Consider the following 71331-nt stretch of genomic DNA (forward strand, 5'->3'; position numbering starts at 1 on the left):
AAGCCCATGGCCTGACAGGAGAACCATTTAACCACAGGCCAGCTCTTTATATCTAGCACCTATAGACTATACATAAAGGTAGAGTGAAAAAACACCCAGCAATGATATTGATAGAGAATGCAATCTTTGGGGGAGAGAATGATATTCCTTGTTGTTGGAGAACCATTCAACCAGAGGCCAGCTCTTAGTGGTCTTCAAAAACATCATGCCACCTTGAAATTTGAGAGACCTTGCTCAATTGTACCAAGGTATTAACATTGTTCATTCCATGTACCTGATGCGTGGGCAAATCCTTAGCAACCATCAAGTCGTATTCATCGGAATTATACAGACATGACATAATGCTGGTATAAGAAGAGAACACAGTACTTCTGTTTTCAGACCATGAATACCTGCACAACCTCAGAGACATTTCAGGGGAAAGTGGTTCTTCAAACGTGTCATGATGGTCACATGTTTGGTGTATGATAGAAACTATTTTGATAACAGCACAAATAAATGAGGACAAGCTGCAAAGTTAACTCCTTGCAAAGGGGAGCCAGGGATGCTTTGTCAGGGCCATTCTTAGTGAGCCTGGCCTTTCATCCCTACACTCAATGCCATTAATGTCTTACCAGATTAAACCAAAATCACACATTCCCTGGAATTATGCTCTGAATAATTGCAGATAGATGCCCCTCTGCAATCTAGAGGGATTCCCTGCTGTTTCTATGCACATAGACCTAGTGTGTGTCTGTGTACAGTGCAATCACACCTGTACTGCCATCAGATGCTTATCCTTGCAGGGTGGAGCCGGGAGGATAAGTCAACCACACAGCGAGAGACACATATGGGATGGGACAGACAGGGACCTCACTGTACCTTACACTCACCTGAAAGTCACCACAACAAACCAGACTACCACTAGTCCAAACAGCCTCCTGTCCTGACGATGACAATCTAGTGATGTTTTTTTAATCAAAATAATAAATTATAACCCATTATGATGCATCGGCATTATACGTTATGTAAGATGTGGCCTGTTATTCAACAATGAAAGAGCACCAGTCCTTGAATTAAGTGGTTACTGATTATTCAGAGCATGTACAACACCCATGTGGGAGTGACAGACAAACTTTTCTCCAGATGAGAAGTGCATTGTAAAGGCCTCTGGGTCCACAGGCCACGTCTGAAATAGTTCAGCCCTCTCCACCTCCAGGCTCATTGCAAAGTGACCAGATTCCTCTGTGTGTCTGTGTTCTCATTTCAATGCTTGCCTCCAGAAAACAAGAACAAACTCCCCATTGTCTGTCTGTTGCACTCAACAGAGCAGATAAAGTTCTAAGAATGTTAGACATGAAACACACAACTATTTCCCAGTACAAACACACCAGAAGACAGACAGGCGACCCTATTATGATTGATCTTTACTGTGCAGTGTGTACACTGCCAAACGTTTTCACAGACACTGATGTTTGGTTCCCATGCCAGCCTGGATGTGGTCCAATTTAAGAGGGGGACAAAAACAGCTGCTAAACAGGACAAATGCAACTTGGCTGTTGCTGTAATTACACACTTGGAAGAAAGAGTGCCCAGTAGCAATTACAGAATGTTAGCTATTACAGTTCTGATTGGAGGTTAACTTTATATCTAGCACCTACAGAATATACATCAAGGTAGAGTGAAAAAACACCCAGCAATGATATTGATAGAGAATGCAATCTTTGGGGGAGAGAATGATATTCCTTGTTGTTGGGCTACAGGCCTAGGCATACACAACTAGCAATTTTGGGGTATATTGGCATGACAAAGTAAAGGCGTTACCGAAGTAAGATTGAGTTGTGTAATAACAAGTGTATATGGATATTTGCTGATTATCCTGAAACATTAGTGGTATCCTAGCTAGTAACTTACTACTTATCCTTGCCAGTCAAATTGCCAATACATTGTCAGGAACAATTTACGGGACGTAAATCAACGGATGGACAGAGGCAAAACAAAAGAAACAGGGGGTTCTAGTTCGCTATAACTAACGTTACATAATGAACTAACAGCGAACTTGCTACTGTACCAGCATTATCATTGTGCTGTGTCTTCTATATTGCATCGTAGCTAACGGTTAGCCTGGTTGGTTAATGTTAGCTAGCGTGGAATTTGTTTCTGACACCATAACTAGCTTGCTGACAACTGTAGCATACTCATTCAAGTATTTCTGGTGCTTGCCAAAATCCTGACAGCATGGCTAACTAAGGTTATGCAAAGATTTGTATAACTAACCCTCATAGCTCATTGTTCTATCTGTGCCTATGTTGCTAACTTACCTAGAAAATAAATAGCTTATAGCTAATGTTAGCTAGTTAACCGGGCTAGCGTGAGCTAACTAACAATGTGGGTGCGCTTTAGCCAGCTAACTAACTGCAACCTATGGCAGACAAACGGTTAGTTAACGGCTGCTAGTTGTTATCGAAGCAATTCGTTAACTAATCCATTTGTACGAAACGTTAGCTACTCATAAATTAGCTTGCTAACTTGAACTGCCTAGCTAGCTATCTGTGGTGGGACCGAGTATTTCAAATCTCGGCCGAGCTTACCTCTTTCAAAGTGCGCTTAGCTTGTTTCCTAGCAATCCAACTCCTTTGGCATGCTAAACTAGTTTAGCTTTTTCCAACAGTGAAGCTTCACAGGCCTCGCAGAAATTATATTTCAACATTTGTCTGTGTCCCCACCTCCCATTTCCTTTCATTCTTTTTTTAGAACGTTCATTTTTTTCAAAGACCTAAAACTCGTCCAATGACAACTACCCTCCTCTTCGAGAAGGGTGTAATTGCAGATCACAGTTAAGGGCGTTTCTTGACGTCAAGTTACTCCCATTGTTGCTCGCCATTGATCCGTGGTCGTTCATTTCGCTTCGGGCACAACAATTGTTGACAGATGTAACATTATAACTAAGACTAACCCTTTTCCTAACCTTAATCTTTATCCTCATAACCTGCCACGTGAATTGTCCTCGTTATCCCAACCTACAACTTTAACAAATCATCTATGATATCAAGGAACGCCCACATCAAGAAACACCCCGAATTGTGGTCTGCAATTACACTACATTGTCCTCTTTGACATATTCGGGCATTGGTTAACGATTTTGCAGTTTGTCATGCATTTTAAGATTAGTATAAACCTATTGTATCAATGATTTTATTTGTTCAGCCTCTGGCAAACTTACGTCTCTGCATTGACTGGATGGTGTCCCTGAGAATGAGTGGTAAAGGGGCTTTCAAACTGACGCTACCGCAGTGTAAAATTTCAAGTGCTAGTCGGAACTCGGAAACTCCGAAATGTTCTACTTGCTAACTGGTTGTAGCTGAGCTGTACACATGCTGCAGTCAATCAGTTAGCAAGTTGGACATTTCTTGAGTTTCCTAGCTCCGACTAGCACGTGAACGCGGCATTAGCCACAAGGCTGCTCTCTATCCCCCTGCTCCTCGGACGCTTTGATGCTTTTGGACTGGGTGTGCTTCTGTACACGTGACGCCCTCTGGTGGTGGTGTACAAAAGCAGGTTCCCTGTTCTTTTCCAAGTTCCAAGTGGTCTTGAACGCACTGAAGTCGTACACGAGTTCCCAGTTGTTCTGAACGCGGCATACGTTGCGTAAACGCTGGATATCAGAGGGCGCATGAGTATTTAGGCATGTGGCTAACTGGCTATGGTTTGATATTGTAACGACCCTGGGTTTATAAGCCCCAGGGTCGTTACAATATCAGCATCTGCATCAAGATAGAACAAGGCTTGACAGGAAAAAATGGCGTCCCTTGAGAGGGCAAACATTAGATGTACAGTACCAGTCAAAAGTTTGGACACCTAATTCAAGGGTTTTTCTTTATTTGTAGTATTTTCTACATTGTAGAATCATAGTGAAAACATCAAGTCTAAGAAACAACACACATGAAATCATGTAGTAACCAAAAAAAGAGTTAAACAAATCAGAATATATTTTAGATTCTTCAGTAGCCACCCTTTGCGTTGATGACAGCTTTGCAAACTCTTGGCATTCTGTCAACCAAATCAAACTTTATTTGCAACATGTGCCAAATACAACATGTGTAGATCTTACCGTTAAATACTTACTTACAAGCCCTTAATTACATGTTGACCACACCGCTCGCGTCCGTGCGCAAGCTTGCAAAATAAATGTACACATGCATGTTATTCAATCATTGCGCGCCAATGAGCGTCTGCGTTGCCAGGCACTAAAATGGAAGTTGCTTCTATTTTTGGCGCAGAACATGCTGCAAGTCCTGCTCCTCCCATCTCCTCACTGGTTTATTGAAGCAGATACCCACATGCCATCTACTCATTGGTTATACCCACGTTGGTGATTGAAAGAGGAACTGAGGTTGGTCGTCATCATGGTAATACTATGAAAGTTTAGATGCCAATCGCCATATAAAGTCCAAAGAAGAAAAAGAAGCCTTATAGGCTGACCACAGTTCTCGCGTCACGTGCGTTGCAAAATACATTTTGAAATCCATGTTATTCAATTATTGCACCCACACTGATCGCGAGCTTCTGCATTGCCAAGGGCTAAAATAGAAGTCCTTTCTATTTCTGACACAGATCACGCTGCAAGTCCTGCTTCTCCCATCTCCTCATTGGTTTATAGAAGCGGGTACGTACGTGCCATCTCCTCATTGGTTATACCCACGTGGGTGATTGAAAGACGAACTGTGTTGCCGGTCAGTGTAGTAATACTATGAAAGTTTAGATGCCAATCACCATATAAGTTCAAAGATGAAAAAGCCTGGAAGGAGGAGAGATGACTAGAAACAATTTGATTGACTGTTTTATGTGTGGAATAATTGTCGGAGTAGAGGACCTTGTGCATTTCAGGTAAAATAACAACTCAATGTTTTTATATCCCAGGATAAATTAGCTAGCAACAGCACGCTAGCTAGCTAAATTGCCATAAATGTTTAATGCTTTTTGACCTGTCCCTAAATGAATATTTCAACATGTGTGTCCTGATTGCTTCTGGTTTGGGTGAACAAAATCAACCTGCATGTGGATGCACGCGCGCGGTAAGCATGTAAGTCATGCTACAGCATAAGGATGCCAAAGGTCAGGGTTATGTTCCAAATAGCACCCTATTCCCTATGTAATGCACTACTTTTGAGTCGTATGGGCCCTGGTCAGAAATAGTGCACTATAAAGGGAACATGGTGCCATTTGGTAGACATACCAGATCTTCCCCTCTCTATTCCTCTCTTGAGCTCTCTTTTACTCAAGCATATAGCTACTGAAGTGTTTTTGGCATGCATTGTTAAAATAAAGAGCTATAAGGATGTATGGATTCTGTATGCACTTATGACAACATTTTTTATTCTCAGTCTTTCCAATAACTCCTGTGGCAGTGTCTGTAGCTCAAGTACTAGTTACGAAAGGTGAGTTTAATGTTCAGTCCAGTAAAATTGTGATTCAAATATCAGCCTAAAGCCTTTCATTGTATTTTACTTCCCTTTCTATATCTCCCTTCCAAGAGTCCTTGCACCCTCATTACGATTTGGTTACCTGCCTAAAGTAGCTAGTAAGTAAAGGCAGATGTTTATTTTGACAGGGAGCCAATGCTGAGTCCAAGGTCTCTTTTCCAGACGAGCCCTGTTTAACACAACAATACACATCAAAATACAATAGACACATTAAACTACACATTCATATATACATAAAAAATACACATTATTATACATCAATGCATTAAAAGCACAACGCAATCATTAAAAAACAGACACCAATTCCTCAAATGTTAAAATGCATTGGCGATCATTCCACACAAAAGGTGCAAAAAAATTGCAACCAGATCTACCCAACTCAGTGGAGAGTTAGCCATCCCTGAGACCGGGTCTGGTATCTCATACGTCTATAAGTTAACAATGAAGTAAGGTATGGCAGAAGTTTATGCAGGAGAGCTTTAAAAACAAAAAGAGTGCAATTAATCGATCTACGAGACTTCAAAGAGGGCCAGACTACATGCTGATACTGAATGCAGTGATGTGTACTGAACCTATCGCCAGTAATAAAGCGTAGTGCTCAAAGATAAACTGCGTCCAATGGCTTCAATACAGTGGCGGCTGCATTCATATAGTCTAACCGGTGTGAATGTCGACTGAATGAATATGTGGCTTGTCAGTGTCCTGCTGCAATTCAAAATGTATATGAAACATTGTCATGTCTTTGGGAATATTCATTTTTGTGTTTGTGTGGTGTCTTTTTTCAGTTTCTGGTCTGTTTGGATACATTGGCGGAAAGATCTCCTACACAAAATAAAGTCAGGAGAAATGTAAACAATCTGGAGAATTCTCCATTGGGTGAAGCCCTAAAACAAGGGCAACGTCATATCCCTCAACAGTCAGTATGGCGTCTAATTCCCCCCGTCCCCCTCAAACACACACACTCGTTTGGTTGTTGAATGAATATTCATCAATGTCATTTGAGCCTTTATTGTGGTAACATGTTATTGTTTTGACGTCTTACCAAGTTAGATTTTTATTGTACACAGGTTTGCTCCTCAAAACCAATCAGAGTTGGGAGATGCTAATAAGGCTTTTTTAGCTCAAGCCCCCAGCTGAAACACCTGTTCCGAAGAGAGATGGTGACTCACTCCTCACAGTGATCTGTTATTATTTGGGACTATTCACATATGTTGATAACAATGAGGATAGGGCCTGACCATATAGATTATTCAGTGTGTTAACAGTGCTCACATACTTGGACATCAGTTTAAATGATTGTGCCAGAGCAGGGTGTCTGTATTAAGGCACATGCTAACATACACTAGCATTTGCTTTGTAGTTTGTAGCAATAATTAACCGTATAGCCTTTATAATTGTTGATTTAAACACAATATTCCGGGTGCATTAGTGAACTGCAATGCATAGATATAGCAGATTTGCTGTGTGGTTATTTTGTTTTTAACTCAACAGTGTAAAAATAACCAATATGGAGATGCATGGGTCGAGTGAATAGTCTGCTTTCAGGAGCCATTGATCAGCTGCTGTAACAGGAGAAGGCACATGCAGAATACACAATAACTCTGCTAATTATGCAATCATGCCATAGTAATTTGAAGAACACATAGATGGGTTAGCTGAGGCTGACATCGTCACAAAAATGTTGCGCACGCTTCAGTGTGACAGGAGTCCGTGTGTTGTGATTCTGGATGGCCAGATAGCTAGCAACAAGGATAAGACATATCTGTTTTCCCCATAGTTGCGCACATGTCGTTTTTTTTGCTAAACAACCAAACCGTCTATAGCTACGTTCCCAAAATACTAAATGTCAAAATAATATAGTGTCAAAAGTGAAGATGAATAGCAGCTTTCTAGAATTGTCCATTATTAGAGACAAGAATGTTGTTGTTATGTTGCTAACATGCTGTGTTGCTGCCTTGCTATGATGTTGTCTTAGGTCTCTCTTTATGTAGTTTTGTGTAGTCTCTCTTGTCTAGATGTGCGTTTTGTCCTATATTTATATGTTATTTATTTTTAATTTATAATCCCAGCCCCCGTCCCCGCAGGAGGTCTTTTGCCTTTTGGTGTGCCTTCATTGTAAATAAGAATTTGTTCTTAACTGACTTGCTTAGTTAAATAAAGGTAAATAAATAAATAAAACATTTTAAAAAGAGGCCCTTGACTTTCAGCTTTAAAAAAATATCATTATTTAACTAGGCAAGTCAATTAAGAACAAATTCTTATTTTCAATGACTGCCTAGGAACAGTGGGTTAACTGCTTTGTTCAGGGGCAGAACAATAGATTTTTACATTGTCAGCTCTGGGATTCGATCTTGCAACCTTTCAGCTACTAGTCCAACGCTCTAACCACTAGGCTACCTGCTGCCCCCAGGCATTCTAATCTGTGATCTTGGTCACCTCAACACAAGAACCTGACACCAGAAAAGGTCCAGATGACGTCAAAGAATGGAATTATTCACTGACATGGAAAAATATTTATATATTCATTTAGGAATAGGATTTATAGATAAACCTTCAAAAAAGTATGAGCTGACTTTGGTAATACTGAACATTTTACATTTGAACGAAAATGATGGGATGGAAACAGGCTATTAGTAAGTTTGTTGGCTGTATTCAATTGTAATGTATAGGTCCCCTCACTTGGTTTTTCACAGTATTGTCAAAAGTAACATAACAAAGGATGTGTTGACTGAGATTTCCTCCAGGACCAGGCTTGCCCAGCTGTCAGGTCTGTTGACTTTTCAGTAAGGTGTGGCGCCGTCACCGCAGAAATCCACCCTGTACAGCAGACATGAAAAATAGCACTGTAACGCATATCGTTTTACTTCCGCTTATGTTTTGTTAAACAATTGGGTTGATTATTAAACCAAATTGGTTTGGGTAGGGTCTGCCGGCTGTTGTCATTTGTCTTCTTCATGCTGTATGCTCCATATTTCCAAAACTCAAAGCATTGTATTTGGGACAAATCATTCGCTAAACCCTAAACCTCAACTAAATCTTGTAATGCTAATTTGGTAACTGAGCAAGCTGAGGAGACAACTGCTTGGAGTAACCCTGGATTGTAAACTGTAATGATGAAACATTGATACAACAGTAGTTAAGATTGGGAGAAGTCTGTCCATAATAAAGAGCTGCTCTGCATTCTTAACAGCACTATCAACAAGGCAGGTCCTACAGGCCCTAGTTTTGTCGCACCTGGACTACTGTTCAGCCGTGTGGTTAGGTGCCACATACAGAGGGACTTAGGAAAATTGCAATTGGCCCCGAACAGGTCAGCACGAACAGAGCTAACATTAATAATATGCATGTCAGTCTCTCCTGGCTCAAAGTGGAGAGATTGACTTCATCACTAGGTATTGACATCTTGAATGTATCGAGCTGTCTCTGGCACACAGCTCGGACACCCATGCATACCAAACAAGACATGCCACCAGAGGTCTCTTCACAGTCCCCAAGTTCAGAACAATCTATGGGAGGAGCACAGTACTAAATAGAGCCATGACTACATGGAACTCTATTCCGCATCAATTAACTCATTCAAACAGTAAAATTAGATTTAAAAAACAGATAAAAAATACACCGCATGGAACAGCAGGGACTGTGAAGCGGCACAGACACTCTACAAACACATAACATATGCACTATACACACACATCCACATGGATTTTGTGTTGTAGATATGTGGTAGTAGAGTAAGTGCCTGAGGGCACACACTTAATGTTGTAAAATCTTTGAATGTATTGCAATGTTATAACTGCCTTAATTTTGCTGGACTCCACAAAGGCCGAAGCTACAAATATGCTAGCTTTGTTTGGATGACAGACAGACATACAAACACGTGTGTGTGTGTGTGTGTCAAAGTAGAAGTCAATCCAAGTGATTTTCACTCAGTCAATAAACATGCCCCGTTCTCTCTCTGCTGGAGTACAAAGTAGAGCTGTGTTAACTTTCATAATTAATAAAGAATATGGCAAAGCCATCTAATCTGTTCAACAATGCTGCTATGGCAGGGACTGCTACATGGTTTCATCCTGAGTACACAAACCAACAAGGTATTTAACTGAGGTAAATACTCAATCTTTATTTTTTGTAAAACTACACACACAATCATTTTGTCAAGTCCATTTGCACTGCATCCTGTAGCAGAGACACAGAGTCAAGAAGCAGGTGAGCCGTTTAGTAAAACAAGAATGGAAAGAGACAACATAACAGTAGCGTCTATGCATAAACACAAGAACAATACTGACTGGGAAAAGAGCCTAAGGGAGTGCCAGATATAGAGGAGGTAATAAATGAGGTAATGTGGAGTCCAGGTGTGCCTCATGATGACGTGCAGGTGCACATAATGATTGATGCCAGGTGTGCCTAATGATGGATCCCAGGACCGGTGGTTAGTATACTGGCCACGTCTAATGCCGGAGGGGAGGAGCGGGAGTAGATGTGACATCCCCTGGATTGGACTCCATGGTGTCTCAAACTTACTGGGGGGGAGAATAGAGGATCATTATAATTGAGTGTGTTTTACCTCTAGCTTTGCATGTTCTCTGTAGGTGCAGGTGCAGCAGGGACTTGCTGTCTCTTACACTCTTCACACACACATGGTGGCAGTGAATAAAAGAGACATCCTGCTAATGCTTAAACTCACCAACGTTAGCTTTATTTATTACATTTTTCAAAAATTGTTTATTTATGTATTATCCAAAACATACAATATACTTGCAGTGAAGCCGCTCAACAACCACATCACACCAGTCATCCAACAGACTCCCAATCAGACGTTAGCTTTATTAATCACTCACACCAGCACACACCATTCATGTGCCTTAACTTTAACATACATGATAATCCACTGGCATGTTAAAGTTTAAGCCACAATAGCTGATATCGTATTTACATACAGGTTCAGTCGACCTGTCACCCATGAAATGCTAAAATCAACATGTATGCCCATTTGTTTATCCAGCATCTCAGCATCTGCCACCATTTAGGCAGGGGTCATCAACTCCACTGAGGCCAACAGTCCCTTTAAAGTTGCGGAAAAAGTCATGTGTGACCATGTCACCATAGAAACCAGGTTTCCACAAACAGTATGGACTCACGACTCACCCGTTAGTTTTGGGAATGGGCGAAGTTTCTTTAATGCATATTAGAAAGTGCATGTTTGTTTGTGTAACAGCAGAGTGGTAATTCCAAATTACTTTTGTAATGTTAGTGTCTTACCTTTGTAGATGACCCCCCCAGTGACAGCCATGCTTCCCAGAGAGAGGGGAAGAGCTGAGAGGAACATGAGGTTAGTAGTTGTCATACTGTATTATTTGTTGGCAGTTTGGTTGACGTTCAGCTTTATTTACATCATACATTCTCACTGAACTTCCACTGTAATGGAGATAATTAACCCCTTTGGTGACTGATGGTCAGAAAACAGGGCATTCAAAAAGGTCCGAAGTCCTCTTGTTAACAAACCCTTTGAATACGGGCAATTATACAAAACCACAGTATTTGCAGACTACTGTTCATCTCTGAGCAGAGCAAAAAAGGAATGAGAATGAAAGAGGAAAAGAAAGACATGCACATAGACACACACACACCAGGTTGCCCCCCATCATCAGTCACCATCAGCGTCCAGCAATTTGATTAAATTCTCAGGTCATTTTATATCAATTTTACTTTTGAAAAAAATATATTTATTTTAATAAAATACCAAATATGTTGCTGTAGTTCGTCTATAAATCCTAAAAATTGTATATTATTTGAAGTTTACATTAAACTATAATATTTATTAGGTACAAACAGTGTCTGTGGACGTCTCATTACCGTAACACTTTTTGTAGTTCCTGTAAAAATCTGTTTTTAACTATAGTTTTATTTACCCCCTTCAGTAGGCTAGTTGGCACCCATCCAGGTGTCGCTTGTATTCCCCAGTGTATTTATCCCTGTGTTTCCTGTCTCTGTGCCGGTTCGTCTTGTATGTTTCCAAGTCAACCAGTGGTTTTCCCATTCACCTGCTTTTTGAGTTCTCCTTTTTCTAGTCCTCTCGGTTTTGACACTTGCCTGTTACTGGACTTTGTACCCTCCTGCCTGACCATTCTACCTGCCTTGACTACGAGCCTGTCTGCCACTCTGTACCTCCTGGACTCTGATCTGGTTTTGCCCTTTTTGCCTGTCCACGACCATTCTCTTGCCTACCCCTTTGGATTAATAAGCGTAAGACTCCAACCATCTGCCCCAGGTGTCTGCATTTGGGTCTCGCCTTGATAGAGATAAAATTGTGATGAGACATACAGTATATCTGGGGAAGGGTATAAACAATTTATAGAGTGTTGAAAGTTTCCGAGATCACCGTGGTCTCCATAATTGAAAAAATATGGAGCTACCCAGACTGCCTAGAGCTGGCCGTCTGACCAAACTGAGCAACCGGGCAAGAAGATGACCAAGAACCCACTGACCACTCTGACAGTACTACAGATTCCTTGGCTGAGATGACAGAACCTGTCAGAAGGACAACAGTCTCTACAGCACTTCACCAATCTGGGCTTTATGAAAGTCCTTGAGCGGCCCAGTCAAAGCCCAGACTTGAATCCCATTGAAAATCTTTGGAAAGACAAGAAGATTGCTGTTCACTGCTGCTCCCCATCTAACTTAACAGAGCTTGAGAAAATGTCTAAAATCTTTGTCATGATGGGTTATTGTGTGTAGATGGGTGAGAAGAAAATATATTTAATACATGTTCAATTCAGGCTGTAACACAAAATAAAAGGGTATGAATATTTTCTGAAGGCACTGTTTAAAAAGGTTTGTTGTTTAGCTGTGTAGGCTGTGTGGTACACCACCATGGTCAATACCTCTATATCAGGAGCTCTCTTCCTTGTACCTAGTCTTCTTTGCTACACGTTTCAATTTACTCTTGTTTGTTCCTTGACTACACTGTCCTCCTCACTGCTCCCTTTTTCAATAAACACTGCAGAGGCCCTGGTCTCAAATTCTCTGTGCTATGCCAAACAGTACCTAACCTGTAACGGCTAATTCAGCTTCACATTAACCCGTTACAATCTGCTAGCTAGGGCAGGTCCAGAGTACAAAGACCTGCTGTGGTCTTAATGAGTATATCATTTAATGTATCAGTGGTTTCAAAAATAACTCAAGAAAATAATATTACAAACAGTATGTACAGTTGAAGTCGGAAGTTTACATACACCTTAGCCAAATACATTTCAATACAGTTTTTCACAATTCCTGACATTTAATCCTAGTACAAATTCCCAGTCATAGGTCTGTTAGGATCACCACTTTATTTAAGAATGTGAAATGTCAGAATAATAGTAGAGAGAATTATTTATTTCAGCTTTTATTTATTCCATCACATTCCCAGTAGGTCAGAAGTTTACATCCACTCAATAAGTATTTGGTAGCATTGCCTATAAATTGTTTAACTTGGGTCACATGTTTTGGGTAGCCTTCCACAATCTTCCCACAATAAGTTGGGTGAATTTTGGCCCATTCCTCCTGACAGAGCTGGTGTAACTGAGTCAGGTTTGTAGGCCTCCTTGCTCGCACACGCTTTTTTGTTCTGCCCACAAATTTTCTATAGGATTGAGGTCAGGGCTTTGTGATGTCCAGTCCAATACCTTGACTTTGTTGTCCTTAAGCCATTTTGCCACAACTTTGGAAGTATGCTTGGGGTCATTGTCCATTTGGAAGACCCATTTAACTTCCTGACTGATGTCTTGAGATGTTGCTTCAATATATCTACATAATTTTCCTCCCTTGTGATGCCATCTATTTTGTGAAGTGCACCAGTCCCTCCTTCAGCAAAGCACTCCCACAACATGATGCTGCCACCCCCCATGCTTCACGGTTGGGATGGTGTTCTTTCAGCTTGCAAGCTTCCCCCTTTTTCCTCCAAACATAATGATGGTCATTATGGCCAAAGAGTTCTATTATTGTTTCATCAGACCAGAGGACATTTGTCCAAAAAGTATGATCTTTGTCCCCATGTGCAGTTGCAAACCATAGTCTGGCTTTTTTATGGCGGTTTTGGAGCAGTGGCATCTTCCTTGCTGACTGGCCTTTCCGGTTATGTCGATATAGGACTCATTTTACTGTGGATATAGATACTTTTGTTCCTGTTTCCTCAAGCATCTTCACAAGGTCCTTTGCTGCTGTTCTGGGATTGATTGCACTTTTCGCTACCAAATTACGCTTATCTCTAGGAGCGGTATGACTGCTGTGTGGTTCCATGGTGTTTATACTTGCATACTATTGTTTGTACAGATGAATGTGGTACCTTCAGGCGTTTGGAAATTGCTCCCAAGGATGAACCAGACTTGTGGAGGTCTACATTTTTTTTCTGAGGTTTTGGCTGATTTCTTTTGATTTTCCCATGATGCCAAGCAAAGAGGCACTGAGTTGGAATGTCGGCCTTGAAATACATCCACAGGTACACCTCCAATTGACTCAAATGATGTCAATTAGCCTATCAGAAGCTTCTAAAGCCATGACATCATTTTCTGGAATTTTCCAAACTGTTTAAAGGCACTGTCAATCTAGTGTATGTAAACTTCTGGCCCACTGGAATTGTGATACAGTGAATTATAAGTGAAATAATCTATCTGTAAACAATTGTTGTAAAAAATACTAGATGTAGATGTCCTAACCGACTTGCCAAAACAATAGTTTGTTCACAAGAAATTTGTGGAGTGATTGAAAAACAAGTTTTAATGACTCCAACCTAAGTGTATGTAAACTTCCGACTTCAACTGTATGTAATATGCCATATCCTTTGCTTTCAAGTCACATGACTCTTGCCACATTGCTGTTGTCACACAAGGACAACTATACATCAAATAAATATTTGAGTCACTGGGAATAAAGTCCAGCTCAGTAAATGTAAATGATTTGGGTGTGCCAGCCTAGTCTCATTTAGGTGTTGTCCTCGGCTGTATTTACCAGACTGATTACTAGATTGCAGGTGTTATCGCCCTCTTGTGGTCTTGAATGGATCTGATTGGATACATAGGGTCTTTTATTGTGTATTACTCTGAACAAAAATATAAATGCAACATGCAACAATTTCAAATATTGTACTGAGTTACAATTCATATAAGGAAATAAGTCAATTGAAATAAATTCATTAGGCCCTAATCTATGGATTTAACATTACTGGGAAACCCAGTCAGTATCTGGTGTGACCATTTGCCTCATGCAGTGCGACACATCTCCTTCGCATAGTGTTGATCAGGCTGTTGATTGTGGCCTGTGGGATGTTGTCCCACTCCTTCAAGGTCTGTGTGAAATTTCTAGATATTGACAGGAACTGGAACACGCTGTCGTACACGTTGATCCAGAGCATCCTGAACATGGTCAATGGGTGACATGTGTGGTGAGTATGCAGGCCATGGAAGAACTGGGACATATTCAGCTTCCAGGAATTGTGTACAGATCCTTGCGACATGGGGCTGTGCATTATCATACTGAAACATGAGGTGATGGCGGCGGATGAATGGCACGACAATGGGCTATTCATCCTTGAAGGTTGCTTTAGAAAATTTGGCAGTACATCCAACCGGCCTCACAACCACAGACCACGTGTATAGCGTCATGTGGGTGAGCGGTTTGCTAATGGCTTATGGTAAAGAAATTAACATTTACTTGTGTTGTTAACAAAACTGCACATTTTGAAGTGGCCTTTTATTGTCCAGCACAAGGTGCACCTGTTTAATGATCATGCTGTTTAATCAGCTTCTTGACATGACACACCTGTCAGGTGGATGGATTATCTTGGCAAAGGAGAAATGCTCACTATCAGGGATGTAAACAAATTTGTGTTCAACATCTGAGAGAATCCTTTTTTTGTGCATATGGAAAATGGCTGGGATCTTTTCTTTCAGTTCATGAAACATGGGACCAACACTTTACATATTGTGTTTATATTTTTGTTAAGAGTAGTTAAGTTCCCAGTAAGCTACAGTGGTTACTCTAAGAAATATTTCACACATGATTCCAAGAATATTTGAAGCACAATTTAAATATGAATACTAGGAAGTACAACCCCCTCCCATTACATGACTTAACCTGTTTATATTATCCTATGTTGAGGCAGAGATATATGCTGTATCTATGATGAGGGCCTAAAATTTCTCCCTCTGACTCATTCACCTTTCTGCTATCAGAGGCTTCAAAACCACAAAGTTTTGTCCAAGTGTTGGTGGCCTACCCTGCTGATCTTTATTTACAGGAAACAATGAAGTGTTGTAGATATGTCATTGTTTACCCAGGTTTGCAGTTTCATTTGAAAATCACAGAACAACATATGTCCTTTTCACTAAAATGTGTATGTTGCTTTATTTGTCCCATTCTAACCCATTAATCCAGGTGACAATTCATTATGTTCTTATTTTCCCTCTAGTGAAGCACAGTAACTCAATCTGTATTGACCTCTCAGTGCTCTACAACTTAGTAAATGCCTCCTCCTCCTTAAACCCCTCTTGTGAGAACAGGATGTTTTCCCTGCAGTTCTGGTATGTGACTGGGAGATCCCCACAAAGGCTGCCCTGTCAAACCCATCACTATAATGTCGTTATATAGGCTGACCTATTCCAGCAAACTAACGGGCTGCTCTTATGTGGAATCAAGCAGCACCTATTCTGCAAAGGTAGCTATGAAATGTAAGTCCTTTGAAATGAAAAGTACATGGCTTTTTAAGTTCCATACATTTATGAATTTGAGGCCAGGCACAGAATGTTATAAAATTGAGCTTTACGCATTATGCTTGTCAAATATGTTGCAGAAACATGGGATGTCAGAATATCATTTTGAACTTGAGACAAAAAACAATTCATTCAGATGGGGAACAATAAATAAAATCACGCCCTTCTGTAAACAACAGTTTTCTGTGTAACCAATTGTATTTTACAACAAACGTAGTTGCTTATGACTGAATGGAATTTTCACCATTCACAAAGCGTATTGGGAGGTTCCTAATGCGTGAACCGGCCAATGACGGTCCATCGTGGGTTGGTTTTCGTTCTTGCACGAGGAAATTCCGATTAGTGAGGGGATTCGATTAATGCTCAGGGCATTCCCCGGGTGAACCGGCTTAGCGTTGATTGCGTCCATTTGGAACCGGGCTGCATCCCGGGCATGAGCCGGGTGCTCCGTTTTGGCCGGCGGAGATGTCGGCTCAAAACAAAAGTGACTTCTGGTTAAGGTCGTGGAGTAACGAGTATGATTATGTGTTAACACATGCAAAAGTGATTGATTAAGATAAAAACGCTTTATCTGCCGTCACAATGAAAACCAGTTTGAAAATTCGAGCATATATTTTATGAAAAAATAGATGTATGTTTCTGAACGATGCTGCACTATTCACAATATGACTGAGCGGCGCAGATTACTGTTTGATTTGAAAAGAGCGTGCCTCGCTCACCGGTTTCGCCCGGTCACGTGTTGGGCCATAGTTCGGTTCAAACCGAGGCAGCTTAATCGAACTCTCCCATTGACCTACGTAGGTACTTTTCCTAGCCAATGAACTTCAGCGGTGGGATGGCCTGGTTTGGAATTTTGACCTCTCACGTTCACCCAAAGGAGGGTCCAAATTCTTTGTCTTCAGATTTCCTACATGACACCAGAGACAGCCTATTATGAAGGAGTAGGGGTGCGGCTACTAGGTTCCTTGTCCACCCAAATCATCTGTGGGCATTGGTTATGTTGACATGTCCCGCCTACTGGCCGGTCTGCGGACTTCACACAGGCAGTTGTGTGTTTCATAAAAATGCACTCTGATGCGGCAAGTAAGTAGCTATAGTAGTGGCTTTTGGTGTGTTTAGGCTCCTCGTATTGATAACTTACGTAACAGCGACCGGATCTATTGCATCTATCTGTTTACCTTTAGATTTAGCTGTTAATCGAGTGTCAAATAGAGGTATGTGCAGACTATCTGTCTATTGCCATTCTCTTTGTATTTCCAAGTGTTGTCTTGGGGCGCAACAAAGGGACTGTACTGTGTTATTGCTGAATGTACGCACTTTTTGTTGACTTATTGTTAGGACAACTAACGTTGCAAAGGCTACTATTCGGTTGAATACATCAGCTAAATATGTAATTATTGTCGACCTATTATACTGCTATTTTGTCGCTTATTTACGGACGGGAATGAAGTGCTACTGCAAAGCAAGTTACACTTGGAACAATGTTGTGTAGGCTAAATAGGTCAGTTTTCCAGTCAACTGCGGAAAATTACAGAGGATGAAAATTGTGACGCAGTTCTGTAAAATATATTTCTATGCTTGCTGCAATAGAGCTGGCCGACTGCGCGTCATATACATCAACTGTTGCAAGAGAACCATAAGATACTTGCATGCACTATTCCATAGGATGTAACATTTTTGTATCGATATAATATGCATTCATCAGTTGGGGTGAGTGTCAGGAGAGGGGTGCAGAATGAAATGTTAATTTCTGAGGGCGGGAATTGTAGTCTAATTCCACTCTCCATTGATCAAGATCTTAGAGCCTTGATCCAGGAAATGGACTACAACAACCATAATGTCTCCCTCTACTCTCCAGATACTTTGTAAACTCTGTGCAAGTTGTGTGTCTGTATTGCTATTTTAAGTAGTCTATTCAGTTAGTGCTATCATGAGGTTCGGCCTTTCGTTGATTTAGGTGTGTGAGCGTTTTGACTAAAGAAACGGATTAAAAACGAAAATGACACTTTGTGAGCGGAGATGAGAAGATTACATGTTTTATTGGATAGGCCATGTCGGCGTGGTGTTTAATCATAATCGACCACTCTACTTTTTTGTCTGGCGTTCTGTGAACCCTGTTACGTTTGAATACAATACTCATCTGTCAATCCTGCTCATGATCTGACTGTAGACTACTGTATTATATTACTGTATTCTAATGTATCTACGTAGCTACAGTCCTTCATACCTTTTTCTTGTTGGTATAATGCCTACTGAACGATTATAACTGCTCAGCATAAAAAATGAACATTTTATTGTCAATCCCATCACGATGAAAGGCATTGATTATGTGCAGTTATGGCTGTTTGACATCACTATTTAGTCATCCCAACTACTTTGATGCAAATTATGAAGGTGATTAAGATGGTTACATGCATACCTTCTCATTCCTATTGGCTGAATGCAAAGATGTGACCCCTATGACAGAGGGAGGAGCATGATGATGTAGGCAGGCTGTGGGTAGCAGATGGTGAGTTCTCCCAGCTATCAGTGCCCTGGGAAACCTATATTTCTGTGAGAAGGTTATGTTTCTCTGAGAAGCAGATAATTGTTTAATATTGCCTACTGTTGCGCGTCTGTTCCATATCTAATGCATGTAATGTAGTGGTGTTACATTTAGAGATGTGCTGAAATGTACTTTTCCTCCTTTAGATTTTCAGCTGAACTCCCATTTTTCTACGCTGGCCAGCATCCACAAAATCTACCACACCCTGCACAGGCTGGTAAAAGCATTTTGCCCTCATACCATTATGTGTTTTTCATGTGACATATGAGTACCAGCCACCTGTTCCAACAGTTTACATTATGGAGTTACTCAGGTAAAACGCTAAGAATTTGATCATGGACATTTACCCCTATCTACAAATGAATCCTAGTTATTAATGAGTTATAGACATGGATGGATTTTTCTATTCCTGGGTGGATACTTAAAAGGGATTAATTCATCCTTCCTCTCATCCTATTTCTCTCCTCCCTCTCTCTCTCTGAAATAATAACTGCATCTCTAAAGGTTACAAGCTTGAGGAAATGAGAGCGCAGGCCTCCCCTCACACCCTTCCCTTGCTCACTGCATGCGAACGCCAGTGCTGCTGTGTGTGTGTCTCTTGGTGGGGGTTGCCTAATATAGTTCCATTTATCTCTCCACTCAGAACCTGACGGAGGACGTTGGACAGGACGGTCACTCCACAGGTACCGACCCTGCCTGCACCTTAATGCAGACCCACATGACACTTACTAGCTAGGTTTCCATCCAATTGGCGGCAGGTTTTAACACAATATTAGCATTTTCCCACCACATATGTGTTTCCATCTAATTGATTAAAGGCTGTGCGTGACGACGTAGTGCACATGAAAATTACTTTTGCTGTTAAATTCCCATGTACCAAAAGAAAAAGACAAGTTAAATGGGTTTCTATTGAATTTTATACCCTACTGATTGTTTTGTCACAATCCTTTTGGTTATATAGCTAATGTTCCCACTCTGGCCTTGGCAAGTTCGCTCTAGCCAACAGCTCACAGATACAGTGCGGGTATAGCCTACATGATGAGATTATTATGGACAAAAAGAGCACGATTATATTTATTTGTCAAATGGCAGTCAAGCATCGATCATCATGTCACCAGAATGAGACCTTCCATATTTATTGAAAGGAGCATCAAGCTCATCATTGCGCTCTTTCACCAACCTGGGAAGTTCATCATAACTTATTTAATCTGTAGTCTAACTGCATGCTTTTCCAAGTCGTAGTGGGAGGACCACACAACATATCATCGCGTGACTCCCTAGTTTACTTCGATGTGATGGTTATTTGCGCATAAAGGCATTTCCATGGCCATTTCCCACATAATACATTTTACCGACGCAAAAAGATCCCACCTTGTCTAGCGTGTTTTGTTTTGTCCACATTTGGAAAGTTTACCGACAAATTTGCTGTTTGCGGCCTGTCAATACATTTTCTATCTGACATGTATTTACTCACATAAAAAGTTTGGATGGAAACCTGGTTGCTGTTCTCTGTATCTCTCTCCTCACTCTCTGTCTCTCTTGTATTGTGTTTCTCTCAGCCTGCCGCTCCAGAGCCATGCCTCCGAGGAAAAAGAGGAGACCCACTACTGGAGATGATCTGTCAGCTAAGAAGAGTCGCCAGGACAGGTACTACCAACCTGCTACACCAACGAATGCATCAGTTACATCAGGTTTTACACAATAAGAGGAATTATATCCAACTTATTTAGATTCACTAATCACTCGTGGACAGGCTACGTAACATCTGTCAAAAGACTGGGATGACTAACACCTCCATCACACCGACACCAGAAGTACATTCATTTCCAAATAAACGCTGTGTTTCCCTTGCAGCATTACCTTGCGGAGGCAGTTGCAGTGCATTCTTTGTGGTCTATATATCCAACGTATGCATCAAATTGTATGCGTCGGGCTTGACAGAAATAGTAGCAAAAGGTGGATGTTGAACTTTTGTTGCACATATATCCAGTAAACATTTTTGGATTGCATAATAAAAATGCTGTGTCATTTAATTACAAAGTGTTGATGCAAAGACGCTGTCAGTCTGATCGAGGCATAGCGAATAACAGTTGTTCATGTGCGCAGGTTTTTGCCACTGGTTATTTGAACAAGTCTTGATTTAGCGGGTGTGCTCGTCTTATCGAAATTCGGGAAGGGGAGGGTACGTTTGACCCATAGCCTTGCAGAGAGAGGCGGGTGGAGCTACCACCCTGCTTTTGCTCCTCAGTCCAGTATCTTTTTTCTCATACATCTCCCCCAGAACCTAATCCAGTATGTTACGCAATTGCGTGCAATTTTTGTTCTGGATTTTCAACTGTTCACTGAAACGGTATGCATGCGTGATGACACGTGATTTGTCTCCCCAGTGGATTTGCATACTTCATTGTCAGCTTAGAAATCCAAAAGAGCAGCAAGAGGATTTTCCATCACATAGCTCATCCAATAGTTATTTGTCAGGATTAACTTTTTCTACATCGTAGTGTTTGATATGCTCCTAGACGGTAGGATTTTAGGTCACACACTGTATTCCCAGCACCCGCAGTAATGTGTGAAATATGCTGGGTGTGCAGTGCCGTAGATTGTGTCTGAATGGTCTTTTTCAAAATGCAGTGTTTTTAGAAAACATGAGGCACCACAAATCCGAGAGGAAGAGACCTTCTCCAGTAAAAGATGTCTGGAGTGGTTCTATGAGTACGCAGGTGAGACTCAAGGTTTGTAAATATACATTTTGCAATTCTCTATCAGTTTATATAAGCACACTGACCATAATGGTGTAAATACCTTTGTTACTTTTAGATTTGGGTTTTCATGTCATAGTTGAATTGTACTGTGTGAGAGCTGTGAATCGGGCATCATTGATTGCTTCATAAAGGATGTCTCTTGCTTGCTGAAATGATGTCATAGATTAATGTTTTGTGTTTGTCACCTGCAGGTGGGATAGGGTCATAGAGAATTGTTACGTATGTATGTACGCATTGTGATTGTAATTTTTGCTGTGATGATGTCAGAATACTTTGTTACCTCATTCTATGTCATAGAATTCTATGACATCATAACAATAGCGATTACAATCAGTTTTCGTGATGCGATGTCATAATAGGGACTGCTTTGACCTCCACATTATGATATCACACCATGTAAATATAATAGAATCTCTATGGTTGTGATGTCATAGCATTGTTGTGTCTGTGGCATACTATGCTGTCATAATATCAGAGATTAATCCTATGTGTTTGTTTCTGGTAGGAGTGGATGATGTCATAAATAATGGCCCTGTATATATATGTGTGTATCTTTGATAGGCTGTGATGATGTCGTGGGGCCAGAGGGAATGGAGAAGTTCTGTGAAGATATTGGAGTGGAACCAGAGAATGTAAGGATGGCTAGTCATGTCTATGTAGATGGGTGACATTTGTAATCCATCCACATGTGCATGCACTTGGTGGTTATAGTTGGGTTCAGCTCTGTTATTCAGAGATGGCACAAAGATGAAAATGACTCATTGAAAAGTAAACATCTCAAGCATTTCATTGTGTTATAGCATGTGAGTGTATGCTGTTCTTTGTGAACAGGTGGTGATGCTGGTTTTGGCCTGGAAGCTGGATGCCCAGAGTATGGGCTACTTCACTCTACAGGAGTGGTTGAAAGGCATGGGCTCCCTGCAGTAAGTCTCTGCTCTCAGTTTGTGTGTTTTACTGTACGTGTGTTATGTTTGTCTGTCCCTACAGTTTGTCCTTTTCTAGCTGTGCCATGTACAAAATGGTGCTGACCCCAGACTGGGTTTATAGACTGCCTCTGTCTGTATAGTCTACTTTATATTCAACTGTCTGTTTTATAGTCAACAGTCTGTACTCTGTCAGCCGGGACTCTAGTCTGTCTCTAACTTGTCTCTCTGGCGTTGTCAGGTGTGACTCCACAGAGAGGCTGAGGAACTCCCTGGACTACTTGAGGTCTGTCCTAAACGACACCACCAACTTTAAGCTCATTTACAGATACGCCTTCGATTTTGCTCGGGTGAGTGAGGCAAAGCCGCATCTGCAGTATTCTCACTAGATTTCCTCTGACTGGGATATTTATTCCCCTGGTATATTTATTTGTTGATGTTTAGATTCAACACACGAAAGATGACAGACAAATGAAACTATTAGTATTTGTAGAAATAAACACAAGGGATAAGTGACGTCAGGTAGGGAAGTACGTCTGTGCTGTCAGCTCTTAGTTTTGAGTGTGTGAAGATAACTTTCTTATTTGTCTTGCATGTCTGAAGCTCTCATCATGAGTACTGCTCTTTCTATTGAGTCAGTCATATTTGACCCCTGACTTCTGAGACATCTGTTAGGGCTCTATTCAATCTGTAAAGCTGAGGCATTACAGACTCCGCAAAATAAATGTAAAGGTCATTTCCGTTTGAGCCGACATATTTACAGGGAAGGCAGTCTCCGCTAAAGCGGGAACATTGCCTTTAAATTTCAGTCACGCTGTAAAGCTGAATTTCCGTGATACTGATTGAATAGAGACCTTCATTTCTGATTTTGTAGGAAAAGGACCAGAGGAGTTTAGACCTGAACACAGCCAAATGCATGCTGGGGCTTCTCCTGGGGAAGACGTGGCCACTGTTTCCTGTATTCAATCAGTTTTTAGAGGTATGGTGTCTAACTAACCTGTGTAACATTCAACTTGATACCGTACATACAACATTTGACACGGTTTTGTCACTATGTATTGACTGCCTGTCCTGTCTGTCATTCAGCAGTCCAAGTATAAGGTTATCAACAAAGACCAGTGGTGCAATGTTCTAGAGTTCAGCAGGACAATCAACCTAGACCTCAGTAACTATGATGAGGATGGAGCCTGTAAGTGGACACATGCACACACTAATACACACTCACTCATTACCTAAGTGGTACAAGGGATCAGGGCTCTAACGTGATCCTTCTTTTCTCTCTCCTTTTGTCAGGGCCCGTTTTGTTGGATGAATTTGTGGAATGGTACAAAGAAAGAGAGATGTCATAGCATCAGGTAGACTGCAACAAAACCACATTATAATACAACGACGATGACAAACGGCTATGAGAAAACTAAAAACAAAGAATACAAAATGGGAGAGGTGCTTGTCAGTGATGGCAGGTGGCGCATCCAGGTAATGATAGCGATATGGTTTGGGGGAGGGGGAGGGGGGGTTAGGTGCAAGCCGCTCTGGCGAGATTAGGATGTAGGTCACCATGGAGACAAAAACCCTCTCCAGGTAATGATCCCTACCCATGTTACATTGTGGGTAATCACACGGCGAGCCCCAATGGCGTTGCGCCCCCTCACTGTGATGTCATATTGCTGCGTGTTAGGATATCGTGTTCTCATGAGTGGCTAAATGGTTTTGTGTGTGCGAGAGATCCACTCTTGAACCCTTTGCTCCCGTTAGGAGGAATTAAACTAAATCCCTCCATTTTGAACGGTCGGTCTTAGTCTTAAAAACAAGGTCATTTTGACCCGGTCACATTTGAATATTGCATATCCGTGCTTTGAACTTGATCTGTGCTTGACTCTTTATAACCTACAGAACCCATCGTTTCTATCAGTTTTGTCCTGTTTGGGTTGAATTGGAATTCTTGAAGAAGCACACTGTCAAATGGCTGAGTGTTACAGTAGTTGGTCTTTTAGTCATGGTCATTAAAGCTGTTGTTACAGGTGGATGATGACACCTGTACAGTTTACTGTGATGAAGTCATTTGTGCCAGTGCTTTTTGAGCCCCTTTTTTTCCATCCTTAGTCTTACTGTGATACCAGCCTGTGCTAAAGCTTTGTAGCCCCCTGTGAAGGCTTCAGATTACCTCATACCACAACAACTAACCAATCAGCAGTGCTGCTTATGAACTCTTATTACAGTGCAGTGGTCAGTCATTAGTGGACTGGCCAGCATTCATTGGTTGTGACCAATCTATGTTTCTAAGCTGTAGGTTTTTAAGAGTTTTCTGTGCCTCTTTAACAATTTATAGAAGTCACTTTACTTGCACCCCACACACACACACACACACACACACACACAGTGGTCAGGGATACGTTCAGGATTAAATTAGACTGTTTGGCCTAAGTTGCAAGTTAAAATAGAAACGTACCTCTATTTTTTTTCTTCATATCTGGCATATTGCTTTGGTCTTGTCTTCTGTTATGTCCACTGAACATGTCCAGTTTAATCCATATTACTAACGAGCCTCTCTCTCTCCCCAGTACTGAGAGTGTTATAATTGGAAGACTGTTTAAGGCCTTTGAGGAATAGGTTGTGTAGGGTAGGCAGGCTGTACATTAAGGGGAAATCCAATCCCAGCATGCATGCATTGCCATGTATCATTCAAGAGGTCTCAAAACCATGGACACTGACGGGTTAGATTTAGAACCCGGTGGTGGTGTAATGGTGTTCTTTTTGCCTAGCGTAGGGCTAATGTTCTTGTAACACATGTCAACTTTTGTCTCTAGCTGTGATGTGACGCTCAATTGTCATGAGAGTGAAACCTTGCATGCATGCTCTCCATCAGAGCCATCTGCGAATGGATGAGATTTTTTGAATACTTATTTTATTGTTGTTGTTTTTGTACAGGAATTTGTGCAAGTGTTTTTGTGCTTCATTTGATATCCTTGGTCATGTTGTCTTAACGCTTTATGAAAACCATGACTGTGTATATTCAGAGCTGGAACACACATGCAACCTCATTTGGGGAAGAGGAGTTCCATCCTGCATTTGCCCAACCACTCCCTTCTAACACACACACACACACACACACACACAGAACCACACTGTTAGTCTCTCAAACAAATTGACATGAACTGAAATTAACAAAAGTTTGAGAAATTGGAGAAAGAAGAGGAAGACGTTTTGTGCAGTGTTGAAGGTGTGGTGTAAGAATGGTATCCGGTCATATGTCAATCATTTATTGGTCAAACCCAGTGGTCTGAACTAAAGCATGTACAGTAAATGGTTCAATTTCTGAAGTAATAAGAACACATGATAGCTTCACCTATCAGTGATCCATGATGCTTTGACTGTCAGTAATCAGTGTATTTGTGTATATTAGGTTTTGGTAGGAGATGGAGCTAGTTTCTAAACGGCTCACTAATCATTTGCACAAAGTCTAATTCAGATGGTATTCTACATTGGTATTGCAGGAGGAAGAACAACTTTGTCCTGACTGTATGTACAGTATGTATGTCTGTTTTCACTGTAACCTATCTCTACGTATAAATGGGTTTATTAACTTATCGTTGTCTTTCATTTTTGCCTTGTCATTTTCCTTTACAGAACGATTGTGAACAATTGTTGTCAAAGGATGTTTCATTCTGCGTTCCTAAATTGCACAGGATCATATTTGGTCCCTCTACTGTAGGCCTAATGTATTTTTGTTCTGACTATTGCATTACCACAGTAATAACTACATGTGCAGTGTGTGCACCTTATTATTCAGGTATCCATAGAACAACAGAGACAAAGGCATCACAAACACAGTTACTTTCTTTACAGGTTTATTTATGATGCATACCAACGTGGTCTCAGAGCATTTCGTATGATATGTAATGAATTTCAATTCATACGATATGTTACGAATTCCAATTTGTTGTGGCTAACGTTAGCTAGGGGTGGCTAATGTTAGCTAGGTTAGGGTTAGGTTAAAGGGTTAGGGAGGTTAGCTAAAATGGTTAGGGGAAGAGTTGGCTAACATTTTAAGTAGTGGCTAATTAGCTAAAATGCTCAAGTTGTCCATGATGAGGTTCAAACACAAAACCTTTGGGTTGCTAGGTGTTCATGTTCTATGCTTACCCATCAACCTGACCAACCACCCTCCGTTTGTACTCCCTGACGAAGGCCATGTAGCTGAAACACGTCGGGTTTTTTAAAACTTTGTTTCTATTGAACATTCCATACAAATAAAGGCATTTTAATTAATTATATAAAGAGTGCCTTGGTCCTCCTTTCTTTTTGATGACCAATTCACCCCTTTTACCAAAGAGCACCTTCTGTCTACCAAAATGTACTATTGTGTCCCTTAGTAGCGCTTCCCTTCCTCCTTTTTCCACCCTCCTTTTTGTTTTTGATTTAAGTAACCTATCTTGTGTAAACATACCAAACATAACATACACTACATGACCAAAAGTATGTGGACATCTGCTTGTCGAACATCTCATTCCAAAATCATGGACATTAATGTGGAGTTGGTCCCCCTTTTGCTGCTTTAACAGCCTCCACTCTTCTGGGAAGACTTTCCACTAGATGTTGGAACATTGCTGCAGGAACTTGCTTCCATTGAGCCACAAGAACATTAGTGAGGTCAGGCGCTGATGTTGGCCTGACTCGTAGTCGGCGTTCCAATTCATTCCAAAGGTGTTCGATGGAGTTGAGGTCAGGGCTCTGTGCAGGCCAGTCAAGTTCTTCCACACCGATCTTGACAAACCATTTCTGCATGGACCTCGTTTTGAGCACTGGGCCATTGTCATGCTGAAACAGGAAAGGGCCTTCCCCAAACTGTTGCCACAAAGTTGGAAGCACAACATTTTCTAGAATGTTATTGTATGCTGTAGCGTTAAGATTTCCCTTCACTGAAACTAAGGGGCCTAGCCCGAACCATGAAAAACAGCCACAGACCATCATTCCTCCTCCACCAAACTTTACAGTTGGCAATATGCATTGGGGCAGGTAGCCATGGAAACCCATTTCATGAAGCTCCTGACAAACAGTAATTGTGCCGACGTTGCTTCCAGAGGCAGTTTGGAACTCGGTAGTGTGTTGCAACCGAGGTCAGACGTTTTTTACGCGCTTCATCACTCAGGGGTCCCGTTCGATGAGATTGTGTGGCCTACCACTTCATGGCTGAGCCGTTGTTGCTCCTAGACGTTTCTAGTCCACAATAACAGCACTTACAGTTGACCGGGGAAGCTCTAGTAGGGCAGAAATTTGACGTACTGACTTGTTGGAAAGGTGGCATCAGAATGACGGTGCCACATTGAAAGTCACAGAGCTCTTCAGTAAGGCCATTCTACTGCCAATGTTTGTCTATGGAGATTACATAGCTGTCTGCTCGATTTTATTCACCTGTCAGCAATGGGTGTGACTGAAATAGCTGAAAACAGTCATGTTAAGGGGTGTCCACATACTTTTGTATATATAGTGTATCATACTAATTTCAGGGTCCCGGATTTACGTTTGCTATGTTACGTCTAGTCTATGACCAGTCTGTGCATACACATCATGTGGAGAGGCAGTGTCATGAAGATATATATTTTGTGGCAAAGAAAAAAGGGGATTTGTGTATCGAGTAAGGTAGTTAAGGATGTGAATCTGGGAAATTCAAACAGTGTTTAATGCTCCCACCTTTACAATCCCTCAGTCTATTGTATCATTCAAAGTCATAGAAACAGCCATTTTCATTATGATAAACATGTCTGGTTAATTACTCATATTTTACAATGTAAGAACAGTATAATTCTGTAATAAAATATAAAATCCAACTTCTAATCTCTTTGTCGTCTGCTGCGTTTTTCTCAATATTAAGTGCAACTTATCTTAAATCAGCACAAACAACTACAGTCGGTCTTAAGCCTCACTGTGTCTTACAGTGGAGAAGGTCAGGTCAGAACCATCCCTCTCGGCGATCTCACTATGCTGTGTGGCCATAATGGTTTCTGGGGTAACGCTCTGGTACTGACGAGCTGTGCCGAATGGTTTAGCAGCCAATAACCCCATATAGTTCTTCTCTCCTTCATCTCCCTGTGTCATGGATGTACGGCCAAATCCATCTATGGCTCTCCACCTCTGTTGTCCCCTGCTCCTCCATCCAGAACCAGCTGCCTCTTCTCCCTCTGGGAAAGGTGGTGGTGTTCCTGGGGCACTAGGTGGAGCCAGGTGGGGCTGAATGTCTACAACTAGACGCCTCCTATGGCGGGGGATTTGGAGTGGAGACTCTATAGGCCTCGCCTCATCAGTGGAAGTGGAGAAAAGGGATGATGTTTTTGGTAAAGACAGTTGGGGAGAGGGATTGGTTTCTTCCTCAAAGCCTCCGTCCTTTCTGCTAATGGTACGCTCTAGTATGGGACTGCTGTAGTCTGCTCTGGCTCTCCTGCCCACCTCATCTGTGCTGCTGTCTGAGTTGATATTGAGAGCACTCCTTTGAGAGAAAGAAACATTCATGTTTGTAGAACTGTCCTTTGTGTCCCACCTTTGTGTCTCTGACAGTGCCTTCAGACCACCAAGCCCTGGCCTTTCCCACCTGTCCTCTGCTCCGGTCTTCCTCTCCACCTCATCTGTGGTACTGGCTGAGTTGTAAAGGCTGATATTGAGAGCTCTTCTTGGGGCAAAGGAGACATTAATAGGCGTGTCCCCAGGACTGAGCGAGAAATCTGTGACGTCTCTCCCTGGTTTCTTTGTGTGTTCTGTAAGCTCATCTCCATTCTCACTGCTAGCAGAGGATGATTCGGCAAGTGTAGCATCCTGAGAGGGCTGGATATTCTGATGCCTCCAGAGTCCAGGGATGTAGAGTGGAACTGGTGGCTCCTCAGTTCTCGCCCTGTCTGAGGAAGTGGAGTAAAATATTGATGTTTTGGGAGCAGGCTTGGCATCTTCCTGAAAACCTCTATCATTTGTGGTGGTTATACTCTCATACTTTGACTCTGATGATTGATTTTGAAAACTCTCCTTGGAGAAGCCAATATTGAGAGCTTTCCTTGGATCAAAAGAGACATTAATGGGTGTGTCTCTAGGACTGAGAGATGGATACTTATATGTGACATCAGGGACCTTAGCTTTCTCCTCTTCTCTTTTTTGGTTCATTGTAGTCTCATCTTCACTCTCACTGCTGGAAGAGGTTGATTCAGAGTTATGTGATGTTCGTAGGGAAGCAGGTGGAGTTTCCTGATGAGGCTGAATATCCACATGTCTCCTGAAAATAGGGATATAGAGTGGAACTAGAGACTCTTCATCCCTTGTCCCATCTGAGGGAATTGAAGATTTGGGAAGGGGCTCCTTTGTACTGATGGCAATCTGGGAGGTTAGACCCATGCCAGTCAAACTTGGCTCTGATTGATACTGAAAACCCTCCTTGGAGAAGCCAATATTGAGCGCTTTCCTTGGAGCAAAAGAGACATCAATGCCTTCGGGAATGAAAGATGAATCGCGGTCCTGAGATTTCTCTTCCCTTTTTTGATTCATTGTCGTATCATCCTCACTTTCACTGTTAGAAGAGGATGAACCAGCAGGTCGGCGTGACCCTGGGGCAGCAGGTGGAGTTTCCTGAGTGGCCTGAATATCTAAATGTCCCCTGAGGCTGGGGATATCTAGTGGAGTCTCTCCAGTCCTTGTCCCTTCTGGGAATCGATTTTGGGGAAGAGGCTCCTTTGGGGTGAATTCACTCTGAGAGGAGAGATCCAAGCTAGGCGACCTTGTATCAGGCTCTTGTTGATATTGAAAACCTTCCTTGGAGAAGCTGATATGGAGAGCTTTCCTTGGGGCTATAGAGACATTAATGTCTCCAAGACTGAGAAATGGATCCTTGTGTGTGACATCTGGGACCTCTCTGTCAAGTTCCTTACTCTCACTTCCAGAAGAGGATGAACCAGAGGGTGGTGGTGTTTGTGGGGCAGCAGGTGGAGTCTCCTGAGGAGGCTGAATATCCACATGTCTCTTGAAACTGGGGATATAGAGTGGAACTAGAGACTCTTCATCCCTTGTCCCATCTGAGGGAATTGAAGATTTGGGAAGGGGCTCCTTTGTACTAATGGCAATCTGGGAGGTTAGACCCATGCCAGTCAAACTTGGCTCTGATTGATATTGAAAACCCTCCTTGGAGAAGCCAATATTGAGCGCTTTCCTTGGTGCAAAAGAGACATCAATGCCTGCAGGAATGAAAGATGAATCGGAGTCCTGAGATTTCTCTTCCCTTTTTTGATTCATTGTCGTCTCATCCTCACTTTCACTGTTAGAAGAGGATGAACCAGCAGGTCGGCGTGACCCTGGGGCAGCAGGTGGAGTTTCCTGAGTGGCCTGAATATCTAAATGTCCCCTGAGGCTAGGGATATCTAGTGGAGTCTCTCCAGTCCTTGTCACTTCTGGGAATCGATGTTGGGGAAGCGGCTCCTTTGGGGTGAATTCACTCTGAGAGGAGAGATCCAAGCTTGTCGACCTTGTCTCAGGCTCTGATTGATATTGAAGACCCTCCTTGGAGAAGCTGATATTGAGAGCTTTCCTTGGAGCAAAAGAGACATCAATGCCTGCAGGAATGAAAGATGAATCTGGGACATTAGCTTTCTCTTCTCTTTTTTGATTCATTGTAGTCTCATCCTCACTTTGACTTCTAGAAGAGGATGAACCAGAGGGTGGTGGTGTTCGTGGTGGAGCAGGTGGAGTGTCCTGAGGAGGCTGAATATCCAGACATCTCCTGAGGCTGGGGATATAGAATGGAGCTGGAGACTCTCCAGGCCTTGTCCCGTCTGAGGGCAATGAAGTCTCCTTTGGGGTGAGTGCACTCTGGAAAGAAAGACCCGAGCCAGTCAACCTTTTTTCAGGCTCTGGTTGATATTGGTAACCTTGCTTGGAAAAGCCGATATTGAGAGCTTTCCTTGGAGTCAAAGAGACATTAATGTCTCCAAGACTGAGAGATGAATTCTTCTGTGAGACATCTGGGACCTCTCTGTCAAGTTTCATTGAGTTATCTGTAGTCTCATCTTCACTCTCACTGCTGGAAGAGGATTCAGAGGGTGGTGGTGTTTTTGCGGGAGCAGGTGAAGCTTCCTGAGGAGGCTGAATATCTAAACGCTTACTGAGTCTGGGGATGTAGACTGAAACTGGTGGGTCTTCAACCCTTGCCACGTCTGAGGGCAATGAAGTTTGGGGAAGGGGCTCCTTTGTGCTGATGGCACTCTGGGTGGTTCGATCCAAGCCAGTCGACCTTGTCTCAGGCTCTGGTTGATATTGAAAACCATCCTTGGAGAAGCCAATATTGAGAGCTTTCCTTGAGGCCAAAGATACATTAATGTCTCCAAGACTGAGAGATGGACCTTTGTGTGTCACAGCTGGGACTTGAGCTTCATCCTCCTCTTCCTCATCGCTATCCTTGTTCACTGTGTACTTTGTGGGTTCATCACTACTATCACTGGACAAATCAGAGTGCTCTGAAAACAAATGAGAGTGTTGAACTTCCTGTCTCAGTTCACTCACATGAAATCCATCCTCATCAGGAGAGGGACTGACTGGGTCCTTATAGTGCTGCTTGTCCAAACTGACATCATGTTTGAGATAGGGGTTCGCTGCTGCAGGGTCTGTTGTGCTATCATGTGTAAGTAGTGCATCCTGGACAATCTCCTTCTCCTTCACTACCCCCATCTCTGGGTTCACAGTGTACTCTGTAGGTTCATTCCCACTGTCACTTGAGTTGCTGGAGCTGGACTCATCATTCTCCCTCCATTCTTTCACAAGTGTTTCTTTATTCCATGCTTGTTCATACTCTTTTCTCAACTGATCAGCAAAAGCAGAACCTGAAAGATCTTGACTACTGGATCGTGCCGATGCACCTTGGATGGAATCAGGGAACTCAAAGCTCTCTCCGCTGTCATTCCACAGCTCAGGATCCATGGGGTTGGGATCTGCCATGTTTGATTTCCTATAAGCAAATCCAGGGATCTCACCCACTCTGCCAATGTTGATCTGTAGAACATCAACTGGTTTAACTGTAGGGAAATCTGAACTCCGCTCAAAGGAGTCGTCTTCCTTCTGGGGGGATTGAGGCTCCCAGGAATTATTCCGGGTCTTGAGCTCCTCCAATCTCTGAGCCAAATTGTCTTTGGGCCAGTCCATATCCTGATCCCTATCTGGACTCTCCTGGTCAGAGTGTGAAGACACAGACGAGCTTCGACACCCCTGCAACTGTTCTGGGTCGGGGATGGATTCAAACTCCATGCTGTGGGTATGGACTGGGTAAGCGCCCCTTTGTGGTTCACTCAGAGACACATCATTGAGGTCTCCACTGTGAGTGTCTGTCTCTGGGTTGTCATGTCGGAAGCTTCCTGAGCTGACAGAGCCCTGTACCCTAGGCTTCTCCTCCTCAGGCGGGTGATAGACCTCAAGGGAGGGGTGTGAGGTATCCCTCTCCTGAACATTCTCATATGTTGCATCATATTCCCCAGCGAGGTTGTCCTGCATGCCATTGGCCACAGTATCATAGTATGGAATACTATTCTGATCCCTTTGTTCTGAAGGATGTCCACTAAATGTCACTCTCCTCTCCCTGTGTGTCCCTAGTTCCTCTCGCTCATCTTCATCTGAATAGGCCTTGTTATCGTAGGGGGACTGCCCAGCAGAGGAGACCGATTGTGGTGGGGAGGCGCTTTGCTTGGTACGGTTACAGCAGCTACAGCACCTCCTCCAGAGAGCATCCAGGAGAGGTCTGGTCAGAGCACCAATTACAAATGCTACCAGGAAGGTGATGAACACAGACAGGCAGACAGCCAGGACCAAGTCAGACTGTGTTCTCTGGGTAGCCCTGTGGAGGTCTAGAGAGTTCAGGTCTGTCTCCTGACCTTCCCCCTGGATGCTGCCTAACTCTGAGTTAATCTGTAACCGCTCCCTGTGTAAACTCCTAGTGTCTCTGGTTTTCCTCTCTGCCTTGTGAACAAGCAGGTTGAATACAGACACAGACTCCTCGTGAGGCCCAGAGACACACACGTACAGTCCTGCGTCTCGCTCTGTGATGTCACTGATCAGCAGGCCTGCCTGGCTCCCAGGAACTTGTCCATTGGGCGTCCACCATGTTGAATCTAGAACAAATACACAAACAGTGGGAGACTATTATAAAGTCAAGCGTGATTACAATTCGAATGGTTGTTTAGCTATATACTCAACACACACAAACAAAGAAATGAAAGGTCCAATGCATCTGTTTTTATTTCTGGATAACAATTAAGTACCTTACTGTGATTGTTTTCAATTAAAATGGTCAAAAAGAAACACAAAAATAGCTTCTTAGCTCTAAGTTTGCTAAAACTGTCTGTGAGTGGTCTGAGTGGGGAGCGGAAAACTGAAAACTAGCTGTTATTGGCAGAGAGGTTTGGAACTCTTTCTTATTAGTATATTAACTAATTTACCGCCTGGTGATGTCACTAGGCAGGCCAAAACTCCCACCAAAACAGGCTGAAATTTCAGTCGGCCTTTTCAAACAGCTCGCACACTAAAAGGGCATTATCATCATTTTCACAATGCCACATTATTATTCCAATCTCATAGTGTGGAAATATATACGTATAAAACACAGGAAAATCACGTTTTTGACTAGACTTGGCCTTTAACTGTTGGTGTAATGCAGGGCCCTGCCCCCCCCCTCTGGGTGCACGTTTTGGATTTAGCCCTAACACTACACAGCTGTTTCAAATAACCAACTCATAATCAAGCTTTGATTATTTGAATCAGCTTTGTAGTGCTAGGGCAAAAAACAAGGACCGAGTTTGGGAGACCGTGAAAGAAGTGTGTTACCTTGCTTTGGAGAGCCACAGGGCAGCAGGATCGCCATCCCTTTATCCACTGTCACATCCTGGTGGAGCCCCGCCCTGTTCTCAGCAGTAGAGCACGTGAGGTCACTGTCCTCCAGGTGTAGCAGGTCTCTACCTGCGTGGGTGGAGGGGGATGTACACACCACCCCCCTCCAGGTCTGCTGCAGGGCCCTGTCCCTGTCGTAGGCCATCTTCCTCCTCAAGCTCCGCAGGCTGCAGTCACACCTCCACCTGTTCCCACTCACCTCCACCAGGGCATTCAGGTTACGCAGCGACAGGTAGGCTGATGGAGTGATCGTGGTCAACAAGTTGAAGCTCAGATCCAGGACCTTGAAGGATGACATTATGAACATGAATATCAAAAATCTGGTCAGGTGGGAGGAAAAGGATAACAAAATGGCTGTTATGATGTTGTAGTTATCATGTGTATAGTTACCCTGAGCTCTGGCATGTCCCTCAGGGCCTGTGGGTGGAGGTTGGAGATACGGTTGTGCTGAAGATGGATCTCTCTCAGAAGGGGGCACCTGCACAGGTCTCCAGGTCGCAGGTCAGAGATCCTGTTGTGGGAGAGCTGCAGCACCTGTAGGAACTCACTACCTCCCAGGCCTGAAGGACAAAGCACAAACACAGTCCTAACATTGGAGTAACATTGGTGTAATTACACAGATGACTGGGGCGGCCCCTGTTTGTCCTCAGTGTGAATGCACAGAGGATAGTAGTTGTAAGGTGTAAGTCCCCTGCTCACCTTTGTACTGTTCTATACACGGGCAGGAGTCCGGCATTCCTCTCAGAGCTTTACAAGCAGCCGACCAATCAGAGATGAATGTATACCTGCCCTTACAGCTCCCTATACCTGACAGGTCTAACAGTATTTGAGTGATTGACAATAACATGGTAGAGTACTTGTAACCGTTTTGTTTTTATCTACGCTGAACATTCCATCCTGGGATCAGTTGTGGAAAGAGTAACCAATTGTCATACTTGAGTAAAAGTAAAGATACCTTTATAGAAAATGACTCCAGTAAAAGTTAAAGGCACCCGGTAAAATACTACTTGAGTAAAAGTCTAAAAGTATTTGGTGGTAACACTTTACTTGACACCTAGCGTCATAACATGTTATGATACCATCATAACCATGTCATTATATGTCAGAAAACCTGACATAACTTGTCATAACATATATTTAGACCTGTTGTGACATATATTGCGTGATTTTATGGCTGGTTATGACACCTACAAAATAGTGTAAAAACCCACAAAACCTACCACACAAGGCAAAAGATTCCATTACATCATAGCCTGTGTCAACAATATGTTTATGTTACGTGTGTATATACAGTGGGGCAAAAAAGTATTTAGTCAGCCACCAATTGTGCAAGTTCTCCCACTTAAAAAGATGAGAGAGGCCTGTAATTTTCATCATAGGTACACTTGAACTATGACAGACATAATGATGTAAAAAAATCCAGAAAATCACATTGTAGGATTTTTTATGAATTTATTTGCAAATTATGGTGGAAAATAAGTATTTGGTCACCTACAAACAAGCAAGATTTCTGGCTCTCACAGACCTGTAACTTCTTCTTTAAGAGGCTCCTCTGTCCTCCACTCGTTACCTGTATTAATGGCACCTGTTGGAACTTGTTATCAATATAAAAGACACCTGTCCACAACCTCAAACAGTCACACTCCAAACTCCACTATGGCCAAGACCAAAGAGCTGTCAAAGGACACCAGAAACAAAATTGTAGACCTGCACCAGGCTGGGAAGACTGAATCTACAATAGGTAAGCAGCTTGGTTTGAAGAAATCAACTGTGGGAGCAATTATTAGGAAATGGAAGACATACAAGACCACTGATAATCTCCCTCGGTCTGGGGCTCCACGCAAGATCTCACCCCATGGGGTCAAAATGATCACAAGAACGGTGAGCAAAAATCCCAGAACCACACAGGAGGACCTAGTGAATGACCTGCAGAGAGCTGGGACCAAAGTAACAAAGCCTACTATCAGTAACACACTACGCCGCCAGGAACTCAAATCCTGCAGTGCCAGACGTGTCCCCCTTCTTAAGCCAGTACATGTCCAGGCCCGTCTGAAGTTTGCTAGAGAGCACTTGGATGGTCCAGAAGAAGATTGGGAGAATGTCATATGGTCAGATGAAACCAACATATAACTTTTTGGTAAAAACTCAACTCGTCGTGTTTGGAGGACAAAGAATGCTGAGTTGCATCCAAAGAACACCATACCTACTGTGAAGCATGGGGGGTGGAAACATCATGCTTTGGGGCTGTTTTTCTGCAAAGGGACCAGGACGACTGATCCGTGTAAAGGAAAGAATGAATGGGGCCATGTATTGTGAGATTTTGAGTGAAAACCTCCTTCCATCAGCAAGGGCATTGAAGATTAAACGTGGCTGGGTCTTTCAGCATGACAATGATCGCAAACACACCGCCTGGGCAACGAAGGAGTGGCTTCGTAAGAAGCATTTCAAGGTCCTGGAGTGGCCTAGCCAGTCTCCAGATCTCAACCCCATAGAAAATCTTTGGAGGGAGTTGAAATTCCGTGTTGCCCAGTAATAGCCCCAAAACATCACTGCTCTAGAGGAGAGCTGCATGGAGGAATGGGCCAAAATACCAGCAACAGTGTGTGAAAACCTTGTGAAGACTTACAGAAAACGTTTGACCTCTGTCATTGCCAACAAAGGGTATATAACAAAGTATTGAGATAAACTTTTGTTATTGACCAAATACTTATTTTCCACCATCATTTGCAAATTAATTAATTAAAAATCCTACAATGTGATTTTCTGTATTTTTATTTCTCATTTTGTCTGTCATAGTGTACCTATGATGAAAATTACAGGCCTCTCTCATCTTTTTAAGTGGGAGAACTTGCACAATTGGTGGCTGACTAAATACTTTTTTGCCCCACTGTATATATTTTTATATTTAAAAAATATGTATACATTGACCATATTAAATTATAATTGTAATTGCACACACATTGATGTCAGACATGCACCTACCTCAATGCTCTGTTGCTGATGACTGGGATGAATGCAGGAGCAGATTTCAGGAGCAGATTTCAGGAGCAGGATAAGACACCCTCTTTTTGACTGATGACTAATATAAGGGCATGTACATGAAAGGCCTGTCTGGCTTATATGATTATGAAGCTCATAATGCTCCATGACAGTGTCATAAAGTGTATTTTCTACAAGCTATTTAAAATATGATCTAAAAAAACATGACTAAAGAATTCATTACACTAACAACAAAGGATTTAAGAAACAAACTTTCAAACAAAAGGAAACTTCTTGGCAGGGGAAAAACTAATTTGAATAAATGTGGGTTTTAACTCTTATGTACTATGTGTCATAACCAGACAAAACATAATGCAATGCATGTCACAGCAGGTGTAAATGTATGGGTCATGACAGTGTTATGACCATATTATGACAGGTTATGACAAGTTATGTAAGCTGTTATAAGCATGTCATGTTGTGTTATGACACTGGGTGTCAAGTAAAGTGTTACGGCAAAATATATTTAAGAATCAAAAGTAAGAGTATAAATCATTTCCAATTGCTTACATTAAGCAAACCAAACGGCACAAGGTTCTTGTTTTGTATTTATTTACGGATAGCCAGGGCCACACTCCAACACTCAGACATCATTTACAAACAAAACATTTGTGTTTAGTGAGTCTGCCAGATCAGAGACAGTAGGGTGGACCAGGGATGTTCTCTTGATAAGTGTGTGAATCGGACCATTTTCCTGTCCTGCTAAGCATTCAAAATGTAACAAGTACTTTTGGGTGTCAGGATAAATGTATGGGGTAAAAAGTACATTATTGTCATACTTGAATGTAGTGAAGCAAAAGTAAACGTTGTCCAAATATCACTAGTAAAGTACAGATACCCCCAGAAAACGACCGAAGTAACATTTTAAAGTATTTTTACTTAAGTGCTTTATACCACTGCCTGGGACAACAAACAATGACTGGGGTTGGGTAGAAATATGTGTACTGTTATGACTGATTAAAGCCAAGGATTTTCTATAGACAGCACTTATTTCACACTATGATGTTCAGTCTCCCCAGTCTCCTCTTCTCTCTAGCGTGAGACTGCTGAGCTGAAGTGAGACATTGTGGGCCTGGGCTTCATTAGAGGAGCACTGGGAGACTGTGAGCAGAATATCAAGCAGCATAGAGAGGCCTCTGTCTGTCTCACAGAGCTCACAAAACAACTGCCCACAGTCCTCACAAACCTCAAACTAGGAGAAAACACTCACAGTCACCAGGGGATACATATAAAACTCAAAGGTTCAACTCTTCTGATGGAATGTTGACAAAGAGAGATTAACTACTACTGTAAAATGATGATTGAGGCTTGGCCCTCTTTTAAAACACAATCATTGCACTTTTACACCCTCTTATGAGCCATTGGAATGTCAGTAAACAGCCTCGAAGATTGGCTGAAGATTGTGCAATGGTTTGTCAAGTTATTTTTTGTGATTGGCAGGGCTGGTTTAATCATTTTCTTTTAGAGCAAAGTCCTAATTATTAAGGATAATCATTCACAGGCGTATGGGTGTGAATGTGTGTGTGTGTGTGAGCATGTGTGCTTATTTACTGTATGTGTGTTAGGCAAAGTCACATTTTCATGATTAGTGTAACTACATGTATAGTACAGCGAAGCAATTCCTTATGTATTTGTGTGTGTGAGAGAGAGACTCACCTTCAGGAATCATCTCTAGCTGGTTCCTCTCAGCAGAGAGCAGCTGCAGAGTTGGGGCCCAGGACACACATCTCCCTCGGCTACGTGAGAGGGGGATTTTCCAATGTTTACCCCTCCAGGTACTCCGCACACACAGAGACAGGTGAGTGATGCTGTTGTGTCCAAGCCATAGACTCTTAAGCCTCCAACTTGACCATGAGGGGGTAACGGACTTCAGGAGGTTGTGAGATAGATCTAGTTCAGTGACAGTGGATGGAACATGTTGTTGGGCCTGGGAAAGGCCAGCGAAGGAACAGTTTAGCAGACCTTTCTGACAAAGGCAGGACTCCGGACAAGCAGGGGGAACGGGAGAACACTGGAGCCCCTGGATGAGGAGGAGCAGCACTGCAGCACAGAACATCCACTGAGACACGGCCATCACAAACCGCCCTGTGCCTATATAGGTAAAACAAGAGAGAATAACTAAAGTTAGCGAAATGTGAGTTTCATCATGAAAGACAATATCTGAACATATACCGTATTAAATATTAATCTAATACATCTAACACATACAAAAACACCCAAATGGAATCAAAACACACACATGAATCTCAAATGTAGAAATCAAACTGCAATATTGGCACACGTCATAAACAAAAATCTAAATGAATACGTAAAAAAAAATCAAACTCACCCTTCCGTGTACACATTGTATACAACCGAAACGAACTTGTGACTCTCACTCTCTCCCCACCCAGTGCACCGGCAAAGGTAGCATATTATTTTACTTTGTCTCCTGTAGTTTCAGATCAAAGTCTACAGTGTGTACTGCCATGTTGAGTCAGACATGCACATACACAAAAATGGCATAAGCATTTTGCAGATTCCCTCAATCATTCACATGCCATGGTTAATGTCTTACCAGGATGTTATTACACTCTCCTTCATAGGTAACTGTGCTGCCAGGAATCCTCATAACAAGGACAACTAAGCCCAGCTAGGATTTATTATTGATTGATGAATCACTGGATTGGAACTGAATTAAGCAAAAAAAAAAACTAGGTTATTTAGCCCCTTTACAGTGTGAAATGTAGTAAACATGTAATACACACTAAATGAATTGTGGCATAACACCTCCAAGTGGGCATTGTGGGATAGGGCACAAAAAGGGTGGTTTTAAACATGAAAATAAAACTGCAAATTGACAAAAGACAACAGGGCCTTTCAAACACAGCACAACCCTTTATTAAACAAACATGGAAGTTAAATAATGGACATTTTTCCAAAAAGCTCATTCTCAAGGTTCCAGTGAAAACAATGAATACATACATAAATAAAGGCATGGAGTCCATATTGCTGCTTGAGATGATGACCACACTGTTACCGTAGCAACAATTGAATATGCACTCCAGTTAGCACAAAGTAAATACACATCACACGTGTAGCACTGCCACTCATGTTATGTTGCACAAAATGTCACTCAAAATTATTTGTTTCAAACCAATGTTATCAAAATGTATAATTGAAACAAACACAAAAGCCTCATGAATACCACCCCAAAACAACAACAACAACAAGCAGCTGACTGCATTAATCTGTAGTATAGTTTATAATTGTCCTGTTTCTGAGCATTAGGCAGTATGATATTACAGACACATGAAAATGAATTCCATTTGGCACCGAAACTAAAGACACTCCAATCTCTTCCCTTGTGAAACCACAGAGACAATGTTTGGCACATACAGGATGAGAAGGCAGATGTGCAGGACATTCCAAAAGTATTCAGACCACTTGACTTATTCCACACTTTTTTTTACGTTACAGCCTTATTCTAAAATGGATTAAATATTTTTTTCCCTCTCATCGATCTACACACTATACCCCATAATGTCAAAGCGAAAACAGGTTTTTAGACATTTTTCAAAATGTATTAAACATTTTTTTTTTAATTATCACAGTATTAAGACCCTTTACTCAGTACTTTATTGAAGCACCTTTGGCAGAGATTACAGCCTCAAATATTCTTGGGTATGACCCTACAAGCTTTGCACACCTGTATTTGGGGAGTTTGTCCCATTCTTCTTTGCAGATCCTCTCAAGCTCTGTCAGGTCTCTCCAGAGATGTTCAATCGGGTTCAAATCTGGGCTCTGGCTGGGCTCTAGGAAGAGTCTTGGTGAATCCAAACTTCTTCCATTTAAGAATGATGGAGGCCACTGTGTTCTTGGGGACCTTCAATACTGCAGACATTTTTGGAACCCTTCCCCAGATCTGTGCCTTGATACAATCCTGTCTAGGAGCTCTACGGACAATCCCTTCGACCTCATGGCTCGGTTTTTGCTCTGAAATGCCCCGTCAACTGTGGGACCTTATATAAACAGGTGTGTGCCTTTCCAAATCATGTTCAGTCAATTGAATTTACCACAGGTGAACTCCAATCAAGTTGTAGAAACATCTCAAGGAAGATCAATGGAAACAGGATTTTTCCTGAGCTCAATTTCGAGTCTCATAGCAAAGGGTCTGAATACTTATGTAACTAAGTTATTTCTGTTTTTTAATTTTAATTGGTTGTAACGTAACATAATGTTGAAGAACTGTAGATAGCAACGTAGGGAGCACTAAAAGTATGTTTCCTATTTTAAGCTAAAATTATGTTTCCTATTTTAAGTGTTAACCCTTGCACATATCCCACTAACTCCAACTCATTACTCCTTAACTAACCATAATCAAAACATAAATATAGTGGCTAAGTGATCAGTGGCTGATGCCTAATACAGGGTGACTTGTACTCGAGTCACACACAGCTGCCAGTGGAAATATACATAAGCAAATCATTATCAATATAAATACCCAGAACACCGGTAATAATACTGGACTGCTTGGTAGAGTGCTGTGTCTGTTGTTACTTCATATAGTGTGCTGCTCTAAGTCTAAACAAAACAAAATGATAATACTGTATGTAGCTCTTATCTTTGGCCAAGCGGATATGCAGACAAACAAAAAGGCCTCCATAAAAAAAAGAGAGTGTTTCTGGGTGTTACATTTTGAATGTGTATGCAGTATGCACTGCACATTGTTCTAGGGTATTTCAACATTGGTTGGCCATACTTGACCATCTGTTAATTGTAGGACAAGATGGATTGTGTAACATCAGTTTGTCTTCCAGTCTCTTTAGTGGGCCGTTCCACAGGGGTTGTCTGAGGTCTGGCAGCCCATGTTCTGATACTTCACCTGGACACGGAACAGAGTGCCGTCTGCACACATACACAGCTTGTACCTCAACAGACCTTCGTCGAAATACACGTTGGCCCCCACTGAGGAGTTTTGCATGCGACTGACGCTCACCATCACCGACCCGTTCAGAACAATACTGTTCTCCTGCAAAGGGAAAGACCTTGTTAACCATAAGTTTTAATGGAATGCAATACACCATAAACCAGGGTCCCCCCCCCCCGCCCCCAGATGTTTCACATGTATGTTATAACCCTAAACTGGCACACCTGATTCAATTAGTAAACTAATCATCAAGTCTTTGACTAATTGAATCAGGTGTGCCAGTTTAGGGCTAAAAGAAAAATGTGAAAAGTCTTGGGGGCCCGAGGAGAGGGCCTGATAAACATGTAGACCAAATTGGGTAAGGGGTAACACTCACAGCTCTGAGCTCGATGTCCCCTCCCATCCTGAACTCCACCGTCTTGCCCATGATGAAGACCCCCTCGTTGCCACGGATGATGGCCTTGCTGTCCCCTTTGATGGACAGGTCAGAGGAAGCGTTGCTGGTGATCTGAAAGCAGAGAGAGTATTCAGAGATCTACCACTTTTTTCTGGGATTTAAAAAAAAATCAATGACAGGAATGGATACTAGAATGTATTTTATCTACAGTAACACTATTTGTGGTGCTACATGTTTTATTAGATGGCTTCTGTTGGCCTGGAATATACCCTTTCTGTGGAGGCTTTCTTCACACTGAGTACTTTGACTCCTTTGGGCAGGTGGAATTCGTGGTTTTCAAAGTCTGTGCTGAAGAAGGTGTTCTGAGTGCGGGGGTCAGTGAAGGATATTCCCATGTCACTGGTGATGGACGTCTTCTCTTTCTCAACACTGAGCTTAGTGGAGCCCTGCTGAAACACCACCTGGAACACATATACAAAAACCATATACATGTAAGAGCATACAGTCTGATTAAGGTATTCATATCTGGGTATGAATACATTAATCAGACTGGAGAAGTGTGTGTGTATAGACTGCTTATACCAATGTATTTGTGTGTTGTGAATCTATTCTCTGTGTGTGTGTGTGTGTGTGTGTGTGTGTGTGTGTGTGTGTGTGTGTGTGTGTGTGTGTGTGTGTGTGTGTGTGTGTGTGTGTGTGTGTGTGTGTGTGTTGCCTAAGTGAGTGTATTTTTCCTAAGCGAGTGTGTTTTGCCTGAGTTCACCGGGTTGTTGTTGCCGGTGATAACCAGGTCCTGGTCCTTCCTGCCCCCCACAGTGCTCTTGTGTAGTGGGTGGACCACGCCCATGTCTGCCTTCTGCTTGAAACGCAGCAGCCCACTCTCATGGAACTCTATACTGTCACAACCACTGGGCCCGATGCGGATCACTGTCCATATCACTAGAGTGATCTGAGAGACGGGACAAATGTCAGAGATTCAGATATATTGACTTGATTTGTCATAATCAGAACTAGTTATAACATATCCATAACTAACATTCTGATGATACTAGCCTGTTAAAAAGTGAATTCAGATAAATAAGGATGGTGACATTATGCAGAGGATGCTTTGTGTGTCATTGGGCACTCACAATGAGGTTGATGAGAGCCAGCAAGAAGAGCAGGACTATGATGCAAACAGCCATGTTGCCCTTGCGTCCTCTCAGGCCTGTCTTGTGCAGGCGCTCCTCCTCAATGGGCACATAGCCCGCCTTGAAGTTGCTGTTGTGCTCCTTGTTGGTGGTCCGCCGTTCCATGGCCTTCTCCCTCATGGACCTCTTCACAGGCCCATTAGAACTCTCCTTCAGCACACAGAACAGCAGCAATGTCAAGGCTCAGTAGGCTCACTCAGCTTTAACATGCTATACTGCTGTGACATCTACAAACAACACTTTCTGGGTGGTCCCCATCAATCAAAGCATTGACTTCACTGTACACCTCTCTGGGTGAGATTAAACATTAAAGAGTTCTATACATTGTAACGTCCACATGTTATTTTTTTCCCACTCTGCAATCTAGTTGACCTAGTAGTTGATACATTGTAACAACCCAATTGACAGCTTATTTAGCTGTCATATGTAGTTACAATGTAACAAATATACTGTATATCTGAGTACAGAACCACATATTGTAACCACCACATTCTATTTGTATTAGACTTTATGCAGGCGTCGCTGGATAGACAGGTTGCTTCTGAGGAATGCGCGCAATTAAACACCCGAGTCTCTCTGTCTGTAGGTAATGACTAAAAATAAAGTACACGTATATTCCACGTAACAAATATGAATAGTCCAGGTCCATATTCAACTCTGATGAAAAGATAACTTCATGATTTGTGGTAATACAACCAGTTTAAACGTCCCAATGCCGTGGAAAAACTGCGGCAATCAAGCCGTTATTTCGAGCTATGTCTATCATAAAAAGCGTAACAGTAGTACAGGGCTTGGAAGCGTGATAGCGTACTATGGATATTCCGCATACGCTTTACAACGCCCGCCCGAATACCGTAATTCCTTTCAAATGAGTTCGTAGTGCATATAGATGCCTACATCAAAACGGGAATGCAAAATGTAGAAAAACAATAATGTCTTAAATGGAAACAGACCTGCTCAGACGCCATGTTCACCCTCCCCCTCTTCCAAAGCGTTTGACAGCCCCGGAGTCCGGAAAGACAATGGACTAGACCACTTCATTCAAATGAATAAAATAATATATATCTCTCCAGTTTTAATACTTGTGACGAGGTTTTTATCAGGGTAATTATTATATTAGCAGGTGGAATTTGAAGCCTTTTTATCAAATTGTTCATAGCTGGATCACTGTAGGCTACAGTCCATGTTTATCACAGATGGTTCCTTCCTGGCTAAACCAGCCAATGGGAAAGGCCCGCAACAGGATTCCAAAATAAGAAAGTCCATATAAAGCCTGTCCATTCATATTTTCTTCCAGGCAGGGCTTCCGAATAGACTAGTCCACAGACAATTAACATCACTTTATCCCTACTTAAGTGTTGTTTATTTCAAGTAATAAAGGTTTTATCAGAGATGATGACACAACTTGATAATGTATGGATGCCACAGCCCCTAAAACACTACCAGATCAACACTTTTGCTAAAGCGTGGCTTTCAGTGTTAGTGGGACATTTTAGTAAATGAACTGGGACACTGTATTCTCCTTAGAACTACAGTCGTGTCCCACTTCAATCAATAAGACTGTAGAATTTGTAGAAGCTTGTAGATAACACACTGTTTTCACAATTTTGTGACAATAAACATTTACTAAACCCTCCCCATGCCATTGGAAAATGAATTGGGGGACATTCCAAGCTTTTGGGAGTCTGCACAGCTTTAACTTGATCCTGGAACACTACTATCCCCCAAATTCCCCTTTCAAAATTAATGTAGCCTCTTTCTATAGTCTCTTTCTTCCATGTCATTGTGCTTCCTTTATTTCCTTCCTACCCTTGTTTGTTATTTTCCCTCTAATTCCTTCCACCCTCATCCTATACTGTTTATTTGCTATATAGTGTATAACATCGATTCAGAGATGCTATGAACAACTTAAACAACACATTACAATGTATTTTATAATATCTAATGCCAGAAATATATTTTAATTAATTAAAGATCCTTTTTTAAAGATTCATCAAACACCAATCAGGGGAAGTGGGACAATACTATAAACCTGGTTTTCATAAAATATAATAACTGTTTACATTAATAATTATTATATTTTAAAACACTACCAATAACAGTCTGTTTTAACACAACAAGCTAAATTGTTTATAATTAATTATAATTGACAGAATTATGCCTTTGTCATTCTAGCGCAAGGTTTCATATGTATGCCGGGTTTTCATGAGTTTTAACAGGTCGCCCCACCTAGGAAACCTGACCACACACACTACGATGATGTCACACTAACCAAAACCATTTTTTTCAAGCACAGAACACATTCAGCAACAAACCAAAAAATATTTATTTTGATTGGGTTACAAAATTACCATAGTACAGTAGGCCTACCTTAAAACACAAACGTAGTACTTGGCCTATAACCGATTTGTCTAACTAATACTGACGTCATCCTAAATTGACTGTGCCTCTGAAAAAAAAGCCCAGTGTTTCACATCTTCCACATATGACATTAAAGGCAGGAGACACCCAACGCCCACGTGTGTGTAAGAGTATGACACTACAATGGTCTCGTTTACAGCACAGACAGCCTACTTCACTTGAGCGCCTACATCATAAAGGAAGAACCGGCAGAAGACGCTTACGGTCTATACATTTCTCACAAGAATAACCAGACTATTACTGAAAACAATGCAAGTGGCTTTAGCAAACATTCTCAATCTGTATATGAGTAAAATGAGTAAAAAGCGTTGCCACAACTGAGATGGTACTTGGCACCCGTTGTAACGAAGGTGGACAAAACGTCAAGGGCAAGAATTTCTAAGGCGGGTATAAAAAGGGAGCGCGCGCCTGTCACGGGCGCTCTCGCCCCAGATTAAATCCCACGGTTGTCCAAAGCGTTTTGAACCTTTCAAGATTAGGGAGGGAGCAGACATGGCCGACTCGCTAAAGAGGCTGGTGAACACATCTTCCTTCAGCGTTCTACAGGACAAACTTGAGTCCTGGTACAAGGACTACCATGTAAGTCATCAATAATTTATTTCTGCCCTAAATCTGTTGGCTGAAAAGTGGCCTAACCAACAATAAAGATAGGCGACACATTATTATTGCAATCATTCGATCCGTGTAATAGTTTAGGCTATTGTCTAAATTAGTCTTGGCTATAATAAATGTGATATTGGTGTGGAAATCAATAGCATATTTAACGAATCACTCTTTGATTCAGCAAATGCGTTCTTCCCTTGAGAACTTGATTCCTCTAGAATTTCTGTCCACCCATCTAAAATAACTTGATTAGCCTATTTCATTATGCCACTCATGGCCAGATAGTGTAATATATTTGGAATCATTATTTGGTATGTATGTATTTTTTTAATATATTTTTTTTACAATGTATCACATTGACAATGGATTGGAACGTTTTTGAAACACTGTAGGGGCTAAAGGAATTCAATTGTTTAGATTAAATAGATTTTCTGGCGAAGTTTGGTTGCTATAGACGCTAGTCGTCATGGCGACCGTGAAACCATTGCTGACTCTGAAAGCTAGTGGCTCGAGCACGCCCCCTTGAGCATTTTGGTGTGAACCTGAACCGCTTGTCCTGATAGAACCCATGCATTATCACACAGATACTCCAGAGACCAACCAGTGCATTTGCCTGGAAGTCACAGATCATTTATTTTAAAAGCACATATAGTACATCCCTCAATTCAATATGATCAATACAGATATTCACTAATCAATGATCCATGTGAATGTTTGTTTTTTAAATGTCCTACATTGTTGACCCCACAATTGAGATGACATTACATCTTTAAAATGTATGTCCCTTTTGTGATGGTACATAATTCTCATACAGTGTCTGTCACCTTCCTAGGTCATCTCCTGTGATCAGAATCTGAACAGGTGCTGTGAATTGGTAGAGCTCACCTCCAAGATACAGGGTCAACTCTTCACCATCCTCAACTTCACTGCTAGAGAGGGTATGTGTCCAAGCTTCTCACAACTTCCATCTCTCTTTGACATTCTCTAATAATGTCTCCTTTTCCTTTGAGTCAGGTGGTCACTATGCAGGAGTGGATGTGCTCAAATCACGCCTGCTGCCTTGGTTGGGGACTTGTTTCTCCATGGCAACCTCCTCTGTCACCAACGACACCAGCCTCAACCTCATCCAGGTGAAATAATCTGTTCTGTTATTTATGGTTCTAGCTACTGTACATTCATTAAGTTATTCTATTCTATTATGCTGTCCTGTCACATAGTGTAAATAAGACAGTGATAATCAAGGTTAAATGAGGAGTGTTGTCATGCAGGAGTCCGTGGAGAAGGAGAGGAAGATCAGAGAGCTGTCTGCCTCCCATGAGAACGACATGCAGAAGATGGAGACTCAGCTGTGCTCCACTCACCTACAGCTGGACTCTGTCAAACAGGAGTAAGTCTGCACAAAACATACAACAAATGACTAATCTATACAATAGACCTACTCATTTCTATCCAAACAAATCAGTCTGCCCCAGGTTACATTAGTATGGCTAACTTTCTGGTCTCTGTTTTATTCACCTACTGGTATGTTGAATGCATTTACAGACTGGCAGATGCTCATCTGCAGCTGGACAACACAAAAAATATGTCAGCCACAACTCTGCTGGCCACCGAGGATGAGATACTACAGCTGAAAGCAGAGTGAGGGATAAATACTGTAATACAACATTGTACACGTTCCATTTGAGTGATATTTTTTGTCCTCTTTGGCTTATTGATGTGTATATTCCGAGGTTATTATGGTGTGCATCTGTGTGTCAGGTTGCGTGCGTCCCGTGACCAGGTGGAGACCTATAAGAGGAAGCTGGATGTTCTGGATGACTATGAGAGACAGGTGCGTCTGCTGAGGGATGAGGTGTCTTTCCTCACAGCAGAGAAGAGCATGCTGCAGGAGAGGTGAGCAGGACACGCGCACATACACACACACACACACACACACACACACACACACACACACACACACACACACACACACACACACACACACACACACACACACACACACACACATACAGACGCACACATACACACACATGCACACATACACACACAGGGCCGTAGCTTCAACTGAGGACACAGAGGGTCAGACCTTGGTCATTAAAAAAAAAAAATCTTCAGTTACTTACTGTTGAGAGTTAGAATAGTAGAATACACAAGGTCAGTCATTTTTTTTAGATTGGTAAATTAGACTAGTTTGTCTAGCCAGCTATCTAAACATGTAGTAATCATGGCCGACTTACCGACGGGCACGCAGGGTACGTGCCCAGGAGACCTCCAGGGGGCCCTCATTGATATTGTTAGTCACTCACTCAGATATCATATTAACATGGCATAAGTCAACCATCCCTCCCCTCTTCCTTTCTATCTGTCTCAGGTTGGTGAGGAGTTGTTCCCCCAGCCCCCTGCCCAGACAGAGCCGCCCCTCCAGCCCTCTGAAGAGTGAGTCTCCCACCCGGGCACAGCTCACCAATTCGTCCCGCCACGCCAGGCTGGTGTCCCGCTTCAGTGACTTGTATGCTGTGGAGCGCCTGGAGGCCCAGAGTCTGCTCCGACGCTACATAGACGACCTGGAGATGGTCCAGAGAATCATCTTCATTGCCACTGTGGTATGACATCTGGAAACCCTGTACATTATGGAATAACACTACATACAGTACAACCTGTGATGATTAGCTGGGATTCACAATGTATTGGAGATGATCATCCTAGCACATGGAACCACCTGACCTTGTTTTCATCCAATTTGACATGTCAGATCTGAGGTTCTGGTTTCTCTGTAAATTTCCTATACCATACAGTATCTCTAATCCCTTTGTCTGAGTGTGAGTGTGTGTGCGTGTGTGTGTGTGGTGTGTATGTGTGTATGTGTGTATGTGTGTGTGTGTGTGTGCGTGTTCGTGTGTGTGTGTGTGTGTGTGTGTGGTGTGTATGTTTGTCAGGAGGCCTTCCAGGCAGCCAAGCTGGCCTACCGTCAATTCAAGCTGCGAGTAAAGAAGACCCTGTCACCCTCCCACCTGGGGCCGGAGTCCCTGGAGGACTCGGTGGTGGACTATATCGTCAGGAACCTGGACCTCTACGACGTGCAGGCCAGTGTTAATGTATGGCCTACACTTTTCTCTCTTACTGACATGTCTGACATGTTACAAAAACCTGTAGATTCCAGTCACCTTTACATTACAATTTCAAGAGTCTCACGCACTGTAGCTTATTGAGTGTTTGTTAATAGGAGATGTGTGTCAGAGTGTATTGTGATGTGTTTCCCTCTCCCAGGACGTGATCAACGCCATGAATGTAAACCCACGGATCTCCTTCCCCCCGGAGGTGGACTTTGTCCTGATCAACAGCTTCATCCGGGAGACATGCAGAGTGGCCTTCGCCATGCAGACACTGGACTCTCCTCTGGACCTGGCTTTCACCAGCGGTGGAGAACTCTACAGCGACAACAAGTCAGTCTGCATCCATTGACTTCATGAAGTTACAGGAAAAAAAGATGTTAGATGTACAATTCCTAATCCTACCACTAGATGTCACCCTGGTCCCGTATATACATCTCCCCCTCTTCTCTCTGTCTCTCTCTCCCTCTCTCTCCCTCTTTACCAGGTATCGTCGTAGCTATGACTCTGAGTTTACTGCTCCTCTGGTGGCGTACCATGTGTGGCCAGCACTGGTGGAGGGGGACGGTGTCATAGTGAAGGGAGAGGCAGTCACCAGGAGAGGAGCTCTGGTACTGATGCACCTTCCATCCCTACTGTAGAATCATAGGCTTTGCTTGAGCAATTACTGCATGATCACAATATAAAATGCAGAATGACTCATGTGGTGTTTCTCTGCTTTCTTCCAGTGGAGGAGCAGAAGCAGGAGCTGCAGTCCTGTTCGCTCTGGCAGCCCCACACGCACTCTTGTAAGTTACTACGACGACTGAGACCTAACACGTTGAAATAATGTCACAAATATCAAGAAACTCTTTGGAAAGATGTGTCAGCCCAGGGTTTTTATGATGCAAGAAAATATTCAGGGAAGTTGCAGTTGGGAAAGCACACTAGATGAAAGCTGTGCATGTGTGATTTAGTGTTAAGACTTTTCTTTTGCCACCAAAATACATCCATGCATACCCTGAGCCCTTGGGGTAAGTACAACAACAAAACAGCAACTCCTAGATGTTGTATTAGTGGGAGAGAGTAACTTCATCTCAAATCCAAAGGTGCAAGAAGTGCTCTGTGTGACAGACTTTCTCTCCTTCTCAGGGGTTTAGTCGCAGCAGAAGCCCCTCTCCCGGACGTCTCTCCGCCAGTCGCCTGTAAACCCTAACTGACCACTGAGTTACAAAAGGAAAACAAAATTCTACACATCGATTTCATGTTTGCAACAAAGACAGATCTATAGCTTTAATGGACTGGATCCTGTCGTTATTTGTCAGTTGTGATGACTTGATGTTAAGTAGTTAGACTCCGTGTCAATATGGACATTGGTCCAGGGTTTACAGTATTCTGGAGAGAAGTTCCATGTTACCATTACAGTATCCAGAGACTCTGGCAGCTGGTCCTTTCAGAACAATCCTTTCAGGGTGCTGTAGCAGCACATGACAAGGCTGTGTGTGTGTGTGTGTGTGTGTGTGTGTGTGTGTGTGTGTGTGTGTGTGTGTGTGTGTGTGTGTGTGTGTGTGTGTGTGTGTGTGTGTGTGTGTGTGTGTGTGTGTGTGTGTGTGTGTGTGTGAGTGTGTGTGCGCGCATGTGTTTAATCTATGCCCATTATCTTAGTGATTCTTAACTTTGCACTATGCAAAACCAGGATGATTGTGTGGTTGACCGTAATGTAACTTTTTAAGGACATTTAGAACCTGCACAGTATAATTTTCTGAGACTGTTGTAGTTTCGGTTTTATCTTTAACCTCAAACCTTGATAGACTCTGGGTTATAAATAATATAATGAATACATTTTAATGTAATTTTAATGTAAGTCTTAGCCTGCTTTTTTGTTGGTAGATTTTTTGTTGTTGTAAGACACATGGTGCTAAAGTTCAGTCAGAACTGTTCAACTCCACAAAAAACACGAGAGATTGGTATTGCTGAGAACAATGATTAAGCGTACAGTTTGTAAAGTCATCCGTTCCAGTCCATGTTTCTTTTTTTTGGTGTTGTGATATTAGCTAGATGTGTGGTTTGGATGGATTTGGAACAATAGAAGGGATTTAAAATGATACAAAACATATTCTGTAACTTCAAATGGTTGACTTGAGAAAAGATGCCTTTTTTTGTTAGTCCTAATGAAGTTGCTTATTATCTACTGTACGCACAAGATCCAAAAGCAATATATAACATATTTAGGATAATTGTTAGGCTGTAATCAATTAAATGTGGAGCCTAACTATTATTCACTATTTTAAATCATTATACAGTCTAATCTTTCATTTTGCATTAAACAGTGTGTTAGTGTTGTGTATGCAAAACGTGGTGATAAACCCAAAAAACTTGGACTCAAATATATATAATGTAATTGTGCTGTTCTTGTTACAGAATACAAAAAACTAAATTATTTCCAGAGAGATTGTGCCTTTTTAAAGATAAAATAAATAAATAAAATCAGAAAAAAGGTTACTATTAATTTCTTGTGATAATGAAGGCTAATTTAATTATTGTCTTCCTTACCCTCATCCACTGTCAGTAAATTTTTCCTGCAGAACATGCTGAATTCTAGTCAGTTATTATGATCGTGTTGTACTAGTATGTAGTCTATAAATATACTGTGTAGGTTATGTGTACTTTGTAGTCTATGAATGTAGGCTATGAATGTAGGCTATGAGTGTAGTCTTTGAATATAGGCTATGAATGTAGTCTATGAATGTAGTCTATGAATGTAGGCTATGAATGTAAGCTATGAACAGGTCCATTTGGGGATGGGAGGAGGACATCCTATGTGGCAAATAATCCCATTACCAATGTGGTTTTGGGTTGTTCATGATGTGGGTGGCTGTTGGAGTGTCCCTGTCAGAGAGTCTAGAGACCAAACAGAGACAGGCAGACAGGCATGGAACACACCAAACCAGTTACTAAGACACACTGTTTCGAAAGACTGATTCACTGACCACGAGGACAAATAACAATACCATTCTGTCGTTGCCAGGATATCACATAACCTCCCCCAGCCTTGGCCTATTTAGAGAGACTACAGCCATGTAATTACAGAATGTCTCAGGACTCAAGCCGACAGCAAAATTAGAAAGCACTGCTTGGTTTAATGCAGGCAGATGTGTTATGAATTCATACACTTGTAATTTTCAGCATGAAAAACCTGCTCTATTTTGCTCATACTGTATTCTGTGTCCTCAAAGAACCCTGGTTGAAGTTATTCTTACAGCAAGAAACATGTTGCACCGTAACGTTCTTCCCTCTCTCTCTCTCCCAACTATAGCAAATGACTCTTCCTTCATCCTTTACAGTACCAGTGCCCCTCATAGTGCATGAAAGGAAAAACAGACATGTTCCCTATGGGTGAAGTTAGAGCTGTCAATTAAAAGTATGCTCCACCATTGTAAAGGGTTCGAGTTAGAATCTCATCAGGGTGTTGATCTCAGTGGGTCTCCTCTACTGTTCTGCACTGATGTTAAAAATGGAGTTCCTGTACATATTGCACGCACGTAAGACATGAGAGGGCACTGTTGTTCCACTGTAGAGACTAGACTCTGCAGGGGAGTAGAGTGGCTCCAGAAAGACAAAGGTTTTCTCTTGAGCCAAAATATGCTTTTGACTTGTTTAAAGAAGAGAGGGGAAGTTTGGCCTTGTCCTTGGACTCTCAAAGTCACTGCACACCAGGAACTTGGTGCAAGACTAAGTGTTTGTGGCTGTGTAGTTAAATTAGGGCCTAAACCATGACTCTCCATCAAGAGACACTGAGAGCCATGGAGAGAGCAACAGAGAGAAAGAAAAGACATAAGAGCCCCCAGACATGCTGAAGAGCGCGTGTGTGCAGCGCACGTGTGTGCGTGTGTGTGTGTGTCTTTGTGTGTTCATATGAATGCACTCATTAAGCACAATCCCAGTGGTGATGCCCGTCTCGTGATTATCCAGCATTCACAGTCCCTAATTAACACAGTCTAATTAGTGCCCACTCTCCCAGGACTTGCCCGGTCCTGGCCTGCTCCCCTTCCCTCTCCCCAGGCAATGCCTTGCCCAGTCCTGCCCTGCTCGCCTCCTCTCCTCACAGGCCAGACACATGACACAGTTGGCTGTCCAGCGCATATAGTTAGCACCCCTGCTTGACAGAGCAGACACTAAACTGAAACAGACATTAGGCCAACTTCCACCCTCCAGGTCCTTTTTGTTGATGATAGCAGCTCACTGGTCATAGTTGTTTGGCGATGAGATAGTGCCTGTAAGGGGTCTATTCAATCCGTAATGCTGAAGGTCCGCTTCAAAGCGCGATGGACAATTAAATTGAATTTTCCCGTGGTCGCGGAGACTTCATAAGAAGAAGAGTAGATGTCACCTCCAAAAAGCTTTCTAATGGATAATGGCATCTTATTTGATTATACATTCATAACATTGAATTAAAATATGTTTTTCACATGGTGGGTGACAGAAGAATACGATTTCAACGAACTTGCTAACACAGCTAGCTACCTACCTAGTTAGCTCATCTTTAGCTTGCCACCAACGTGCATTGTGACGGACCAAGGTAAGAATTGTTTTGAAAATTGAAGTTGAGTAGAGTTAGCTAATTTAATGTATGTATTAGATATCAATATATTTACTCACTGCTTGAGCACACTCTGCCAACCCGGATGTCCTAGCCATGTCGGAATCCTGGCTTAGGAAGGCCACCAAAAATCCTGAAATTTCCATCCCTAACTATAACATTTTCTGACAAGATAGAACTGCCAAAGGGGGCGTTGTTGCAATCTGCTGCAGAGATAGCCTGCAGAGCTCTGACATACTACCCAGGTCTGTGCCCAAACAATTCGAGCTTCTACTTCTAAAAATCCACCTTTCCAGAAACAAGTCTCTCACCGTTGCCGCTTGCTATAGACCACCCTCTGCCCCCAGCTGTGTCCTGGACACCATATGTGAATTGATTGCCCCCCATCTATCTTCAGCGCTCATACTGTTAGGTGACCTAAACTGGGACATGCTTAAAACCCCGGCCGTCCTACAATCTAAGCTAGATGCCCTTAATCTCACACAAATGATCAATGAACCTACCAGGTACAACTCTAAATCTGTAAACACGGGCACCCTCATAGATATCATCCTTCCCTCTAAATTCACCTCTGCTGCTTCAACCAGGATCTCAGTGATCACTGCCTCATTGCCTGCATCCATAATTGGCCTGCGGTCAAACGACAACCCCTCATCACTGTCAAACGCTCCTTAAAACACTTCAGCGAGCAGATCTTTCTAAATCGAACTGGCCCGGGTATCCTGGAAGGATATTGACCTCATTCCGTCAGTAGAGGATGCCTGGTTATTCTTTAAAAGTGCTTTCCTCACCATCTTAAATAAGCATGCCCCGTTCAAAAAATGTAGAACAGATATAGCCCTTGGTTCACTCCAGACCTGACTGCCCTCGACCAGCACAAAAACATCCTGTGGCGTACTGCATTAGCATCGAATAGCCCTCGCGATATGCAACTTTTCAGGGAAATCATGAACCAATACACACAGTCAGTTAGGAAAGCAAAGGCTATTTTTTTCAAACAGAAATTTGCATCCTGTAGCACAAACTCCAAAAGGTTCTGGGACACTGTAAAGTCCATGGAGAATAAGAGCACCTCCTCCCAGCTGCCCACTGCACTGAGGAAACACTGTCACCACCAATAAATCTACAATTATTGAGAATTTCAATAAGCATTTTTCTATGGCTGGCCATGCTTTCCACCTGGCTACCCCCACCCCGGTCAAAAGCCCTGCACCCCCCACAGCAACTTGCCCAAACCTCCCCCATTTCTTATTCACCCAAATCCAGATAGCTGATGTTCTGAAAGAGTTGCAAAATCTCGACCCATACAAATCAGCTGGGCTAGATCATCTGGACCCTCTATTTCTAAAATGATCCGCCGCAATTGTTGCAACCACTATTACTAGCCTGTTCAACCTCTCTTTCGTATCATCTGAGATCCCCAAAGATTGGAAAGCTGCCGTGGTCATCCCCCTCTTCAAAGGGGGAGACACTCTAGACCCAAACTTTTACAGACCGATATCTATCCTACCCTGGCTTTCTAAGGTCTTCGAAATCCAAGTTAACAAACAGATCACCAACCATTTCGAATCCCAACGTACCTTCTCCGCTATGCAATATGGTTTCCGAGCTGGTCATGGGTGCACCTCAGCCACGCTCAAGGTCCTAAATGATATCATAACTGCCATTGATAAAAGACAATAATGTGCAGCCGTATTCATCGACTTGGTCAATGCTTTCGACACTGTCAATCACCACATTCTTATCGGTAGACTCAACAGACTTCGTTTCTCAAATGACTGCTTTGCCTGGTTCACCAAATACTTCTCTGAGAGAGTTCAGTGTGTCAAATCGGAGGGCCTGTTGTCCGGACCTCAGGCAGTCTCTATGGGGGTGCCACAGGGTTCAATTCTCTGTTCGACTCTTTTCTCTGTATACATCAATGATGTCGCTCCTGCTGCTGGTGATTTTCTGATCAACCTCTACGCAGACGACACCATTCTGTATACTTCTGGTCCTTCATTGGACACTGTGTTAACTAACCTTCAGATGAGCTTCAATGCCATACAACTCTCCTTCTGTGGCCTCCAACTGCTCTTAAATGCAAGTAAAACTAAATGCATGTTCTTCAACCGATCGCTGCCTGCACCTGCCCGCCCGTCCAGCATCACTACTCTGGACGGTTCTGACTTAGAATATGTGGACAATTTCAAATATCCAGGTGTCTGGTTAGACTGTAAACTGTTCTTCCAGACTCACATTAAGCATCTCCAAACCAAAATTAAATCTACAATCGGCTTCCTATTTTGCAACAAAGCATCCTTCACTCATGCTGCCAAACATATCCTTGTAAAACTGACTATCCTACCGATCCTTGACTTTGGCGATGTCATTTATAAAATAGCCTCCAACACTCTACTCAGCAAATTGGATGCAGTCTATCACAGTGCCATCCGTTTTGTCACCAAAGCCCCATACACTGCCCACCACTGCGACCTGTATGCTCTCGTTGCCTGGCCCTCACTTCATATTCGTCACCAAACCCACTGGCTCCAGGTAATCAATAAGTCTTTGCTAGGTAAAACCCCGCCTTATCTCAGCTTACTGGTCACCATAGCAGCACCCACCCGTAGCGCGCTCCAGTAGGTATATTTCACTGGTCATCCCCAAAGCCTATTCCTCCTTTGGCTGCCTTTCCTTCCAGTTCTCTGCTGCCAATGACTGGAACGAATTGCAAAAATCCCTGAAGCTGGAGACTCATATCTCCCTCACTAACTTTAAGCCTCAGCTGTCAGAGCAGCTCACAGATCACTGCACCTGTACATAGCCCATCTGTAAATAGAACATCCAACAACCTCATCCCATATTGTTATTATTATTTTCTTGTTCCTTTGCACTCCAGTATCTCTACTTGTACATTCATCTTCTGCACATATATCACTCCAGTGTTTAATTGCTAAATTGTAATTACTTTGCCACTACAGCCTATTTATTGCCTTACCTCCCTAATCTTACCTCATTTGCACACACTGTATATAGATTTTTTTCTATTGTGTTATTGACTGTACGTTTGTTTATTCCATGTGTAACTCTGTGTTGTTGTTTGTGTCGCACTGCTTTGCTTTATCTTGGCCAGGTCGCAATTGTAAATAAGAATTTGTTCTCAACTGGCCTACCTGGTTAAATAAAGGTGAAATATATATATATTTTTAAACAATATTGTCAAAGCTATTGTTAGACATTATTGGATAGCCAAGCAATGTGTTGATTGCTAGCTAAATAACTTAGCTAGCTTTACTGAGGGTCGGGTGTCTATGATAGAACTGGCTAGCTAGCTACAGTATATTATGTTTAGCCAAAAATAAATTCATATTTTCCCTACTGCAGTGGATCCATCTGGTCTGGAGCCAGCTGCCTATGGACAATGTAGCCTTTTCTCATTTAACTAGCTAATTCCCAATTCTTTTTTAACGAAAAAATGTGTTTACATCCCTGTCAGTGAACATTTCTCCTTTGCCAAGGTAATCCATCCACCTGACAGGTGTAGCATATCAAGATAACGATTTAACGCATGATCATTACACTCTAAAATGTTTTGTCACACAACCCAATGCCACAGATGTCTCAAATTTTGACGGAGTGTGCAACTGACTGCAGGAGTGTCCACCAGAGCTGTTACCAGATACATTTATGTTAATTTCTCTACCATATGTCTTTTTATAGAATTTGGCAGTACGTTGAACTGGCTTCACAACCACAGACCACATGTAACCACACCAGCCCTGGACCTCCACAACCAGCTTCTTCACCTGCGGGATCGTCTGAGACCAGCCACCCGGACAGCTGATGAAACTGTCAGTTTGCACAACCAAAGAATTTCTGCACAAACTGTCAGAAACCATCTCAGGGAAGCTCATCTGCGTGCTTGTCGTCCTCACCAGGGTCTTGACCTGACTGCAGATTAGCTTTGTAACCGACTTCAGTGGGCAAATTCTCACCTTCGCTGGCCACTGGCACCCTGGAGAAGTGTGCTCTTCACTGATGAATCCCCGTTTCAACTTTACCGGGCAGATGGCAGACAGCATGTATGGCATCGTGTAGGCGAGCGGGTTGGTGATGTCAACGTTGTGAACAGAGTGCCCCATGGTGCGGTGAGGTTATGGTATGGGCAGGCATGAGTTACGGACAATGAACACGATTGCATTTTATCGATGGCAAGTTGAATGCACAGAGAACCGCGACGAGATCCCGAGGCCCATTGTCGTGCCATTCATCCACCGCCATCACCTCATGTTTCAGTTCCTAAAAATATATACAGTACCAGTAAAATGTTTGGACACACCTACACATTCAAGGGTTTTTCTTTATTTGTACTATTTTCTATATTGTAGAATAATAGTGAAGACATCAAAACTAGGAAATAACACATATGGAATCATGTAGTAAGCATGTCGTAAGCAAAATATTATATTCTTCAAAGTAGCCACCCTTTACTTGCTTGGTACAATCTTGGCATTCTCTAAACCAGCTTCATGAGGAATGCTTTTCCAACAGTCTTGAAGGAGTTCCCACATATGCTGAACACTTGTTGGCTGCTTTTCCTTCACTCTGCGGGCCAAACTCATCCCAAACCATCTCAATTGGGTTGAGGTCGGGTGATTGTGGAGGTCAGGTCATCTGATGCAGCACTCCATCACTCTCCTTCTTGGTCAAATAGCCCGTACACAGCCTGGAGGTGTGTTTAAGGCATTGTCCTGTTGAAAACTGTTTGATTTTCCCACTAAGTGCAAACCAGATGGGATGGCGTATCACTGCAGAATGCTGTGGTAGCCATGCTGGCTAAGTGTGCCTTGAATTATAAATAAATCACATACGGTGTCACCAGCAAAGCACTCCCACACCATCACACATCCTCCATTCTTCACTGTGGGAACCACACATGCGGAGATCATCCGTTCACCTACTCTGTGTCTCACAAAGACACGGTGGAAGAAACCAAAAATCTAAAATTTGCACTCATCAGACCAAAGGACAGAATTCCACCTGTCTAATGTCTTTTGCTCATGTTTAAGGCCCAAACAAGTCTCTTCTTCTTGATGTCCTTTAGTAGTGGTATCTTTGCAGCAATTCGACCATGAAGGCCTGATTCACACAGTCTCCTCTGAACAGTTGATGCTGAGATGTGTCTGTCACTTGAACTCTGTGAAGCATTTATTTGGGCTGCAATCTGATGTGCAGTTAACTCTAATGAACTTATCCTCTGCAGCAGAGGTAACTATGGTTCTTCCTGTGGCGGTCCTCATGAGAGGCAGTTTCATTATAGTGCTTGATGGTTTTTGCAACTGCACTTGAAGAAACTTTCAAAGTTCTTTACATTTTCATTATTGTCTGACCTTCATGTCTTAAAGTTATGATGGACTGTCATTTCTCTTTGCTTATTTGAGCTGTTCTTGCCATAATATGGACTTGGTCTTTTACCAAATAGGGCTATCTTCTGTATACCACCCCTACCTTGTCACAACACAACTGATTGGCTCAAACGTGTTAAGAAGGAAATCAAATTTACAAATGAACTTTAAACAAGGCTCACCTGTTAATTGAAATGCATTCCAGGTGACTACCTCATGAAGCTGGTTACTAGATGATTCCTGTCACGACTTCCACCGAAGGTGGCTCCTCTTCCTGTTCGGGCGGCGCTCGGCGGTCGTCGTCGCCGGTCTACTAGCTTCCACCGATCCTTTTTCCTTTTCATTTGGTTATGTCTGTCTTGTGTTTCACCTGTGTTCGATTTAGGGTAATTAGGGGGATATTTTAATCTCGCCATACCCTCCGGGTTTTGTGCGGGATTGTTACATTAGCTGTCATTTTGTTTGGGTTGCGGTTTCTTGTGTTCTGTTGAACAGGTCTTTTTTTCTGGACGGGGTCCGGTTGTTTTGAGGCTACTGTTGTAGTCCTGTTCCTGTTCTTTGGACTTGTTTAATAAAACGCCCTTTTTAAATTTGCTCTCTCCTGCGCCTGACTCCACACCCACTTCTCCTTGGGAAGATACTTGACAATTCCATATGTGTTATTTCATAATTTTGATGTCTTCACTATTATTCCACAATGTAGAAAATAGTACAAATAAATATGAGTAGGTGTGTCCAAACTTTTGAATGGTACTGTATATTTATGAAATATATTTTGGAATATATTTTAATAGCTTAATATTTTCACACCATATACTTAAACACATAAACACATATGTAGAACTCTATGAAAACTGCCAATTTTGTAATATGTCCATGTATTTTTGTCCATATATTTAAATATATATGTACATATAAGGATTATATTTAGATATCTGTCGTTTACATATATGTTAACACATGTACATACATGTTGTTAAAATATATGTAAATGTGTTATTTTTCCGTACTCTCCTGATATATTGTGGCTCCCTTGCAATCAGCCAGTTTGAAACATTTCCTCACATTAACTTATTTATATATCCTTGTTTAACCTTTGTGTTAGTGAACCTATGAATCCTGGGAGACCGGGGAATATGTATGGAAAACCCTGTGTGTTCTGGAACGTGCAGACGTCCTCAATCACTCCATCCAGGATGTGATGGAAACTCCGGCCATGTTTCCTCACCACATTCCCACACCGAGCGTGTCCTTTCTGACCCGGCTCGCATGGTCCAATCAGCTCCTAGCTCCCATACCCAGTGCCAGGGCCAGCCGTTACCATGGCGTAGATGGAACTGAGTCTACAGCACAGGAGGCTGCTGAGGGGAGAACGGCTCATAATAATGGCTGGAACGGAGCAAATGGAATGGCATCAAACACATAGAAACCATGTATTGATGTATTTGATACCACTCCACAAATTCCACTCCAGCCATTAACACGAGCCCGTTCTCCCCAATTAAGGTGCGACCAACCTGCGGTCTACAGGGGCTGTGCTGCTGCGCCACCACACTAGTGAGAGCTGATAGCTCTCTCTTTCAGAGCCAGGGGAATGTTTACACAGGTGTGCTGTGGTCAGCCGTGGTCATGGAGTGGTTAACCACAGAACCCCGCAGTCCAGAGGGGACAGATGAGAGAGAGAGGGGTCTCTATTGGCTCTGCCGGGTCTCTTCTGGGGACAATAACTCACAACTCTCCCCTATCGAGAGGCAGGTCCATCCCAACATGTAGGGCCGGCTCTAGCCTTTTGGGCGCCCTAAGCAACATGACCATACTGCACAATATATTCACTCACTGTATGTACTTTATGAAGTCACGCACATACAGTACACCGGCTATAACACGCACGCACAAACACATTCTTTCTCTCTTTCCTTGCCTTTCTCTCTTCTCTTGCATTGTGCACTATAGCTGCAGAGATAATGTGGAGGGGAGCATGCATTGGAGATGAGCCATATGGGACCCTCTAGTCTGTCTGCTGCTTTAAATCTCTACCTCTCTCTCTCTCTCTCTCTCTCTCTCTTTCTCTCTCTCCCTCTCGACATGGTTTCCTGTCTCAACATCATCTTGTTCCATGCCTGGGACTTGAACGCCCAGTAGAACGTGTAATAACCCATCATTTAAAAAAATACAACTTAATGGGTTTATGGGAACTGAGGAGCTGAAACCTGTGGTGGCAAACGTAGAAGCTTTTTTCATTTTCATTTGGTGGACGTTATAATACAGTGCATTCAGAAAGTATTCAGACCCCTTGACTTTATCCACATTTTGTTAAGTTACAGCCTTATTCTAAAATTGATAAAATTGTTAATTTCCCTCATTAATCTACACACAATCCCCCATGATGACAAAGAAAAAACAGGTTTTTAGAAGGTTTTGCAAATGTATTAACAATTAAAAACTGAAATTTTACATTTACATAAGTATTCAGACCCTTTACTCAGTACTTTTTTGAAGCACGTTTGGCAGAGATTACAGCCTCGAGTCTTCTTGGGTATGACTTTACAAGCTTGGCAAACCTGTATTTGGGGAGTTTCTCCCATCCGTCTTTGCAGATCCTCTCAAGTTCTGTCAGGTTCGATGGGGAGCGTTGCTGCACAGTTATTTTCAGGTCTCTCCAGAGATATTAGATCGGGTTCAAGTCCGGGCTCTGGCAGGGCCACTCAAGGACAATCAGAGACTTGTTCTGAAACCAGTACTGCATTGTCTTGGCTGTGTGCTTAGGGTCATTGTCCTGTTATAAGGTGAACCTTTGCCCCAGTCTGAGATCCTGAGCGACCTGGAGCAGGTTTTCATCAAGGATCTCTCTGTACTTTGCTCTGTTAATATTTCCCTCGATCCTGACTAGTCTCCCAATCCCTGCAGCCAAAAGAAATCCACACAGCATAATGCTGCCACCACCGTGCTTCACTGTAGGGATGGTGCCAAATGTCTTTCAGATGTTTAATCAGACCAGAGAATCTTGTTTCTCAATGTCTGAGAGTCCTTTAGGTGCCTTTTGGCAAGCTCCAAGCGGGCTGTCATGTGCCTTTTACTGAGGAGTGGCTTCTGTCTGGTCACTCTACAATAACTGTCTAATTGGTGGAGTGCTGCAGAGATGGTTGTCCTTCTAGAAGGTTCTCCCATCTCCACAGAGGATCTCGGGCGGCCAGCTCTAGGAAGAGTCTTGGTGGTTCCAAACCTCTTCCATTTAAGAATGATGGAGGCCACTGTGTTCTTGGGGACCTTCAATGGTGCAGAAATGTTTTGGAACCCTTCCCCAGATCTGTGCCTCAACAACAATCCTGTCTCAGAGCTCTACAGACAATCCCTTCGACCTCATGACTTGGTTTTTGCTCTGACATGAACTGTCTACTGCGGGACCTTATATAGACAGTTGTGTGCCTTTCCAAATCATGTCCAATCAATTGAATTTACCACAGGTGAACTCCAATCAAGTTGTAGAAATATCTTAAGGATGATCAATGGAAACAGGATGCACCTGAGCTCAATTTGGAGTCTCATAGCAAAGGGTCTGAATACTTACGTAAATAATAAATTTCTGTTTTTTATTTTTAATAAATTAGCAAACATTTCTAAAAACTATTTTTGCTTTGTTACTATGGGTATTGTGTGTAGATTGTTGAGGGAAACAAACTATTTATTCAATTTTAGAGTATGGCTGTAACATAACAAAATGTGGAAATTGTCAAGGGGTCTGAATACTTTCCAAATGAACTGTACATAAACTGCAACCTTGTGAGTAGGATTGCAAAGCTACCGGTATTTTTACCAAAGTTACCGGATTCTTCAGTAATTTTGGTAATTAACAGAACATCTATGGCAATCTAACGTAACTTTGGTCATTTATACTTGGATAACGTTTAAAAAATGTATTCATATATAATATTATTTTTTGATATCTGTGTCAATATTGTCCATGAACCTCTAGTAGATGGACCATATGGTTCAAGAGAAAATAGCCTAATTTAATGAAAAAGCATTTAATCAAAAATTGCATTATTTTCTATTAACTCTGCAACTCTTCCAACTATTGACATGTTTTACAACTGCCACTAGTTTGATGCAAAACATTGAGAAAAAGTACATACTAACATTCGAAAATAAATAAGTGTGTAAATTCGTTTTATTTCATCCTGAAACCCTCATATTCAACACCAATGGTATTCACTAAGTTGATGGTTCATATTTAGGACAATGTTTAACAGCTTTGTCAGTCTATTTTTTAATTTAAAAGCATCTTATTAAATTATTTCATATATTTTACATTTGATAAGGCTGCAACAGAGGGCCAGAGATAATTAGACACCTGTAGAAATCTGAATTACCCAAAGGGGCCACTAGATGTCTTTTGACAGATTCCATTAAAATTCTGGTAGTTTACTGGTAAACTTCAATAGTTTCAATAGTTTCAATAATAATATACCCTCCCATTGCAACCCTTCTTGTGAATCGTATTGCTTTCCAAGAGTCAAAGAGCTGTGGAGAAACTGCATGGACTAATGAAGTTCAGGCAGAACCAAACAGAACCCATCTGTATCTCCTGTTTGGTCACCTGGGATGTATCTCCCTGGTCACAAGTCACATGTGATCTATTGCCCTAGTTGCAGGTGAATCAATTTCCCTGATCTATTGCCCTGGACCCAGGCTGAATCTTTGGGGTCAGACGGTTCCCCCACTCTCAGCCCTCTGGTGGCTCCACATGTGACAAAACCATTCAGGCCTGCAATCTTCTGTATTAAAAACCATTAAACCATTAAACCCACCCCCTATAGTTTTTATAGGTCCTCAAATCACAGACTAATGGACACTTCGAAAACACTTCCTGACTTTAAAGGCTTAATATTTCACTCACGGGAACTTTTGTTAGAGAGCAAACACATGTGGACATACACATAATGACACGCACATGAATATTGACATGCAATTTCATACACGGAATCGGTGCAGAAACTGAGAAAGAGTTGCTTCACTGAGGAGTCTGAATAGAGATTCACTGTGCACAAACGGGTTGAACATCAACATTGTTTCAACGCATTGTGACATGGAATCTCTGTGGAAAATTGGATTTTAAAAAAAGTTAGCAAAACTGTTGTTTTGAGGGTGAAATTTCAACTACAGGATAATGTCATAATTGTAAGGAATTTTCAACATAGATAAGCCTTGTATATATAAGTTGAATTTATGTACTTCAAACTAACGTCAGATCCACTACCAGAAAGAAAAATAACTAGAAACTGGGCTGCACCTCCTACTGGAGAGTGGATCTATCTACACTCTACAGCTATTCATTGGGTCTCCCATCCAGGGTTTTAACCAATCCCTGTCTAGCTTACATATTTGTCACAGACTACTAACAATGTGCTATCATGAGAATTATGAGAATTATCATGAGAATTATTATTATATCATGTGGTTGTGCACATTAAAAACACATTAAGTTGTTTGTTATCTGACATTGTATTCCCTCTTGAACTTTGTTGTGCTTCAAAATGGTTGAAATTGCAGTGATAACACAATTAGATGACAACTAAACCATAAATCTGACATTTTTTTCCCATATGAATTTGGTTGTGGTATTAGACGGTTGAAAGCATAGTGATAACACATTGGGGATTAAACAAACTTCTGGCTCACTTTTTGAGTGGGTAAATAAAGGTTGAGATCTCATTGATCAACATCTCTACCAAATATTACCCACATTTCCACATTGAAATAACATGGTGTTCTCAGTGGGGATGTACTCTGGTAGTCAGCAAGAGACAAGATGGGACTATTGTGTCTTGTTGCACCAAGGTGAGCACATGGATGAGTGGCTGTGAGATAGAAGTGAGACATTTATTTACAGCCCTAGTTAGAGGAGCTGTGTTATAGTTGGACCTCCTCCTGGCTAGATCCAGAGATGTGAGTCCAAATTGTGCATTCAGTTCAGCCTCAAAGCTCTGTTTCAACATCAATGGAGCATATGATGCTTCCTCTCATTCGCCCAGGGCCATTTTCATTGTGTTGTATTCAGTTCTGGCAAGCCCTGAAGTTCGCTCTCTCTACTCCAAGTGGAAGTCTGAGTGAATACCCTCCCTGGCCCGGCCTCTGGCCCCCATCTCCAGGCCTTGCAGCCTGCCAGATGAACAGGGGTACATTAATAGGGCCGTATATCACTGCACATGATGACACGGTTATGGGTGACCGGACCCAAGTGCATAAATCAAAGAGAATATGAAAATGGAGGAAAAAAGAGAGGGAGGTAGAGATGGAGGGATAGAAGGAGGAAGGGAGGATGGAGAGAGGGAACGAGGGGGGGAAAGGAAAGTGCAAGATAAAGACGTATATCATTCAACTTAGGGAAAAAAATATCTAGAGGAAAGGTTTCAGAGTAGACTCGCAGGACAGAACAAAAGCAAGACTGTGTGTGTGTCTACTGTCAAGAACAGTTCCCAATTCCCAATCAACAACACTCTCTGAACATGGGAACTTGTAATATGCTTACTCAAGAGATTGCAACAGATTACATTGTGTCCAGTCCAAAGTTGATTACATTATACTTTCTCACAGACAAAGTTTATGAAACTGTTGATAGTGGTTGTGGATATTGGTCCATGTGAAACAGACTGGGCCAGGGGTCCAGAGTTGTGGTGAATCAATGTTGTTTCAACGTACTTTGTCAACGTATTGTGACGTGGAAGTGCAGTGATAGACATTTGGGTGACAACTAAACCCCAAAAAACAGAGGTTGTTTTCTGTTGGAATATGTTTGTGCTTTTAGATGGTTGAAAGCATAGTGATAACACATTGGATGTCTTTTTGAGTGGGTGAATATAGGTTATAATCTCAATGTCTCAAACAAATATTACCCAATTATCCATGTTGTAATGACGTGGTGGGGTTTGGCCAGTTTACTCTGCTCCCTGATGGAGAAATCCCTCACTGGAAGAGTAAGTCAGGAAACCGCTGGACGCTTGGAGACTCTGGGTCTGTGTGGCCCTGGAGGGCCATAAAAACACATCTGGTCCAGAGCAGGACACAGTCGCCGCTGCACAGGAGGGACCTGTTTATGACAGCAGGGACCAGGGTAGGCAGAGTGGGAGAGTTATGAGAGGTGTGATTGGAGAGTTTACAGTACGTTATAAATATACAGATCGTGTACAGTATCTGTGTGACTTCATACATACATACAGAAGAAGAGTGTATTGGAGTGTACAGTGTGTGGGAGTGGATGTAGTGGAAGCATCTCTCTTTGTCCCAGTCGGCCAGTGGTGATATGGCCTTGGACAATGACTAGGGTCTGCTGAGTCTGTGAGGTCAGTATGGGGGCTGTCCAGAGGCGACAGCCCCGTTAGCCTGATTAACAGCCAGCCTGACGTCCGGACCCTGAGGAGGAAAGTCCAAATAGTCGTGACACAACATTACCTCCGCAGCTCGACTCCAGCGAGGTCAGAAACCGGACGGACCACTCTGCCAGCGATTCCGTTGCCAAACACTTCCTTCCTCTTATCTCTCTGAAGATCAATCTACCTCACATCAACTAGGCCTACTTAATCTTTTTGGCCATCGCATCTCCCTCTGCAGAGATTTGTCAACGTTTCTTTCCTCCCCTTGTTCTGTTGTAGCACATCTGGAATTTCACAAGCAATGATGACCAATGAAAGTCACTGAGTTGTGTAGCCTCAATGCGTTAGTTCAAAAGAAAGGGTCTGTCTTTTAAAACGTGGAGGCATAAGATCAATGTTTGGCCCGCTGGACCTCAGGTTTCATAGGATGTTGTCATCAGCTTGGAGACAGGTGACTGGTTAGGGTTAAATTACCAGATAAAATATTGATTACAGATCATTTTGTAAAACTAGATGATTACTTCTTGGATTACTTTTAAATTCAGAAAATATATTTGCGGGAAACCTTTCTGTTTTCTCAATGATATTAAATTCAACAATGAAAAAAGGGCCAAGTTTGAGTTTGTTCCACCTGAGTGAGTCCGACCACATGTCAGAGACCAATATGATGACACACCATATGCTTTTAATGGATCCTTTTTGTCTTCTTCTGTAATAGATTACATTTAGAAAGTAACCTAACCAACCCTGCTGGTTTCTGCCACCTGTGTGCCAATCAAAGCTCTCAGTAACCAAATGTTTTAAATGATTGGCTGACATTCAGGGCTCAGAACACAGAGAGAATTGTGGCTCCACTAGCCTGTTGAAACAGTCATATTTTATTTTTGAAATCAGTCCAGTTTCCAGAGAGATGTCTGGACCCGGTACTGCTAATCATTTGAAGAAACATTTTCTCTGAAATTATTTTAAAAGCACAACGACACACGAAGGGCCCGGTTGTAAGGTGATTTGGTTAATGTTTTTGACAGACTAGCGTTTCAGATGTCGTTAAAGCCGTGAAGGCTGTCATGATAATTTCTCTCTGAATGAATACAGAATCAAATAAAAAAAGTATATCTTTTTTTGCAGTTGGATCTTTTAATAACGGTCTCATGCCAGTTTCCAACAGAAATGGAGAGTGTTCTGATTAACAACAACTAAAGCTCTTGAGGTCATGTTAATGTAACCTTCAACCTGCACTGCATGTGTGTATTTTTATTTTTTTTCTTACCAAGCAAAATGATCTAACATCATTCACAGATCATTTTCAACAACAACAAAAAAAGGCTTCATACAACTAGTTTCTCATTTCATTTGTTTTTCAATACATTTTACTTCAATCTTCTTACTGAGGTAAAATATCCTGAAATAAATAAATTACTTGTATTAAGCCTTTTAGGTTAAAATAAGCAAAATGATCTACCAATATATATTATTTCGCTTGGTAAGAAAAAAATGAGAAAAAAAACATTTGAAGTGAAATATCACTCAATATAAGATTTAGGCTTGCTTAGATTTCACTTTTTGCAGTGTATATGAACGAGGACACATGAAAAGGGAGCAAAAACATTTCACTTCAATGAACAATCCAGTCCTCTTCACAGGTGGTCAGAGCTACTGAGTCTACAGCTACAGAGTAAGGAACCAGCTAGGGGTACCAGCCTGGTCTCATAAACTAGACGTACAGTGGCAAGAAAAAGTATGTGAACCCTTTGGAAATACCTGGATTTCTGCATAAATTGGTCATAAAATTTGATCTGATCTTCATCTAGGTCACAACAATAGACAAACACAGTCTGCTTAAACAAATAACACACAAACAATTCTAAATTACATGTCTTTACTGAACACACTATGTAAACATTCACAGTGCAGGGTGGAAAAAGTATGTGAAACCTTGGCTTTAATAACTGGTTGACCCTTTGGCAGCTATAACCTCAACCAAACGTTTTCTGTAGTTGCGGATCAGACCTGCACAACTGTCAGGAGGAATTTTGTACCATTCCTCTTTACAAAACTGTTTCAGTTCAGCAATATTCTTGGGATGTCTGGTGTCAACTGCTCTCTTGAGGTCATGCCACAGCATCTCAATCGGGTTGAGGTCAGGGTCACTCCAGAAGGCGTATTTTCTTCTGTTGAAGCCATTCTGTGTCGATTTACTTCTGTGTTTTGTCTCGTTGTCCTGTTGCATCACCCAACTTCTGTTGAGCTTCAATTGGCGGACACATAGCCTAAAATTCTCCTGCAAAATGTCTTGATAAACTTCGGAATTCAATTTTTCGTTAATGATAGAAAGCTGTCCAGGCCCTGAGGCAGCAAAGCAGCCCCAAACCATGATGCTCCCTCCACCATACTTTACAGTTGGGATGAGGTTTTGATGTTGGTGTGCTGTGCCTTTTTTTCTCCACACATACTGTTGTGTTCCTTCCAACCAACTCAACTGTAGTTTCATTTGTCCACAGAATATTTTGGATGGAACATCCAGGTGCACTTTCGCGACCTTCAGACGTGCAGCAATGTTTTTTTTGGACAGCAGTGGCTTCTTCCGTGGTGTCCTCCCATGAACACCATTCTTGTTTAGTGTTTTACGTGTCATAGATTTGTCAACAGAGATGTTAGCATGTTCCAAAGATTTCTGTAAGTCTTTAGCTGACACTCTAGGATTCTTCTAAAGATTATTGAGCATTCTGCGCTGTGCTCTTGTGGTCATCTTGGCAGGACGGCCACTCCTAGGGAGAGTAGCAACAGTGCTGAACTTTCTCCATTCATAGACAATTTGTCTTACCGTGGACTGATGAACATCAAGGCTTTTATAGATACATTTGTAACCCTTTCCAGCTTTATGAAAGTCAACAATTCTTAATCTTAGGTCTTCTGAGATCTCTTTTGTTTGCGGCAGGTAATTCCAAAGGGTTCACATACTTTTTCTTTCCACTGTAACATAGTAAACATTAATCTGGGACACTCAAGTATTACGGTACTGTATGTTACGTTTGGTATGGTTACATAAGACAAAAGCTACAATATGTAACTTTTTGGGCGACCCGACCAAATTCACACAGAAATGTATGTTATGGATCTGTCATTCTCATTGAACGCAAGTCTAAGAAGCGGTAGAGCTGTTCTATGTGTGCTATTTCTATGCTTCACATTCTTAAGTTTTGTTTTTGCATCTTTTACTTTCGGTTTTGTACACCAGCTTCAAACGGCTGAAAATACAATATTTTCAATAAGATATTTCACAGCAGTTTAGATGGTACAATGATTCTCTACACTATACTTATTTGTTTTGTCACATAAAATATAATTAGGTGAACTATTAGAATTTTTGCAACCAGGAAATGCGATTTAAGGCCAAAATTATAGTAGGATGGTTGGTCGGGGTGAATGGGTTGGTGTATAACGCAAATGTCTAGCAACCCAAAGTTTCTATGCTCGAAACTTATCATGGACAACTTTTGCATTTTAGCTAATTCACAACTTTACAACTGCTTACTACTTTTTTAGATACTTTGAAACTACTTAGCATGTTAGCTAAACCTTCCCCTAATCCTAGCCTTAACCCTTTAACCTTATTCCTAACCTTAACCCTAATCTTAACCTTAACCCCTAACCCCTCGCCTAGGTAATGTTAGGTAACATTAGCGTTAGCCACCTAGCCACATAGCTAGCGTTAGCCACAACAAATTGGAATTCGTAACTTATCATCTGTTTTGCAATTTCGTTACATATTGTAAGAATTTTAATTCGTAAAATATGGTACAAATTGAAATTCGTAATATATCTGGCCTATGTGCTTCAGAACAGTAAGCCCTGCCTGGATTCTGGAATGTAACTTATAAAAAACCATCTGGTTGATTTGTTTAATGGCTATAGCAGCAATCCATTACAGAGTAGCTCTGGGTAGAGTCTTTGTGCAGGTGTGAGTTTCCCAGTGTTACTGCTCCCTGGA

General features: G+C 42.1%; 5 protein-coding genes across 10 annotated transcripts in view; 2 read left to right on the forward strand and 3 right to left on the reverse strand.

Moving 5' to 3' along the window:
- The window catches only part of LOC112249003 (protein furry homolog-like), a 95650-nt gene extending 92919 nt beyond the window's left edge, over positions 1-2731 (reverse strand). For both annotated transcript variants that reach the window (XM_042320175.1, XM_042320172.1), the window contains exon 1: positions 2571-2731. The gene's annotated coding sequence lies outside the window, so the exon portion shown is untranslated. The remainder of the gene's footprint in view (positions 1-2570) is intronic.
- A 14414-nt stretch (positions 2732-17145) lies between these two features.
- LOC112249017 (DCN1-like protein 4) lies at positions 17146-26024 on the forward strand. 4 transcript variants are annotated; one of them, XM_024418599.2, is made up of 11 exons: positions 17146-17290; positions 18899-18969; positions 19396-19435; positions 20312-20399; positions 21384-21484; positions 22076-22146; positions 22346-22437; positions 22679-22787; positions 23312-23416; positions 23524-23626; positions 23731-26024. In XM_024418599.2, the coding sequence occupies exons 1-11, from the start codon at positions 17272-17274 to the stop codon at positions 23784-23786; spliced, it is 855 nt and encodes a 284-aa protein (XP_024274367.1). In that variant the 5' UTR covers positions 17146-17271; the 3' UTR covers positions 23787-26024. The 4 variants fall into 4 exon arrangements, with proteins under 4 accessions (XP_024274367.1, XP_024274377.1, XP_024274386.1 ...); XM_024418609.2 differs by having other exon boundaries at positions 21384-21472; XM_024418618.2 differs by having other exon boundaries at positions 17285-17421.
- A 1724-nt stretch (positions 26025-27748) lies between these two features.
- On the reverse strand, positions 27749-39815 carry LOC112249034. Its single transcript, XM_024418638.2, has 5 exons — positions 39704-39815; positions 39031-39465; positions 34726-34895; positions 34273-34618; positions 27749-33560 (listed from the first exon to the last, which is right to left on the reverse strand). Exons 1-5 carry the CDS (start codon positions 39717-39719, stop codon positions 28351-28353), a joined length of 6177 nt encoding a protein of 2058 aa, XP_024274406.1. The 5' UTR covers positions 39720-39815; the 3' UTR covers positions 27749-28350.
- Positions 39816-41475: 1660 nt separating this feature from the next.
- On the reverse strand, positions 41476-44945 carry LOC112249042 (beta-sarcoglycan-like). Its single transcript, XM_024418648.2, has 6 exons — positions 44824-44945; positions 43811-44020; positions 43444-43629; positions 42950-43141; positions 42660-42791; positions 41476-42385 (listed from the first exon to the last, which is right to left on the reverse strand). Exons 1-6 carry the CDS (start codon positions 44836-44838, stop codon positions 42179-42181), a joined length of 942 nt encoding a protein of 313 aa, XP_024274416.2. The 5' UTR covers positions 44839-44945; the 3' UTR covers positions 41476-42178.
- Positions 44946-46377: 1432 nt separating this feature from the next.
- LOC112249048 (mitochondria-eating protein) lies at positions 46378-52547 on the forward strand. 2 transcript variants are annotated; one of them, XR_002953305.2, is made up of 12 exons: positions 46378-46870; positions 47727-47832; positions 47909-48024; positions 48163-48281; positions 48437-48532; positions 48653-48787; positions 49266-49497; positions 49831-49989; positions 50162-50337; positions 50492-50615; positions 50733-51017; positions 51136-52547. XR_002953305.2 is itself a non-coding variant. In XM_024418663.2 (12 exons), the coding sequence occupies exons 1-12, from the start codon at positions 46784-46786 to the stop codon at positions 51190-51192; spliced, it is 1467 nt and encodes a 488-aa protein (XP_024274431.1). In that variant the 5' UTR covers positions 46378-46783; the 3' UTR covers positions 51193-52546. The 2 variants fall into 2 exon arrangements, 1 of the variants encoding a protein (XP_024274431.1); XM_024418663.2 differs by having other exon boundaries at positions 50733-50792; positions 51136-52546.
- Positions 52548-71331: the final 18784 nt, after the last annotated feature.

This window comes from Oncorhynchus tshawytscha, linkage group LG01 (assembly GCF_018296145.1).
Source record: "Oncorhynchus tshawytscha isolate Ot180627B linkage group LG01, Otsh_v2.0, whole genome shotgun sequence".
Lineage (NCBI taxonomy): Eukaryota > Metazoa > Chordata > Actinopteri > Salmoniformes > Salmonidae > Oncorhynchus > Oncorhynchus tshawytscha.

Coding starts and splice junctions, on each gene's coding strand:
- LOC112249017 (XM_024418599.2), top strand. Junction 21,485..22,075: donor GTACGCAGGTGAGACTCAAG/GTTTGTAAATAT, acceptor TATCTTTGATAG/GCTGTGATGATGTCGTGGGG. Junction 23,417..23,523: donor TATTCAATCAGTTTTTAGAG/GTATGGTGTCTA, acceptor TCTGTCATTCAG/CAGTCCAAGTATAAGGTTAT.
- LOC112249034 (XM_024418638.2), bottom strand. Junction 34,896..39,030: donor GCTAGAGATGATTCCTGAAG/GTGAGTCTCTCT, acceptor TTTGTCCTTCAG/GCCTGGGAGGTAGTGAGTTC. Junction 33,561..34,272: donor CTGTGGCTCTCCAAAGCAAG/GTAACACACTTC, acceptor TATTTGTTCTAG/ATTCAACATGGTGGACGCCC.
- LOC112249042 (XM_024418648.2), bottom strand. Junction 43,630..43,810: donor TGGCTCTCATCAACCTCATT/GTGAGTGCCCAA, acceptor CCCGTCTCTCAG/ATCACTCTAGTGATATGGAC. Junction 43,142..43,443: donor TCACCGGCAACAACAACCCG/GTGAACTCAGGC, acceptor TATGTGTTCCAG/GTGGTGTTTCAGCAGGGCTC.
- LOC112249048 (XM_024418663.2), top strand. CDS start 46,784: ATGGCCGACTCGCTAAAGAGGCTGGTGAACACATCTTCCTTCAGCGTT. Junction 50,338..50,491: donor GAACTCTACAGCGACAACAA/GTCAGTCTGCAT, acceptor CCTCTTTACCAG/GTATCGTCGTAGCTATGACT. Junction 50,793..51,135: donor GCAGCCCCACACGCACTCTT/GTAAGTTACTAC, acceptor TCTCCTTCTCAG/GGGTTTAGTCGCAGCAGAAG.